Source organism: Periplaneta americana, chromosome 1, assembly GCF_040183065.1.
Source record: "Periplaneta americana isolate PAMFEO1 chromosome 1, P.americana_PAMFEO1_priV1, whole genome shotgun sequence".
Classification (NCBI taxonomy): domain Eukaryota; kingdom Metazoa; phylum Arthropoda; class Insecta; order Blattodea; family Blattidae; genus Periplaneta; species Periplaneta americana.
Genome location: NC_091117.1, coordinates 92,530,904 through 92,596,193, shown reverse-complemented (window position 1 = coordinate 92,596,193; position 65,290 = coordinate 92,530,904). Strand labels below are relative to the sequence as shown.

General features: G+C 34.9%; 2 protein-coding genes across 3 annotated transcripts; both read left to right on the top strand.

The window, feature by feature from the left end:
• Positions 1–4,733: 4,733 nt before the first annotated feature.
• On the top strand, positions 4,734–37,103 carry LOC138698327 (glucose dehydrogenase [FAD, quinone]-like). 2 transcript variants are annotated; one of them, XM_069824170.1, is made up of 4 exons: positions 4,734–4,818; positions 24,806–24,991; positions 30,977–31,236; positions 34,958–37,103. In XM_069824170.1, exons 2-4 carry the CDS (start codon positions 24,807–24,809, stop codon positions 36,280–36,282), a joined length of 1,770 nt encoding a protein of 589 aa, XP_069680271.1. In that variant the 5' UTR covers positions 4,734–4,818; position 24,806; the 3' UTR covers positions 36,283–37,103. The 2 variants fall into 2 exon arrangements, with proteins under 2 accessions (XP_069680271.1, XP_069680281.1); XM_069824180.1 differs by lacking the exon at positions 4,734–4,818 and adding an exon at positions 18,033–18,240.
• Positions 37,104–41,304: 4,201 nt separating this feature from the next.
• LOC138698338 (glucose dehydrogenase [FAD, quinone]-like) lies at positions 41,305–63,949 on the top strand. Its single transcript, XM_069824192.1, has 3 exons — positions 41,305–42,761; positions 50,848–51,110; positions 56,745–63,949. The coding sequence occupies exons 1-3, from the start codon at positions 42,661–42,663 to the stop codon at positions 58,070–58,072; spliced, it is 1,692 nt and encodes a 563-aa protein (XP_069680293.1). The 5' UTR covers positions 41,305–42,660; the 3' UTR covers positions 58,073–63,949.
• The last annotated feature ends 1,341 nt before the right edge of the window (positions 63,950–65,290 follow it).

Genomic DNA, 65,290 nt, shown 5'->3' with positions numbered 1-65,290 from the left:
CCTATCAAGTTAATTAAAAAACTGTTATCATTATTAATGACATCATGAAAATTGTCACAATATTTAAACGCCGCCTTAACTGGCTCCATTCACTCAGAACAGAGTTCCTAAAAATAAGTTTGTTGTCAGTAAGTACACTTGCATTAGGCATTATTCCACCGTTGACATGAACCTCAGTAGTAAGATCCTTATTTATTCTAATACTACAACAAACCTTAGGAATAGTTGTAAAATCTAATTTATATCAGATATAAATACTGACAGTTGTATGTACACGCCAGTCTTGCGGATAAGACAGAACCTTCGAACGCATATTTAATAAAAAGTTTTCATAGGAAGTAACTTTATTTTCCTCTTCAATTCATCTTTTCTCGTCTTCTTCTGCAGTCTTCAGTCGCTTCTCCACTTCCTTTTTTTCTTTCCTCCGGAGATTTTCTTTTCACACTCTCGTTAATGCTGAGGTAAGAAGGCAAGCCAGGGAACAGTTTTGGAACTGCACTTTTACTTAAAATACGAGTTCCAAGTACACGTTCACATTGTTTTCCATCCTTATCTACATATCTTTCAACTGTAATTAAGTCGGAATCACGAAAATGTTTTATGCACACAATGGATCTGTCATTTGGTTTCCAATTGTCACGTGGAATAGCACGAATTCATTCTTGTCTAAGTGTAATTTGTTTAGGGAATTTAAATGATCGAACATAGCCCTCCGTTTTAATTGACGAGGCATAATTGCTTTTATACCCGAGTACCACACAGGAACTAGGCATTTTCACATACGACACAAATATAATCTCCTACTTAGAACCGCTAATTTAACATTCTAATGACAAGCATCACAGATAACTTCCTTGCAATAAATAGCGCGAGTGACCGACTGTAGCACGTCGCTCCGACGTTGCCAATTTTCGCACGCCGCAGCCTTTACTAGAGATAGCCTTGCTTAAACTGTTTCTGCAGGGGCATCCAAGTGTATCAAGAAGGAAGACATAACATTTGAACCCAGCAAGGCATATAAGCCTAACGAATTTATTTCAAATGATCAAGGACGAATCAAGCCAATGAAGAAAATTCATTCTCAAACCCAGATTTCTCTGTATATGATTCATCGTCTATTGAAACGCATTTTGTAAATGAGTTTGGAGCAGAACTTTGTCAGACTTTACCAACAATATCCGAAATGTTAAGCACATCAAAGTCAAAACAGAATATCTTCAAAGGCAAAGAACGACGAAAACCTAACAATTACAGAGTCCAAAAGTTCTGACCAGCCTCTTTGAAAATGATAAGATTGAGAATATCAACAGAGAAGAACGTAAAAAAAAAAAAAAAAAAAAAAAAAATTTAAAACATCTAACAAGCCTCAGGAAAAAGATGTAAACAAAACCCAATACCATGAGGCAAACAGCAGTATGACTGTCGGAAAGGAAAAGAAGGTGTCTAAGAAGCAAAAAGTATTGAAAACATCGCAAACGAGACATGATGAAGATACAAAACAAACCCCAAGTACAAGTGGATGTCAAAAAAAAAAAAACATCTTGGTACTGTCCCATCTGCAGAATCGATCGTGTGGCAGACATGAGACTGCATGTTATATGTATAGATATATTGACAAAGAATGTGAAGGTATGACACGTCATAACAAAATAAATGTTGTGTGCTATGTATGTCGAGAGTTGGAGTGATTACAGAATTCATGTTTCAATTGAATAATAACTTAAAATATGTTTAACACGTTGAGTGCTAATTTTATTCGTTATTTAATTGAACACAAAACTGCTTTGCTTTTTGTTCACTCTTGAGTGTTCTGATGCTATGTTTTCTCCTATCAGAGTCTAAAAAAATATATGGGCCACCTTTGCGTAAGTGTGTTCCTAAGGTGCCCATGCACAAGGTTTTCTTAATTTGTAATAGTACCGTAATGTTTGCTTTGTGGTATTAATGCTTTGGTTCTTTTTTGTTTCAAATAACCTAAGGAATATTTATGCCCAATGTCATGTATTTATCTCTTACTACAAAAATATTAAAATATTAATGCTCAGCTATGGCCATCTTTGGATCACTTACCTTAGTATAAATTCTGACATATACTCCAATAACAAAATCTAAAGAAAATATATGATCATTAATGAGGTGAGTTCGTATAAGGAGAATGCATTGCCTTGCTGCAAAATATGAATTCTGGAATTTTCACTGAATAAAGTTTTCGGACTCCTTGATGCCAGGAATTCGTTCTATTCTGTGAAAGATTTTGGAAGACAACTACTGTAACATGCATTTTAATTGATCACCCCTCTTTTACAATGCTTATTCATCAGGGTACCAAACTCGCATGTTAATTTATGTACCTTGTAGAGACCAAAACAGAGGTTTTAGGCAAAGAAAGTAATCTCTAGCGCCGGAGTATTCAATAGTTCTCCCCAAAGTTTTTCTTGTCTGGCGATGGGCCGAGGGATAAAGATCGAACATACAGTATTATTCTTTAAGAAGATAAATTTTCTTTTCTTGGTGTGTAGGGGGAAACCCGGGCAAAGCGGATAAGCTAAGAACAGACAATGCCACAGGCTATATTTTGGTGCTCCCGAAATAAAATCTTCATGACATTGGTTGTGACACATGTTGTCCACATATATAAAAAACAGCAATTCGTTTCTCGTACCTACGGACAGTGATATGATTTGAGAAAGAAAATATAGTTAATTATTCGCTTTGCCCGGGTACACGGGCAAAGCGAATAATTAATCCGGGCAAAGTGAATATCCCTGTAACATTTCCACATTTCTATTTAATTTTTATTCACTGATAATAAAATTAAATCAACACATAAACACTATGTTAATGAGTTATAGTGGACGATAGGATATGTTATTTACAGTCCATTACAGCACGTTAGATTAGTACAAAATACGAATTTGAATAAGTCGATGTTTCACTAGCACTGAAGACTTGGATTTCTTCTGCTTTTGCTTCTGTCCATAAGTTACTTCTCTTTCAACGTTTTTAATAGGTATAGATATAAGAACTTCAGAGCGCTGACATTTTCTCCATTGAACTCGAATTTTCCGAGCATCCACTTGTGGTACTGGTCTAAATTAAAAGAACTGACTTGAATTCTCTTGCTGACGATGTTGAGGGTTTCGGTGTAACGGGAACTGAAATACTTTCGAACAATAGACATAGCATCTTGGTATAACTGCTGCATGTAGAACCTGAAATGTAGAGGGTAAAATCATTTTATCCTGCTAAGAAATCTTGCTGAAATGATCGGGAGACTACAACATTTTTAGGCCTCTTATTTTATCAGTAAATAATACATTTTGGTCTTTCCTTAGGAACTGTAATTTTGGCGCTCTCTCGAGCCAAAACTGAAGAGAATGACGCATATAAATATCTACACCACACCTCCATTAAGTATATGAAAAAGACCAAAGCCACTTGATTTGTAAGTTAACTATAAGAATATTTGATTTTTAATAACAATATTATTATCTTACGTAGGTTTTGTAGTTTTATACACTATATAGCCGCCACAAAGTAAATTATAGAAATGAAAATCTAAATTAAGATATTCTCTACATCTACTTACATAACCCCACTTTCATATCATGAACATATATATATATATATATATATATATATATATATATATATATAATGAAAAATGGTATTAACTATAATAATATTTCATTTCTAATGGTAATAATGTCATCAAACCACCTCAAATTTTGTACGTTTTAATATTGAATACACAGCTGTACTCAGAAAATTACACACCGCAGAATCAGACCTGTAAATTGTTTTTAGTAAGAGTTGAAATTTTTAATAACCAATTGAATTTGAGCTCTAAATATGCCAGCAATCCTGCAGGTCATGGCCTTCGTGTAATAGCCTATTGTTTATTGTAGTGTGTGTTTTTTTTTTATTCTGTAATGCAATTAGTTCTCAAAACTGACGAAAGATGGATTTTGGAAAATAGGAAAATTATGTAGCAAAACTAACGCTTCACTGAAAACTACTATTTTTCTGAAAAACTTTGGGTTTCAGGCTTCAAAATGACGGGTCATTTATTAAAATCCGTTCAGCCGTTTTCCTGTAATTTCCATTACCAGTTCAAATTATATATATATATATATATATATATATATATATATATATATATATATATATATATAGATTCCTACACGTGCCAAATTATAATAATTAGTTCTCGGATTTTTAGGCTCGAATAGAATAGGTTGCAACAACTTTATGTAAAACTCTCTAAATGTATGAAACACAAGAAACTGCCGAAGGATGATATTGCTTAGAACTAGCTGTATTAAAGGACGTATATTTCAATCTACGCTAAACGAGTCTAAAGATCTGTATATTTATAATTATAATATCCATTGATCGTGTTACTTCAATAATCCCCTTTTTAATCGGTAAGATAAAAGCTCGAAACTGACACTAATTTACCACTATTCTTTTACAACGATTCAGAATGGAAATTCAACAAGACTAAAGCAATATATTATCACTTTTACTTATCTATATTCCTTGCTCAGAAGTTCTGTAAGACAAAGCACTGTCTGCATACATCATAAAATGAGGGTAAGTAATAATATGTTATTTTATCAATAATATATAGGCCTATATCTTGAATGCGCACGTCACTAGAAGTCATTAATTTAGTTACAAGAATAGTCATCATGCAATTTTACCAGAAGGTCATATATAAGAAGTTACGCAAAACAGATAACATTATCTTAACGTACAAAAAAGCGTCTAGGAATAATAGTAGAGTAGTAGTTCCTGCGCCGAAACCTACAGAAGGTAACGTAGTGTTTCATATTCTAATAAGAAATCTAGCACATTTTGAAGTCTACTGTACCACTGAATTCTAAACTGCGAATTAGGTATTATACTAACTTGAGAAATGAGCAAAATTAAGTAATAGAATGTGGGCTTTAGATGGAAAGGACTTATATATTTCAAGACAGATACCGTCACATGGGGCAACTTTGGCCCTTCCTGTATAACTTTGACCCAAAGAAAATATACGATTTTAATTTTTATATCTGGCACCGTACTTCAGATAGCCAAATATTTGTTTAATTGCACTGTAGATGGTAATATTATGCACATATTCAATGTATGTAGTGTATCAGATTTACCGCAATAGCGCAGCACACTGATTAGTATATCAACTGTTAGAACATATCAATTTACTCTCTGCAAACTTCTGTGTCCAGACCAGAAATTAAGTGATAAAAATCAGGTAAGTGTCAACTTATATATAAATATGTGCAGAATAGGTAGAAAACTATGTTTGGCTCTTATGTTTTCCCGGGCAGGGCACGGTTGCGCCCCACGATCAGGTAAGATGCAGCAGACAAAAAGGGTCCCTGTTTTGTGGGCATAATTGCGCCCCGTTCCCATCAGGCAGAGAAAAGGGGCATGGTATAGTTGCGCCCCAATGAAATAATAAAACATACCGTGAAAGACTTCGTTTTTTAAACCACGTGATCGAGGAATTCAGAAGCGGTAAAATAGAGACAAATACATGTTCTTTAAAATAAAAGCAGCTACCACTATAATATTTTTTAGTAATTTATTTACTTTATGACTATCACTTCTGTGTGTACTATGCCCTCTCCATTATGGTACCTGATTTCAACGCAACTACCGCTATAATATTTTTAAGTAATTTATTTATTTCATGACAATCACTTCCGTGTGTACCATGCCCTCTCTATTATGCTACCTGATTTCAATACAGCTACCGCGATAATATTTTTAAGTAATTTATTTATTTTATGACAATCACTTTCGTGTGTACTATGCCCTCTCCATTATGGTACCTGATATCAATGCAGCTACCACTATAATATTTTTAAGTAATTTACTTATTTTATGACAATCACTTTCATGTGTACTATGCCGTCTCCATTATGGTACCTGATTTCAACGCAACTACCGCTATAATATTTTTAAGTAATTTATTTATTTCATGACAATCACTTCCGTGTGTACTATGCCCTCTCCATTATGATACCTGATTTCAGTGCAGCTACCACTATAATATTTTAAGTAATTTATTTATTTTATGACAATCACTTTCGTGTGTACTATGTCCTCTCCATTATGGTACCTGATTTCAATACAGCTACCACGATAATATTTTTAAGTAATTTATTTATTTTATGACAATCACTTTCGTGTGTACTATGCCGTCTCCATTATGGTACCTGATTTCAGTGCAGCTACCACTATAATATTTTAAGTAATTTATTTATTTTATGACAATCACTTTCGTGTGTACTATGTCCTCTCCATTATGGTACCTGATTTCAATACAGCTACCACGATAATATTTTTAAGTAATTTACTTATTTTATGACAATCACTTTCATGTGTACTATGCCGTCTCCATTATGGTACCTGATTTCAACGCAACTACCACTATAATATTTTTAAGTAATTTATTTATTTCATGACAATCACTTCCGTGTGTACTATGCCCTCTCCATTATGATACCTGATTTCAGTGCAGCTACCACTATAATATTTTAAGTAATTTATTTATTTTATGACAATCACTTTCGTGTGTACTATGTCCTCTCCATTATGGTACCTGATTTCAATACAGCTACCACGATAATATTTTTAAGTAATTTACTTATTTTATGACAATCACTTTCATGTGTACTATGCCGTCTCCATTATGGTACCTGATTTCAACGCAACTACCACTATAATATTTTTAAGTAATTTATTTATTTCATGACAATCACTTCCGTGTGTAGTATGCCCTCTCCATTATGATACCTGATTTCAATGCAGCTACCACTATAATATTTTTAAGTATTTATTTATTTTATGACAATCACTTTCGTGTGTACTATGTCCTTCTCCATTATGGTACCTGATTTCAATACAGCTACCACGATAATATTTTAAAGTAATTTATTTATTTTATGACAATCACTTTCGTGTGTACTATGCCCTCTCCATTATGGTACCTGATATCAATGCAGCTACCACTATAATATTTTTAAGTAATTTACTTATTTTATGACAATCACTTTCGTGTGTACTATGCCGTCTCCATTATGGTACCTGATTTCAACGCAACTACCGCTATAATATTTTTAAGTAATTTATTTATTTCATGACAATCACTTCCGTGTGTACTATGCCCTCTCCATTATGATACCTGATTTCAATGCAGCTACCACTATAATATTTTTAAGTATTTATTTATTTTATGACAATCACTTTCGTGTGTACTATGCCCTCTCCATTATGGTACCTGATTTCAATACAGCTACCACGATAATATTTTTAAGTAATTTATTTATTTTATGACAATCACTTTCGTGTGTACTATGCCCTCTCCATTATGGTACCTGATATCAATGCAGCTACCACTATAATATTTTTAAGTAATTTACTTATTTTATGACAATCACTTTCGTGTGTACTATGCCGTCTCCATTATGGTACCTGATTTCAACGCAACTACCGCTATAATATTTTTAAGTAATTTATTTATTTCATGACAATCACTTCCGTGTGTACTATGTCCTCTCCATTATGATACATGATTTCAATGCAGCTACCACTATAATATTTTTAAGTAATTTATTTATTTCATGACAATCACTTCCGTGTGTACTACCACGATAATATTTTTAAGTAATTTATTTATTTTATGACAATCACTTTCGTGTGTACTATGTCCTCTCCATTATGGTACCTGATTTCAATGCAGCTACCACTATAATATTTTTAAGTAATTTATTTATTTTATGACAATCACTTTCGTGTGTACTATGTCCTCTCCATTATGGTACCTCATTTCAATGCAGCTACCACTATAATATTTTTAAGTAATTTATTTATTTTATGACAATCACTTTCGTGTGTACTATGTCCTCTCCATTATGGTACCTGATTTCAATACAGCTACCACGATAATATTTTAAAGTAATTTATTTATTTTATGACAATCATTTTCGTGTGTACTATGCCGTCTCCATTATGGTACCTGATTTCAATGCAACTACCGCTATAATATTTTTAAGTAATTTATTTCATGACAATCACTTTCGTGCGTACTAATGCCCTCTCCATTATGCTACCTCATTTCAATGCAGCTACCACTATAATATTTTTAAGTAATTTAATTATTTTATGGCAATCACTTTCGTGTGTACTATATCCTCTCCATTATGGTACCTGATTTTAATGCAGCTACCACTATAATATTTTTAAGTAATTTATTTATTTTATGACAATCATTTTCGTGTGTATTTGCCCATCGGGGCGCAATTATGCTACAGCGGTGGATTTTCAGGGAAGGCAAGGGACGCCATGCCTCCCCTAATATTTTACCAGAACACAATATAGTAGTAATAATTTCAGCTGAATTAAGATCACGGACAAGTTAGAGCAAATGACGAACATTTTTCCTTTTATATTAATTTTACTATTCACTACGACTAAGATGTACTGTAAGTTACGTAAAGTCGACCACATTCAGTTGGGTGATGCCCGCTCGCTTTACTGTAGAAAGTACAAATAATTCGTACCGAAATATAATAGATAGCGCTATAACCTGTATAGTCGACATCTAGCAGCCTGCAATGTCTATGCGAGAGCGGGTGAGAGGAGTCGGCTACATGACGCTACTTCCCGGTAACCATGACAACAGCAGTTCAACCAATGAGATAGCTGGTTAGAAGAGTGTTTAAACTTGACTAGAATGCGCGAGGGGAGCCGATTTGGAGACGTCTTACCCACCGCTGACAACTGTACTGCTTATAATCACGGCTGGTTTCGGCTGTATTGGGAAGCTCTCTCCTGCGTAAAAGTTTTCATTTATGTTGTTACATATTCTCTGTTTGCGGGTGTTCTTGTTATTTTATTCTTTTGTGTTACGAGATGTATTTACTTGTACAGTATTTTAAATATATCGAGAGTTTAGAAACAAATGTAGATTTGTTTCTAGCTTCTTCTAGTAGCAGTTATTCAGTATGTTGTGACCTATTTGATCGATTTGCGAAGAAAGAGGAACGTCGACTTAATTTGCTGTAAAATTAGACTATGTAATAGTAATGAGCAAGCCCCGGATTCTTAGGTTCGAATCAATTTTGTTGGTATCTCCTTACTCTCGAAATATTGCTTTTCTTATTCGTTTTATGTAACAAAGAGTAACATTCTTAAATTCAATATGACCTCAAAAGACTTAATTCGTAGGTTAGGACTTAGAGTGTCCTAAAGAGAGGCAATCGTTACCAAGCTGTTGTAATATATTAACAGTATGTTGTTTTTTTTTCTCCTTAAAATCATATAAATTGCTAAACATAAGATTTAAAATCCTAAAACATAAATTGGAAAACCTAATTTTAATTTCTTAGGGCCGTATTCACAGACATTCTTAGCGCGGGCTTTCGGTGGATGATCAGCGAACTAACGTTTTTCGTATTCATAAACCAGTGTCAGCGATATGATATATGAATCCTGTTTAGCACGCTCGTAGCGCGGGCTAGCGAAATGTCTATGAATAGCACCCTTAAAATCTATAAATTCCGCTCTTGATAATGAGGTACGTCACAGGCCTTATATTTTTATATTCTCATCATTCACGTCTTGGCCTCCCCAACTTTCAAACCCACCGTCCGCTACTGCTATGCTATGTCCATTCTGCTACCTGATTTCTTCGGGGCGCAACTATGCCATGTCCATTCTGCTACCTGATTTATTCTGTGCGCAATTATGCTATGTCTAGGCCTCCCAATTGACTGCGGTGCGCAACTATGCCATACCGGTTTTCCCTTGTTGGCATAATTTCATCCAAATAAAATGTTGTCTTTTCAGTTGATTTCTGGGATATCTTTAGCCCTAGGTTAAAGTTCTCTCATCAATTTATATCAGTTAAAATATTAATCCTCAACGTAATTTATTCCTTATTTCGATCTTTTTACGCGACTTTTAAGAAGAATGCCAAGAACACATATTAAGGCATTAGGTGCCCGTACATACGCAAATTATACAAAGAAGCATCTTGAACAATGCCTACAGGACAGGACCTGAACACATAGGGCTGCTTCACAACATTACGGAATTCCCCGAAGTACAATAATTAATCTAAAATTGAAAGGTAAACATCAAAAGAATTCTGGATGTTCAACAATATTCACCTCGGAAGAATAAAAGGTGATTGCTGCATATTTGCTGAAAATGACAGATCAATATACACGTAGTCAAGATTAAAGAATTTCAATTTGACATCAGTTGAGAGGAATCTACAGGAACCGATGTAAGAGATCAATAGGCCTATTTGTCTCACAATCTGAAAGAGTCACTGCAAGAAAGGTATTTTGTCATCATACAATATCAGATGGAATAATTGTATCCTGAATGTGTGGTAAAATTCCCGTCAAATGAAGAATCAGACGTAACTGTAGACTACATGCTGAAGACGAAGAAATTGTGGAAGTGGCCAGACGAGAAGGACATTTTAACTTGAAATTGGTGTGATATAAAACAAAAAATTGAACCACCAAAAATGATTGGAAAAAGGGACTTCATTTTTTGTCCCTCAGTTGATACTGTAATCTGTTTCTTTCTTAAATGGGTATGCCAGCTAGATAACACATAAATCTCATATTTTTTTCATGATATTATTCTCAATTTCTGTAATATAATAACTTATTTTAATTACATAAATAGGTAGCTGTAATATTTTTGCCTTTTATGTAGTCTCACTGTGACATATAGGTACCCAAAATTGGGGTTACTATGTCTCAAGAGCGTTAAAGTCTTGATTACTATTATACACAGTGGGCCAAAGAAAACGGCATAAAATTTAAATGGTTATATTCCAGTAGCTAATGATTTCACTTGAAAGTTTATTTCACAGGCAAATTTCACAGTCCTTGTAGACAAGGAAAGTACTGTAATATTTAATTTTGTTACCATTTATTAAACATTATTTTTTTATTTTTTGTAAGGCAGTGCAAAATCGATCGTGTATGGCCAACTAAGCATTATGGTCTTACGAGTTCAAATGGCCAAGCCGTTTGTTTTGCTATCATTTGTTTTCTTTCGTATTGAACTCTCATTTTGTGAATAATGAGTCGCTTAACGAACGAGGACAAGATTTTCATTAAACATTTAAACCAATATGAATTTATCTGTCCGTCAAATTATAAGAAATTACGCTCAGCGAGAATGGTCTGTTTCAAGTGTACAACGGTTGATTAGCAAAATACGGACAAGACATCCCTCTTGAGAGATTATTGCGTGAAAGATCGTATTTCTCAGATTCTCTTATGGTTTCAGCTGGAGTTTCTTAATCCTATGGACTATTTTGTATGGAGTCAACTACAAAAAGCAGTTTAAAACTAGAATTCGTAATTGAACATTTCAGATTACGCCTTCTTGAATGTTGCGACCGGCTTCATCAAAGACAGATATCCAATGCTATTGGACAAATGGTTGTGCGGGCAAATGGCGGTCACATAGAGCATCATTTTTAATTTTTATTATTTGAAAGATCATTAATTATTATTAATTTTACCAACATTCAGTTTCTGCATTTTGAAGTAATAAATTGTCTTCAAAAACTATATTTTTCGCATCATTGTGTATTCACCTCCATAAGATTTTAATTAAGCCTCAAAAAACATAATAAAAAGTCCTGCTCATCTTTAAAGTCTACTCTTTCCAACAGTGAATTCATTATAACTTAATGTTATGTATTTCCGAAAATAGGGTATTTCTAATTATGTGCTTTTTTTTGGCCTACTCTGTATATGTTGACTGGGTTAAAGTTGCCCCATTTCAGGGCAACTTCTTCTTCTTCTTCTACATCAAAGTTTAGGCCTTCCATTAGCCTGTTCCAGCTCCAAATTGTTGCTGCCTCCATCTTTTCTTAGGTCTTCCTAAGTTTCTTTTTCCTCGTGGTGAGTAATTGTATGCTGCTTTTGGTATTCTATTGTCCGTCATCCTTGTTAAGTGCTTTTCCCAACTTGTTCTATATTTCACTATTGTTGTATTTAGTTCCTCTACGTTTAGTTGTTGTCTTATTTCTGTATTGTGTTTTTGTCTGTCCTTTGATATCCTGCTATTGGCCTGAGGAATTTCATTTCAGCAGCATGTATTCTAGCTATATGTTGTGCCGTCATTGTCCATGTTTCGGATCCATAAGTAATTGTAGGAACTGCCATCGTCTTATATAATTTTATTAAGAAGTCTTTTCTGGCTTTATTTTTCAAGGTTCTTTTTAGTGTTCCTGTTATATAATTAAACTTGTTTATCTTATTATTTATATCTGTTTCTGTTGTGAATGTTATTTCGCAACCTAGGAAATTGAATTTTAAAACTTGTTCTATTGCTTTATTTTCTAAAATTATCTTTGACCGAACTGGATAAGAGCCCTTGAAAGCCATTGCCTTTGTTTTTTCTGGTGATATTTCCATGTTGTATTTTTTTATATTTCGTTTAATTTGTATAGCATTCTCTGCATTTCGTCCTTTGTTTTTGCAATTAAAATCTGATCATCTGCAAAGGCTAACGTTTTTATTACCATATTTCCTAAATTAATTCCTCCTGTTGTTATTTGTTTCCATGATCTTATCATGTCGTCTAGATATATATTAAAAAGAGTGGTTGATAATGGACAACCTTGTCTAACTCCTCCTGTTATTCCTATGGGTTCTCTTTGATTTATTTTTATTTTTGTTTTTCCATACATATCTTTAATTACTTCTATCAAATGCAGTGGGATTCCCTTTTCATTTAACATATTCCACAATTTTGGTCTAGACACTTTGTCAAAAGCCTTCTTATAATCTATGAAAAGGATATGAGTTTCTAAGTTTAATTCCCTTCTTTTCTCAATTATTTGCTTTAAAGTAAAAACGTTATCTGTGCAGCTTCTCCCTTTCCTAAAACCTGTCTGCTCTTCTGATATTATTATGTCGACTATATTTGATAGTCTTTGGCTTATCATTTTCGCATATACTTTATATGTTGTACATAGTAAGCTTATTCCCCTATAATTTTCTGGGTTTGTTTTATCTCCTTTTTTTAAATATTGATATTATCTTCCCTATTTTCCATTCTTCTGGCGTAGTCTTTTGTTTCCAACATTTTTTATAAAAATTTAATAGCCTTTCTTGAAAATTTCTCGGGGCATTTTTTAATAATTCTATATTTATGTTGTCTATTCCACATGCTTTATTATTCCTACTTTTCTTTATTGTTTTTAACATTTCTTGCATTTCTAGTTCATCTACTTCTGTTAATTGTTTATTTTTTTCTATAGTTTCTTCTTCATTTTCTTTATCAGTCCACAATTTCTTATAATAATTTTCTAATTCTATGTCTTGTATAATTGTCAGATTTGTTTGATCTTTTTCTTGGGAATTAAGGTTTCTTATAAATTCACATACTTTGTCTTGTCTTCCATGTAAATTGTGTTCAATTTCTGCTATGTAACTTTCCCAATGTTCTCTATTTAGTTTCCTAGTATAACTTTTTAATAATGCTCTTGTTCTATTATATTCTATTTTATTCTGATCATTCTTATTATTAAGATATTTCAGATAAGCCTCTTTTTTCACTCACTAATTTCTGAATTTCGGGATCCCATTTTTTTAAGCCTTTATTCCTTCCTCCTATTTTCTTTGTCCCTAAAACTTCTTTTGCTGTTTTATGTAAGAGTCCTCTAATACATTACCATTCTTCTTCAATTTCCTCTTTTGGCTCTTCTGCGTTTGTATAATCTCTTAACCTTCTTTTATATAGGTCTTGTATCGATTCTTCTTCTAGTAACTTTATTTTATAGATTTCTTGTTTGTTCTCTTCTTTCTTTTTTGTTTCTTTTTTCCAGTTTCTACAACATTTCTTTTGTATATTTATTTTGCTAATCAGTAGAAAATGATCGCTGTGAATGTCACTTCCTCTAAAGACTCTTGTGTCCCTGACCAGATTTTTCATTTTTTGGTTAACCATAATGTAATCTATTATTGAGCATGAACCTCTCTCACTTCTCGTATATTTGTGAACTTCTTTGTGTTTGAAGTAGTTATTAGTTATTCTCAATTGATTAAAGCATGCGAAATTTAGTAGCGTTTTCCCATTAAAATTTAACGTTTCTTCTCCATTATTTTCCGTTACATTTGTAATTGGTGTTTTCCCAATACGAGCATTTACATCATCTGCTATGATTAGATAATCGTTTTTATTTGTTTGATCTATTACTTTTTGTAATTGCTGGTAGAATTCTATTGTGTCTTGTTTTCTGCCCTCTTTTGGTGCATAAATTCCTATTATTGTAAGATTTCCTTTTGGTATTTTACATCTTATTTTCATTATTCTTTGATTTACCCATTCATATGTTGTTATTGTGTTTCTTAATTTTGTGCTTACTAATATTGCTATTCCTGCTTGAGCTCTTTCAGTTATTTCAACCCCACTATAAAGCATTGTATAGTTGTTAAGGTCTTGGCTTCCTTTTTGTTTCTTTTTCGTTTCTGTTATCACTGCTATGTCTATTTCTCTTTCTTATAGTTCTCTTTCCAGTTCGGTTTCTTTGTGGTGTATTCCTCTGACGTTCCAGGTTGCTACTTTAATTAGATCTTGAATTCCAAAACGTTTGTCCTTATGTTTTGCTTTTGTCGTCATCCGTAGGTCAGTCCGGCTATCTCTTTGGAGCTTGTAAGTATTTTTAGATGTCCCCTGAGTACGGTACTAACGTTCTGCAGGGTTAGTCCTTGGGAGGGGCTGCCTCCTCAAAGCCTATGGACCTGCTTCCTTGTGTATTAACCCCACAGGGAGGGTTGCCTCTTGCACCTTTGGCGTTGAGGTCTTCACTCTTGTTTCAGGGCAACATTAGCCCAAATATTAAAAAAACCAATAGCAACATTTAAAACCTAGTAACATGTCTGTGATTGCAGTATAATACTGATTGACATCTTAGTAACCCCAGGTGTAAAAATGAACAATTTCAAATTAACTTCATAAAAAATACAGCACTTTAAACTACACTTCACGGTAAAGGTGGGCTAATGTTGCCTCACTTGGCGGTAATTAAGTTTAATTATTGAAATGTAATACAGAACATGGATATCAGCTTTTTGTTCCATGTTTTTAAAAGTCGAAGCAGCAGAATTTACAATAAAAAGTAATAGGTTCCCATTTAACTTTATTACTCCTTAAAAATTAACACAGCGTGGTTCATTGTACTGTATGTTCAGATAAAACGTTTAAACGTGACGTTTCTAGTGATATAAGTAACGGATCTACGATAATGAGATCAAGGAAGACAAATCTACTAAAACAAAGTTTTCTGATGATATCTATATGAGTTAAATATTGCGTAAAAATTTAGAAGACAATAAAAGGCAAGAGAAGAAAAGAGAAACAGAAGTATAGAAAGAGCGGAAAACAAACATAAATGACAAAAAAAAATAGAAAATAGGTATCAAGATAGAAGAAGATAAAGTGATAAGAAAAAATTCATATCTCTGTACTACATGCATAGGAAGAAAATCAGAAGACGACAGAACAAAACATAGTATATAGAGAAAAATTTAATGGACTATAAAATTAAGTTATCGAAAGAATGATGAAGGAAAGAGAAATGACGGACAAAGAAACCAGAAAATACGTAAGAAAAGAAAGGATTATCACAAATAAAACAAACGAGGGGAATTAGCAGTGAGTTTGGAAAATGTAGGGCCTATATATCGACTAACAAGCGAACCGTCCCAGGTCGTGTGGTTTTAATTTAATAAAAATGTATATTTAAGCTAATTTTCGTTCGTTAAGAAGCGTGGTGATAGTCGATCGTTTCGCTTTTCCCTCGTTTACGAAATACAATGACTTGAAAATCGGTGCTACTTATGCCACTTCTTGCGTGCACTCGGATCCTCATAGTACGCGACACCGCATCACAGCTCTCGAATTAATGCATTAATCTATTGTTTTCTCTTAACTCACATTAATAGAGTACTCTTGCTGAAATTCATATTTTTAATTCAAACTGAATTTGTATTAACTTTGTGACAAATCTTAAATATAATAGCATAATTCAAAATGAAGTGGTCGGAACAAAGAGCCAGTGAACAGTACAAACATTTTATATACGCTGGTTTTTCACACTCTTCTGTAACATACACACAACAACGCAACATTGCTGCAAGAACGTTATCAAACTTTCTCACACGTTTCTTTGTCTTATATCTACACCTCTGCCACGCATGTTCTTGAGGACAGGTGAATTTTTTTTTATTACAAATTAAATGTTTTAAGTGTCAAACAAAATAAGATTATATAACTCTAGATAATTTTTATGTCACATTACTATTAAATGAGGTTTGATAAAAAAAATAAAAGAGGAAAATAATACACATAATGACTTAACACAGCAATACCATGAATCAACTTTTATCTGAAAGCGAAAAAAACGCCTCCATAATTTGCTAATGAAAAACAGTTATATTATAGCTTCACATTAACATGTCATAAGTTTCTTCACAGAGATTGTCACATTCCGTACTGTCATAAATTGAAACCCTTGCACCATTGACAGATATTCCAGCAATAAATACTGTAAAACACAGAAACACAGAGCATGATAACATAAAAAGCATACGAACAGGTTACTTAACGTCTTTACAGATCTAATAACATTAACTGTCTTTGTCTTTGTGTACTTTTTTGTCGAATTTGTTGACATAAGATCTTCTATTCTGACTAAAAATGTTTTTAAGTCTGCCAGGTAGTGCTGTTCCTTTTTAAGTATACAGTAGTTTACACACATTGCTAGCCAGAGTTGAACATATCGATTAGATTTATTTTCGATGTCAAAAAAGTCTTATTAATTTTAGATGATCATTTGGATTTGTGCGAGAATCTATTTTATTAAGTTGTTGTTTAGTTCACTTCCACACAGGTGTTGTGTTCATACAGTTTGTGAGAAGATGTTGTAGCGTTCCAACGTGTCCACGTTTCTTACAGGCCTGTGAATCTGTTAAGTTGTGACTATACTTTTTTCTTCAGTGAGAACAATGTTATTCATACACAATATGCATTTTCTTTCCAGTCAAGCGATATGTAGAGGGCATTGACTTTTCACCATATATTCAACCATTGTAAATTGGGATATTTTTTCATTATACAGAGTGAGTCAGGAGGAAATGTACATGGGTTGGGGGGTGGTAATATTGGTGATTCTGAACAAAAAAGTTTCTATGAACATATGCCCTGTTCTTAACAGAATCCGACATACAGCTGTTTGAAAATCACAGGCGTCAGTCTCATGTTCATCAGCTCTCATATGCGGACACAACCAAAACGACATTATTTTGTAGTAGGATCAATGACACGTATCCTGGGCGTTGGATCGGTCGCGATGGAGCCATTTCTTGGCCACAGAGGTCATCCGACATTACTACATTGGATTATTGTGCGTGGAGTTGGCATAAGAGCGAAGTCTACAAGCACAAAGTGGAAACTTCTCGCTCTCATTTTACATGCTTTTGCTCAAGTAAAGGAATGTCCGAATCAGCTCAGATAAACAACACAGCAGCTGTCTATAAGAGCTGCAAATTGCATTGAAGTTGACGGTGGACTTTTAAACATGTTCTGTAAAAAAAAAAAAGTACACACTTAAACAGATAATAAGGTAACAATGTTCTAATTTACTATCAACTGCACTTTTCATGTTCCTCATTGTTTCCATTGGTTTTCTCCGAAACCGTTAAGAACAGGACATATGTTCATACAGCTTTTTTGTTCAGAATCACCAATATTATCACCCCTCAAACCATGTACTGTACCTTTCCTCCTGACTGACTCTGTATATATAAGTGTGTATTGGGTCCTTTATAGGTAAGTATATATCCTTAACTGTGATGTTAATATTATTCAGATGTGTTAAACCTAGATCTGTCATTCGTGTGAATATTCTGGAGAAACTATTCGGAACTTTGGTTATGGTAATGTGGTTGTTGTTGCTGTAATGGTTCCAGAAGGCTACATCCTGTTGACCACCTTGTCCGTGCTGTGTTTTTGTGAAGTGTCGCATCATTATCGCTTCTGCTTTATTACTGACCGCAGCGAGGCGAAGACCTCCTTGTTTGTAGTCGTTCCTTATCTACAATCTATTCACCTTATACAGATGGTCTTTCCATAAACACACACCAACAGCTCATTTAATCCGCTGGGCAATTTTTTCAGGTAATGGTAGTATTCTAGCTGTGTACCGGATTTTTGCAAGGGCTATGGCATATATATATGCCAAATTCTTTGTATTATATTTAAATTTCTACTTAATTGTTGCAACAATCTTAGACTAATTAATTTCTATTGTTTCCTCATGCATGTGAAAACAATACCTAAACTTTTAATTTGTTTCTTGTTATGTATATTTACGAGTGATGCTTCCACAGACCATTTACCAAGAGGGAGTAAGGATGATTTTAAATAATTTAACTTTACTCCTGAAGCTTCCATATGGTAAGATATCATTTGTTTTAATTGGGCGTATGTGTTTCGGATCTTGTATGTGAGAAAAGAGATGTCATCAGCATAAGCTCTTACGGTGTGTATTCTAGCTGTGTACTTGTTGATGCTAATGCTTGAAACATATTCATGTATTAATCTAATATGGGGTTCAATAGTGATAGCAAAAAGAATGGTGGATAAGGGGCATCCTTGTCGAATACCTTTCTCTATTTTCACTGGGGTCGTAAGATATCCATTAACAGATATTTTTATTGCGCTGTTCCATACAAAGCCCAGATTGCGTTTAACATTACTACGATCCACACCTGTGGAATAACAGCGCGTCTGGCCGCGAAACCAGGTGGCCCAGAAGTATCATGGATCGTTCTTAGATAATAGTAGTAACTTGACTTCAAACTACAGTAGAGCCAAAATGTGAATAAACTAGGTATGTTACAGAGTGCAAAATTTGAATGTCGTGGACCAAAGTTGTGTTCCAGGACCATAGTTGTGGGAAATTACGGTAGCATTTTATTGTGGTTTTCAACCTCTATGAAGCAGCAGTGCTACTACCAGCCACTAGTTGTCTTTAACTTCCATTCGAACTGCTTTTATTCCGTTATTAACTGGTAATAAATAATGTGTACTCCATCTTTCATTTTTTATATCTAATACTTTTCCATATTTACTAAGTACTCCTGTATTACTCTACCGAGGCGAGTGGAGCCGCGGGCGTAATGTGAACTATCGCGTTGACACTCTACGAACGCAGGAGCAGTAGGCCTACAAGAAGCACTCCAAGCTACAGGACTCCACTGGCCTCGTTCGAGTAATACAGAGTTAGATACTTCTGGTGGGAGATTAAAACATCGTACTGTTATCGAATATGCGTCTGCAGTCGATATTGTAACTTCCATACCTAAAGTCTGAGGTTGTTCAAATTTAGGTAACAAGTTTTCTTATATAACAGACACATTACCTTGACATCAATTGTTCGTTCTCTGCTGTTAAGTTGTACAGTGTCTATTTGATCGATGTTAAAACCAATACAATTTACAAACCACTGCGCAGTGGTGAATTTCTAATGCTGCGAGTCTTGTAGCTGCAGGCTCAAAGTTGAGTTTCATTGTGTTGACACGTTTATACGTTGACATGTTTACAGTATAACACTCTGTTCTCGTTAACGGTTATTATTAATGTTAATAATTTATAATAATACACTGAAGTAGAAAACAAAACCAAAGTTAATGTCACGTCGTGATGTAAACAGAAGTTAAACTGAGGCGGAAGAGAGTTCCACTATAACAACACTGGTTAGATGCTTGTCTACTGCGCACACAACCTTCACTCACCGTGTCTCTTACAAGGGAAGGGTTTCGGCTCGAACAGGAATTTCGTATCCAAAATTTGTATACAGGCCCAACCTTAGATCTCTGTAAAGCTCCCAAAAGTTTTCGTTTGTGTAATGTGTGGTTTGTCTGTTAGAGCACTGTACAAGTTGAGGGGTGGGGAGAGCACTGCACAAGTTAAAGGGTGGGACATCTTACCCATAAGCCTAGCCTAGCCTAGAAACTAGTGCGAGTGGTAAAATGTCTAAAGCCCATTTAAGAATATTTTTCTCCAACGTTCTGTCTGAAAATATTGCACCTAATCAAAAGTGTACACTGTTTTGTGATTCATTGAATGCGCACAAGGACACAACCTTAATAAATGAATCATTCCAAGGCTAGGACATTGAATGTATGATCATTCAACCTGAAAAAAAAACTAAATATATCCAAACTCTGAATATCTATTTCCTTAGACAATACAAAGTATATGCTCGGAGGATAACAGATTACATAATTACTCTTGCTGGGAATCCAGAACTTAAATTGGTAAATCGAGTGTTTATAATGAAAATGCACTCTGTTATGCATAACCAGTTGTCTGCTCCAGTATTCCGCCCTGTGCTTCAGTATTCCTGGCAGTCAGCTGGCTACGTGAATCCTAAACAAGTCTCGGACTTCAAAAATGTAATTCAAGTGGCATTTGATTTTTCAGCAATGGAGTGTGATTCAGAAGATTGTTCAGGTGTTGCTTTTGCGTGTTGTGCTTATTGCTCTGCTCCATGCTGTTTTATGCATTTTATAGAAAATCCTCATGTAGGCCTACATTTTTAAAGAAGTGTATTGACCAATACCAACCAAACAGAGACTTATACAAATGAATGCTTTTACGGTCTTCATATCATTGTAACGCAAGCCTCTGTACAAATTTTTAATCAAAAATTCCTGTTCGAGCCGAAACATTTCCCTTGTTAGTAGACTGATGAATGAAACTGTTGATATACAACAGAATGCAATGTCAATTGTCATTAGCCTGCAATGTGTCTGGAATGTTTTCACAGATAATTTTATGTATAAAATACTCTTCTAGCCTTCGAATTACTGTTTTATATTGCCTAAAAAAATACACATCCAAGGGTTGCAAAAATCTTGTAGCTTTTAGAGAGATAATTTATGTTTTAATTTTATTACCCCGTAAAGTATTGTTTACTCCTTCAAAAGTAAATACAGTGTCATCTAACTGACCACTCAAAGAAACCAGAAGTAATAGTGTGGCTTTCTTTACATCCGGGAGAAAACAACTCTTACCCATCTTCTCACGTCATTTTTTTTGTCAGTTTACCGCGACTACTTGATCGACCACGGCATAAAATAGCTTATCATTGTCTACACGTTGTTTTACTTCTTCTTCTTCTTCACTTCAAGGATTAGGTTCATGTTGAACGTTGTTTTACTTTACATCCAAATTCACCTTTCGGTTCTTGAATGTACGTATATTGTGTACAGTCGTGTTCCTAGACTTCCAGCTGCATACCTATGGATTTGGACGGTGTACGAATGAGTGAAAGATGTCATGGATTGTACTATACTGCATTAATGTGAATCAAGAGAAAAAAATTGACTAGACTAGAGCATTAATGCGAGAGCTGTGGTACGGTATCGCGAACTATAAGAATCCGAGTGCGCGCCAAAAGCGATAGAAGTAGCAACGATTTTCAAGTCAGTATATTTCATAAAATAGGAAAAAGCGAAACGAACGACTATCACTACGTTTAATAGGAAAAAGCGAAACGAACGACTATTACCATGTTTATTAACGAACGAAAATTAGTTTAAATGTGTATTTTCATTAAATTCAAGCAACAATACCTGGGACGGTATTGTATATCAGACTTTAGTGTATATGTCGTGTAGGTTGTAGCTGTCAAATTAAGGCTGGTTCACAATAAACCGGGAATGGAAACGGCAACGAGAACTAGAACGGAAATGTTGTTAAAATAAATGTATTTAAATATGAGCATTCACAATTAACTATTGTGAACGCTCACATTTAAATACACGTATTTTAACATTATTTCCGTTCTCGTTCTCGTTGTCGTTTCAGTTCCCGGCTTATTGTGAACCGGCCTTTACTCTTCAAAAACAATTACTCACAAAAACTGAGGGAAATAAAATATAAGACTAACATTGGAAAATTTTCTTTTCTCAACCTTACTCTCAGTGACTGGAATTCTTTACCTACAGACTTACTGAAGGACTTACACAAATAAAACAGGGACATCATTTTATTTTTACTATCATTTTTAATATTAACCTGGCTATACCTTTAATGAAATGGAAACACAGTTTGCTACCCCCTTCCACGACTGTAGTTCGATGATACTATGATACTGGCGTAAAACACAAACAAATCACTCTACTAGGTATAGGAGGAAAGAAAAGTAGTTCATCCATTTACGTAAACTAGGAAATAGGCGATTTTGAGTTCGATAATTTTCATTAGGTTTTTGTTTAATCAAAATACAGTACTGTATTAACAATAAGTGCTTTTACTCACGAACTGAGTTATCCATGCGAACGTATTCATTATGCAGTATATTATATTATACTGTCTACAGCACATTGGCGTACAATATAGAGAAAGAAGTTAAATTGAAAAATAATCATAATATGAATATTTAAACACATTTTTGAAAATGGTGGCCGTTCATTTCGATAAGGCTTCAGTTCTAATGTGCATATTATAGCACTGTAGACTATTGTACCTAATCCCAATTACCAGTTCCGCCCTTCGTACTAGTAACTCATGTTGAAATAATTCTGTACCTACTCTATAACAGAGTACCTTACGTACTGTAAGTTCAATCTTCACTTCTGCCCGATCCGAAAAGATAAAATTACTCAGACATACTTTCTACTGTCCGTTCAAGTGGTTATGCCATAGGATTGTAGAAAGGGAGGAAATCACGTGACAGTTAATTACTTAACGAGTCCCTTTTATTTAAATTATTTTAAACAGTTATATAATATTACGTAGACGTCCAATTCCTAACAGAAATTAATGCTTTCAGAAAAGAGCTAAGACAGCCCAGCCACTAGCTGGCGAATAAAATCTGGTGGGGGAAACCGGGATACGACGTAGGCAAATGGACGACAGTACCTGTGCGAAAATGATTCAACATTGAAAGCTCTTTCGTCACTGGAAAACGCGAACATATTTTTGGAACGTATTGTTTACTATGACCGTAAGGCTACTATGACTGTACATGCGGTCTTGGATCTGTGTGGAGGACGGTTGAACTTCATTAGTAGAAGGGGTGGGAGTGAAGTACATTCAAAAACTCAGGTACAATAAAAATTGAAGTAAAAATAAAATAATGTCCCTGTATTTTAAAAGGTAGGTTTAAGGGCATCACTAATAGGCGGTAATATAAAATACTCGCAATTTGTTAGATTGAAAGTGAAAGTGAGTGAGTTATAGTGAGTGCGTTGAGCATAATAGTAAAAATGCAGTGAGTTATTGTGTCCGAGTAATGGGTTAGATTTACAGTGAAATCGAGCTTTAGAGAGTGCACAGTATGTAGTAGTGTAAGTGCGGTGAAGTATAGTGTGTACAGTGTTTTTGTAGTGAAAGTACAGTGAACTACAGAGCCAGTTTACTAAGTTTTAGGGACCGAGTAATGAGTGTGGTTAATGTGGAGTGGTTACTGGATGTACAGTGGATGTTGAAAATGTTTGTATAGGGTTCCCAAACAAATTGAAAAAAAAAATACGGGACACTTATCAGTTATTCTTTATGTAAGTTGCCTTGAAATTGTTTATACTAATGTATTATAGAAATAACTACAAAATACACTACTCACGTGACAATATTCTTATAAATCAATCCGCCTTGGCCTTTCAATATTTCTCTGAAGAATTAATTTCCTTAACAATTGTTTAATTTGAAGAATCATGTCATCAACAACCACACAATCCTGACTGAAGAATGATTTTATAACAAGCATTGATTTTATTGTTTTTATTTTTCTCATCCTTTCATAGAGCGTTCATGTGAGAAAATAATCTTTCGACACACGCATTTGTTCCAGGGTTACACATAATGAACTCCACTACCCCTCTTCAAATTTGAGAGTTCTCATTCAGTACTTTTAAAACGATCCACCGAGACTTCATTTAATCGTTTGGTGTTGTCATCACTCGCCTTGAGAAATTAATAACTCAAAATAATTGTTTCATAATAGCCCACATACAGACACCTGCAATGATGAAGTGCGGTGTTTGTAATTTGTAATATAGAATAGACATTGCAACTTTTTCATTTTTTCTCAATTTAGAACTCTAAAATACGGGACGGAAAGCTGTCCCGAAGACTTTTTTCGGGACAACGGGACGCATTAGCGAAAAACGGGACGATCCCGTATTTTACGGGACGTCTGAGAACCCTATGTTTGTTCGTAGTGAAGGATGTAGGGTAAAGTTGCCTAATTCCGTGATATATCTAATCCCGTGACACGTTTCTTAAATTGAATGTCAGTCAAAATTTTACCGTTCGACCTTAAAGATAGACATATTTCTCGAAACAGTGCATCTTTCGCCTACTTTTGAGACATCGGTGAACTTCCTAGCAAGGTATCCAATCCCGTAACATTCAGTTAAAAAGTGTATCACGGAATTAGGAGTATCACGAAATTACGCAGCTTTATCCTATATAGTAACATAACATATCTTTTTATAGACTTTTGATTGTACTCTTGTTCTTTCCCTTATTTGCTGCCTTCGACTCGCTTTGTTTAAATCTATACTTTGTGCTTCTTCAGATTTTCTGCCTTGTCTTTACTGTATATATCATTTTTCCTGTAATTACAGTTGGATAAAAATCAATTGCATTTCATAAATATTAATTCCTTTATTTTTATAAGTTCAGGAAAATACTGTATTTATCGCACTATCTCATATTTCCTATGCAGAATGACAGACATTGAGGACAGCTGTCCTGCCGCCAACTCGCTGCAGACACTGTTAAGTTTAGTGACTGCAATTATCAACGCGAAAGTTGATGTAGATGTGTCCCAGACCCAAAGACTCATTAATAAACAACACTTCGACTTCATCGTTGTTGGTGCTGGTGCATCGGGATCCGTTATAGCTAACAGGTAAGCAAGATACGAGTTTGACTGTAGAATTGAAAGCATGTTACTTACATTGACTTCAAGTGAAGTATTCAATCAGAGCGGATTTCTGTGCACCAGAATCTATTATTGTTCTGTATACATAATCACGTAGCCTTAATGAAACCACGCCTCATCAGAGAAATGATTAAATGTGGATTAACAATACTCTCAACAATGTTTTGTAAAACACAATTGCAGAAATTAACTCGACTTCCGTTGTCATGCGGCCCTAATTCTTGGACTGCAATACCGGGCAGAACTCTAAGCACAACCCGCTGCCGTCATCCAGACTGTAGCGAGCTTGAAACACTTGGACACGTGCTTGGACAATGCCCCAAAGGCGAGCTGCTGATCAATGCTAGACATCATCGTGTACGACATGCTTTGGCGATATCGTTAAAAACTTTAAATTGGGAGATTCATGAGGAAGTACATTGTGTATCATCAGATGGTTCTTTTAGACGGGCAAACATTATTGCTATCAACGGACGCTTGAAACGGGCTCTTGTTCTTGACCCTACTGTCCGTTTCGAAAGAAACCTAAATCAGGCCACCGAAGTTGATATTGAGAAGAAGTCCATATATGAACCTTGTCTGCCGTATCTTTCTCAAAAGTACAACGTCCCTCTTAAACAATGGTCCGTCATTGGTTTGCTGTTTGGCAGTAGAGGTTCAATCACAAAATTCACGTGGAATTATCTTAAGGAACTTCACATTCCTTTTGATTATGTAATGTCTATTCTTATAAATATTATCAAGGATTCTCTTCAAATATTACATCATCATCTCTATTTCAATTAATCAACTTATATTTGCCTTCAACAATTAACTTTCTTTTTTCTTTAATGTATCACATCACATTATTATACATGTTTATTGTATTCAGGACCCTTGTGGTCACTCAAAATTCTTTGAGCTGATGTCTATAATTTATAAATTTATTTTTATAGCCGTATGAGTTGAAGTTTTTGATACGCCTACTCTTGTGCAACATGACATAAAGATTTATCAGTAGAACGTTCAAGTGATTCAGAAATATCATCAAGTTTTGCTTCTGTTAGAACCCTTCGTTTTGGCCTACGAATTTTAGAGTTCAGCCTTCCAGTTTCTCTTAATCTAATGACAAGATTTCGAACTGTATCTCTATTTAGAGGTCAAATATCGGCGAATCTCTCTACAAATTGCCGACACACTTGTCGGCATGAATCTGTTTTGATGTAAGTTTCGTACACAAATATTCGTTGTTGTACAGTCAACTTTTCAGCAGGCATTTCAATTACCTAAACAACTAATTTAATGCGCTGCACACACATTTAAAACGTATTTAAACGAAGTACACAAGCACACAAGTCTTCCATCACAGGTTAGTGAAATAAAATGGTGATTGTGCGCATGCCATTAATAAAATTAATGAAAGTTATATGAGTGCAATACACCAGAGATTACGGATCTAAAATGCCACGTATTACCTGGCGCTCTACAGGCTTGCTCTCGCCCGCGTTCTTCGGATCAAGCGTGACGCGACCGCACTGTATATAGAGGTTTTTCACTAACCCACGAGGCATTCTTCTCCCATCTTGCGGACAAGAATGCTGTGGTTCCCGCCATTCTGAACCCGCAATAGGCGGACTAGTAGGCGGGCGACGTTGGCCTACAACTGTTTTGCATGTGTTATTCGTAGCCTAATTATCACCAATTGGAAACAATATGAGGCAGTCTGGTGGGCAAACAGCTGCTTTGTAAGTGTTATTTGTATTGGTAAGAATACTCTGCAACACCCATTTACAGAATTTCACTCTTCTATCAGAATTACCCGATTTCAATTCATACACTTGGGCAAGTTTGTTGTGACTCTTGTTGATGATTTAGATAAACCAACGTTTTACGCTAAATGTTTGAGAGATTTTCGCGGCAAATTTTCGAGAGTGTCACTGATGTTGCCTAAATTTCATCAGTCAGAATTCTATGGCGCGTCTGAGGTTTGTTATCAAATAAAAATCCTAACTCTGCTAATTTCCTGATTATGTCCCGCAAACTCCATGGTTTAGAAAGACGCAGATTCTGGGAATGCTTCTTACTGTTACTACAGACACTTTTAATATAATTCTCATATATAAAGACTCCCTATTTTAATGTGTATCTGTTACGATCCATCTGAACCCAATTCAATTGACTGCACTCTTCAACTGACTGGACTGTACCTAGCCAAGTTGTGGAGTCAAGAACGAAATATGTATTATATTCAAATAATAAGTGTAAAATATCTGCCTCATATTGCTTCAATGTTGTGAAAATTAGTCTATGAATAACACGTGCTGTTCTACCATCCGCCCACCTTCCCGCATATTACCGCTTTCGTGTGGCAGGAATCACAGGGTTCTCGTCCACTAGACGGGAAAGATATTTTTCCACGGGTAAGGACAACCCTCTCTGTAGTAGCTACAGTACGATTATTTAGTCCTGACAGTCGCCGCCGATGTACGCCTGGGTCAGGCGAGTCCATTAAGGGAAGTTCAGGTTAGTCTATTGCCTGCAGTCAGAGCGATTGGATGTCACGCATGCGGTATTAGCGCTATGTTTCCAGTAGAGTTAAGATGTAATGCATTCCTTTACCGACCGCTCGTCCTTATCTCTACTCCAGAACTCTCCCCACTACTCCTATTACTTCCCCTCTTTCGCGTCGCTGAGCTGTCAGGACTAAATAATCTCTCTGTACTTGATCAGTTTAATCAATTGAATAATATTATTACTGTATTGTCAAATATTTTAATTGGTTTATTTTACGACGTTATCTAGCGTCTGCATGAAATTAAGATGATAATGTCAGCGAAATGAATCCACAGTCCAACGCCCAAATTTACCCAGCATTTGTTCTTAATGGACTAAGGAAAAACCCCATAAAAGCTTCAACCAGGTAACTTGTCCTAACCAGGACTTCAAACCAGAACCGCTCGTTACACGGTCAGACATGCTACTACACATCGATGAACTAACATGCAATAGTTATTTACGGTACAAGAACGATATGTAGAACTTAACATGCGAGCATTTTGAGTTCCTTTAACGGTCGTGTATTGTACAACGTTTTATGATATTTTTAATCGTAGGCTATATCTTAAGAGAAAATAAATTAATACTTATATTTTGCATGTTGCTGGAACAGAAATTATTAAGAATTTGTAGATATAATAACAATTGAAAAACGTCTTAATCAGTTACTAATTCAGGAAAAACGTCGTAATCGGTTACCATGATAGGAAAATAAAACAAAAGTGTTCACTACAAATGGTTTTGTCTGAGATTAATTTGTAGGAATGGATTGCATTGAAATTTCTAACGAATATTGATACAAGCAGAACAAGCAAGCCAAAGAGCTATACCAGGAAAATCGCGAGATCGATATTATAAGGAGCTGTAACTATTTAATGAATGGCGAAAAAAGAAGGGGGTGAGAGAGATGTTAAATGAAACGTTTGTAGCCCGTTAAATATAATCTTTATTTATTTTTTTTTAAGTCCAATTTTTGTTTTGCGGTTTGCTTAATGAGTTTTATTCATGTTTATTTGTTTGCTTTTAAATTATTTTATATGTAAGTTTTTGTGTGGATTAGTTATTTTTCTTAATGATTATTTAATTTATTAATTATTCGCAGTGTAAAATAAAAGGTGCTAACCCGTTAAGTCGTATTTTGCTTACAAAGATGCACCTCTATTAAACAGTCTTTACGATTCAAAATACCATAAATATGTTTATGCTCGACCATGCCGAACTGTAGTAATTATACACCTGGTAGCAGCCCTTTAATGGACCTCATTAAATTACACCTTTCATTAAAGTTCAGGTGTTCCACCAATCAGAAAATACCATTGTAGCAATATGAAAGCGCAAGTATCGATTATTCTCGGATATGCAACTGAAAGACAACTAGCACCAATTGCACAATAAATCACCTATATTTGAAATAAAGTCAGTTCTGTTACTATAATAATTAGCGTTAATTGTAAATAATATTCAAATAAATTCAATTTGTCATCTCGTTTTTCAATGTCTAATTCAATTTCAAGGTTATATCAAGATTAATGTTTATTTTACTGTCTAGATTATATCAAGGTCAATGTCGACATTTGTTTCTCGGAAAAAATCAATACTTTCGCGTCTGCGCACATCTCACAATTTACGAGGTATTGCACAAGGTCAGTTCCGCCCCTCAGTCAGATAAGAATAGCATGAATACTTATGAATAATTTCAAGTTAGAAATATGGTCGAGCATAAAAAGTCGTATGAAACTTGATTATAATGGTAATTAAGACGCTCGTATGAAAATTATGAAACTCGTTTGCGCTCGTTTCATAAACATACTCGCGTCTTAATTACTACCATTATAGGCTCGTTGCATAATGTACTATTTCCCACTCCTACTCTAGTAAGTATATTGTTATTACATTGATTCTAAGGAAGAAAATCTATTTTACCGTCATTTCTTTGATTTCTATACGCAACGAGAGGTAAGCAATTTACTCATCTCCCTAGGGAGGTAAGTAAAAACAATTGCCAAGATACATTCATTCATTCTTTCTTCTGCCGACAATTGAAATTTATAGAAACAAATTGCAATTATTATATGTATTAATATTGGTTACAACATTTACATGATTATTATTATATGGTATGTCAATATCTTCAATAAAAAGAGTTACCCGGATAGCGCCTCTGACCGTGAAACCAGGTGGTCCGGGTTCGAATCCCGGTTAGGGAAAAAACCAGGTTAATTTCTTTTCCGGGGTTTTCCCTCAACCCAATATAAGCAAATGCTGGGTAACTATCGGTGCTGGACCCCGCACTCATTTCACTGGCATTATCACCTTCATTTCATTCAGACGCTAAATAACCAGAGAAGTTGATGCAGCGTCGTAAAATAATCCACTAAAAAAAAAAAGAAAAGAGTTACATTTAACATAGAATATTCACACCACAAACTAGGCGGTGTGTTTACTATTTCCGACTTTTCAAAGAAATATGCTAATAAAGAGGTTCACAAATAAATAATCGGTTCTTTAACACCACGCCATTCCTTAAAAATCTTGTTAGAATAGTCATATCTTTTTTTTTTTAATTTCTGTGGCTGTAAAAACTCACAAGCAGCTCTTGGTGCTTCTTGAATACCAAATGAAATCATTTTTAATAAATACAATACAATTTTCAAAATTCCTGCCACACTTCTCTATGTGTAAACAGTTTTACAACTTCTATAGCAAGAAACAATGTAATAAAACAAAAAATACTGAAACGCGTTCACTAATATTAACAGATGTAAAGTCAAACCATTTTTAATAAAACAAAAGAATACTCAAATGCATTCACTGATATTTACAGATGCAAATCCAAGGTAATGTTTGAAAATATAATAGATTTACGTAGAAGTTGGACAAAATATTATAAGCAATTCGGAATGTAAGTGTTGTTGTTGTTGTTCTTGTTGTTGTTTTCTAATGCCAGGCGTTTGACAATAAAGTCATTTGACCTCTTGGACTTCAATATATTTCAAAGATATTGTCATGGTCAGCCACTGAAGCACAGATTTTGAGGTGTTCTGAATCCATTTCTTGATGTGAGTTGCACAATGAGCAGTTAGGGGACTGAGATATTCCAATTCTAGATTTGACCATTCTCGGACTTAATTACTCGTCCTCGACTGGTAGCTACTACTTCCTTGTTGATAAATAACTATTTGTTAGTAATTACGATATGTATTTTCAAACATTTACTGCAAGATAAGAATCTAATCTGAGAAAGTGAGACTGGTTTGTATGACGACATTCTTTAAGGTACCGAATGTCCGAAACATGTCCACACGCATAAACGAACTCAAGGAAGGAATTTAAGAGAAAATTTGTCTCAGGATGTCACGGATTTGCTGTACTGTATATTCTTTTTCATATTCGTAACTTTAAAATTTCACACTTCAGATTGTCAGAAATACCGGAGTGGTCTGTATTGCTACTGGAAGCTGGAGGCGAAGAACCAAAGCCCACCACAATACCAGCATTCTATTGGTATTCTTTAGGCACAAACATTGACTGGAACTTCAAGGGTGCAACTCAGAACTCTTGTGGAGATAAACAGTGTACCTTCTCAAGAGGAAAAGTGCTGGGAGGCACAACGACGATAAATGGAATGATATACAACAGGGGCAACCGGCGAGACTATGATCACTGGGCCGAGTTAGGTGAGCATCTTTGTATAATCATACCTCAAAATAAAAAGCATTAAGTAAATTATTCAACCATAATTTCATCTCTCATTATAATTCATTCACTACAGATATACACAGAATAATTTCGAATTTGCCCAATTCTCTCCTAAATACATAGTTCCATTCCATCCCATCTAAAATCAAATTCACGGATGTCATGCACTAGTTCCCTCAGGATTTAAATTGTAAACACTGATTATTGGTAGTCCTGTTCCCTCCATGAAATGGAAAAACAACTTTCCTTCCTACTTGCAGAATGCGAACTGCCGTTACATATTTTTCTGATACATGTTCATCTTCCATGTATTGTGGGTACCTATGACCACGGCATGGTGCGTCCTCAGGTTGCGGATAGAGGAGACGGCCTCCAGATATGGAGGGTAGCTGCGAATATATTAAATAAGCAGTCGTGGACAGCCGATAAGGGGTGGTCCTTTAGCTTGGGGGATGGGCGAAGGGCTAACAACCCATCACCGTAAAGACAGCTTGTTACGAAACCATACAATAAGAGTTCAGGATAACTGATAGGGTTTGGAATTGAACGGGTTACATCAGCTTCTTGTCTATGCGGATGACGTAAATATGTTAGGAGAAAATTCACAAACGATTAGTGAAAACACGGGAATTTTACTTGAAGCTAGTAAAGAGATAGGTTTGGAAGTAAATCCCGAAAAGACAAAGTATATGATTATGTCTGGTGACCAGAATTTTGTACGAAATGGAAACATAAAAATTGGAGATTTATCCTTCAAAGAGGTGGAAAAATTCAAATATCTTGGAGTAACAGTAACAAATATAAATGACACTCGGAAGGAAATTAAACGCAGAATAAATATGGGAAATACCTGTTATTATTCAGTTGAGAAGCTTTTGTCATCTAGTCTGTTGTCAAAAAATCTGAAAGTTAGAATTTCTAAAACAGTTATATTACCGGTTGTTCTGTGTGGTTGTGAAACTTGGACTCTCACTTTGAGAGAGGAACAGAGATTAAGAGTGTTTGAGAATAAGGTTCTTAGGAAAATGTTTGGGGCTAAGAGGGATGAAGTTACAGGAGAATGGAGAAAGTTACACAACGCAGAACTGCACGCATTGTTTTCTTCGCCTGGCATAATTAGGAACATTAAATCCAGACGTTTGAGATGGGCAGGGCATGTTGCACGTACAGGCGAATTCAGAAATGCATATAGAGTGTTAATTGGGAGACCAGAGGGAAAAAGACCTTTGTGGAGGCCGAGACGTAGATGGAAGGATAATATTAGAATGGATTTGAGGGAGGTGGGATATGATGGTAGAGACTGGATTAATCTTGCTCAAGATAGGGACTGATGGCGGACTTATGTGAGGCCGCAATGAACCTGCGGGTTCCTTAAAAGCCATTTGTAAGTAAGTACATGTTCATCTTTGTATACCAACCTTCATTGTCCATATTAAATCACCATTACTTTTCTGACTTAAACTTTCATTAGTTAAATCGTGGTCGAAACTGCTCCAATGCAATGAATGATGTGTTGCCCAATTTCGACTTCAAGCTGTAGGTTACGCGAGATCGAAGATACTGCAATCGTTCTTGTGGCAGTGAGATGGTTAAGCTTACAGATAACTCAAGCTAGGAACACAGTCTACTATATACAGTCACGAAGCTTGAGTTTTGAAGGTGCTAGGAACAATAGTCTGTGACGGTTCTATTTTGCATTGCCTGTAATGAGGCGATATTAGCGATCCTAGTGGTGAGCAACTATGTAATGTTTGCATATTAACTACGTATTGAGCTTCGCGACTGTATATACTAGACTGTGCTAGGAAGCTACCGGGAGAGGGAAGGTAGTACAGCTAACGAAGGGGCCTCACCAACGCTCCGATACCCATGTATAGTCACATTATCTGAAAAGTTGACCTCTTGACAATGTATTTAAGATGCATCCTCCATATAATATATTGAGCAGTATTTTAATACATAATAACTCGTTTAATAATATTGGTGTTGATGATTTATTTTCTAATTGCAAAGGTATAGGCCTATTCATATATGATTGACCAATGTTCCATCATTCTTCTAGTTATGTGTGTCCAAATTTAGATTATAGTGTTGTCATTAAATTTTAATATTTCACTATAAATCGAGAAAAATAGATCACTTATTTATCTACACAATATGAACAAAACAATGAAAGGAAGACACAATTGAGTTTCTATTTAGTCATTGTAAAGAGATCTCCTTTACTCCCGATAAATCTCCATCTGAATCGCTGCTCACTTCTTCTTCTTCTTCTTCTTCTTCGCTACACTCCCCACCTAAATGAATAATGCAACTGTCCACTACTTCTTCTATTAGAGGAATCTGATTCACATACTCCTCTTCATATTTCATGGATTTTTCAACTTCTTCGCACATATCAGCATCAGACACAGATCATAATAAAAAGTGGACTGATAGAAAATCGAATCACTAAACAATTTCAGATGTTCTATGTGTCTTTTACAGTCACAATGTTTTCGTAAATCACGACGTTTATTAATTTTATGTCTAACTTACAAGCTTCACACCATAATAAGCATATGTCCTTGACTAAAAATAGTCAGGCAAAGTAACAAATTTTATTGACGGAATTTTAATACACCTTCATAGTACATTCACTAGATCACAACTGAACTCTTTACCAAAGGTTTATTTTTTAAACAGAAAGTAGCGTATTAGAAAGCAATAAACAATACAAAACCCGCACCCATTAAACTTCGAATGAAGAGAGCTTCCTTCAAGTGACGTCTTTCATTTTGCATACGAAACTGAAGGTAGATAAGTATAGTAAACAACTAACGACATCCTATAGTCCAGGGCTGGGCAGCAAGAGCGGATTCTACTTTCTCACGGGGAGCCATATGATTTCTCTTAATCCCCTTTCTTCCCCGCCGAAAACCGCGCAGCGTTGATTCAGTGACGGATGAATATTAAGCGTCCCCGTTCAGAGTCTGGATCCGATCCCGATGCCCAGCCCTGCTACAGTCAGTGTTCCTTAAAATATAACCGCCTCTAGACAAAGTTTTGGTGTCCAAACTTTGTTCCTTAATGATTACATTCCATGTAACAATTCAGAATCCTTTTAAAATAAAAAAAGATGGCATTTAGATTTAAAATTAAGTAGTGCTCGGAATGTGAATCACCATACTGATAGAACACAATGTGGGCAAAATATTACGACATTAATAGTGGAATAAAATTAATATCACGTGAAACAAAGCAGAAAATTATAATAAAAAAATCAATCAATCAATCATGGATATTCTAACACGGTAATTTCTGTCTCGTAGTCTAAAGTTATACCATTACGCTACTACACACTTCGGTTAGAAGCCTTTCACAATGTCCTTTCTGTATGTATGATCAGTAAACATCGACGGTATCTGGAAAACTATTGGTAGATAAATTCATGTATGTGGAATATTCGTGGCTTATAAATTAGAAACAGATAACACAACCAGATGGAAGTAGACCTATAAAGAGAGTGTGATGTAAAATTTCGGTAGATCTTCAACGCTTGGACGCCATTGAGAAGGCAATTAAATCGGTCATAATCTTTGTCCACGAGTAATTATAATTAATTTAATGCTAGCCTAGTATATTATATTTTGCTTTCAAATCTGTGTATCTGACATAAATCTTACTAACAATTTGTATTGATAAATATATTTCAAACAGGTAACACGGGTTGGGGCTATGAAGATGTGCTCCCATACTTCAAGAAATCTGAAAACAACAGAGATCCAGACATCTACAAGGACACCAGGCATCATAGTAGAGGAGGATACCTTGACGTTGAACGATTTCCCTATCTAGATAAAAACATCCCAGTAATGTTAGACGCATTTCAAGAACTTGGATATCCTATAGTGGATATAAACTCAGAAAATGTGACAGGGGTGATGCATTTACAATCCATGCAGTCAGACGGTACGCGCCAAAGCACAAACATGGCTTTCATCCAACCTATAAAACACAGAAAAAACCTTAAAGTTGTCACAAATGTAAGGGTTACCAGAGTCCTTATTCACCCGGATACTAAACTAGCATACGGAGTTGCATACGCTATAGAGAACAATAGAACGATCACGGGAGAGGTTTTCGCCAAAAAGGAAGTCATCCTCAGTGCAGGAGTTTTTAATTCACCACATCTTCTTTTACTGTCTGGCGTAGGCCCGAAGGAAACTCTGGAAGCCTTGAAAATTAAACTCATTAAGAATCTGAAGGTCGGTTATAATCTTCAAGACCATATATTGTTTCCAGGAATATATTTTAGCCTTAAAAAAGAATCTCAAATTCTTCCTAGTGATTTGAAAATATTAGAAGATGAATTTTTATATTTCCAGAATACAAGTAACAGTCCCTGGTCTGCATTCGGAGTAGATAATATTTATGCGAATGTAAAGTCAAAGTACGCAAACAAAAATACTGATTATCCGGATTTGTCAATTGCATTTCTTACATTTCTAAGTTGTACTCACATATCATATCCTGTGTGTTATTACGATTCGATTAGAATGGATTCACTACTTCTGCGACCGAAATTCAACAACTACTTGACCATAAATACCACCGATCCCTTTGCTTCTCCCCTTATTTATACCAACTATCTTTCAAACAAAGACGATATTGATATCCTAATCGACAGTTATAACGTTGGAATAGCTCTTGCGCAAACAGCAGCATTTCGCAAAGCGGGTTTTATGATAAACACCACCTTTATTATTACAAAGGAAGATATAGAAAATGGTACATTTACTCCACAAAGAATTTCCGATCAAGAGTTTCTCTTCGCTTGTGATCATCACGTAGGCACTAATAAAATGGGTCCTGAAACAGATCCCTCTGCCGTTGTGAGTCCCGAACTGAAAGTACATGGGGTGAGAGGTCTGAGGGTCGCCGACGCTTCAATTATGCCCAAAATAATTAGCGGCAATCCAGCAGCTACTTGTATAATGATTGGGGAGAAAGCTTCGGATCTTATTAAAGAAACATACAAATAATAAAATAGGCCTGATCTCCAATGAAATAGTAAATAAATTGTCTAGGTAGTTATTATTAGTGTGCATTACATTTGCATTAGTATCTTTATTTTTATTATTGTGCATATTTATAATCTTGCTGAATCCCAATACGTGATCAATAGTTTCTATCTCGTTGCAGCCAGTATGCCTACAACGAGTTTTCATTGCAGGAGTTTTAAGACACCTGGTTGGGAGGTTCATAAAGAGGTTCATTGCATTTCAGCCGCGGATTCCAACAGGCGCGCGGACAATATAGCCATCGACAGGGTTAAGGATGAGGCCATGGTATTGGATTCAACCACCCGCTTTGAGAGAAATCACTCACAAGCAGGCGAGGTCAACAAAGAATATATGAACCACGCTTACCTTTTCATTCTTCTAAATATGACATTCCTACTAATCAGTGGGCCGTCAAAAATATGCTATTTGGAGCGAGAGGTTCCACCAACCAGCTATTAATGAAATTAAAATCAAAACTTTTCAAAAACATAAAATCCTATTACAAATTCTTAGGGACTCTTTACATATCATCCAATGTCATTTATATTTTCAGGAAAGATATTTTTCAATATGACATTTTGAAAACAAGCGAATCTCAAATTCAAGAGTTATTTATTTTTTTTAACTCACGACTTAAAAAACATAACTGTACTGTATTCACGATCTTTGTGGTGACCCTCACTGGAAAAGTTATTATTATGTGGAAATTACTGTGAGGAGCATGTTTATCTTTGACATTTCTTTCTGTTTTATTTGTACATGTTCGAAAAATATATATTTATTTAAATGTGTTATTTCAATCTACTGTTTTATTGTGACTGTCTTAATCACGTAAGGTTCGAAATAGACCTACAGATGGTGATGAAAATTTTAATGAAAAATGTTCCCTTATTAAGGATTTCGTTTAGTTTATTGATTTTGCTTGCTTTTTTTTTACTATTACAGTGCTACAATTATAAATTTTCATCGAAATTTTTTCCTTTTGAAGCAACTTTTTAGCTTATTGATTTTGGGAAATTACATGATTGTGTTGGTATCATTACAAATTTAAATTTTCACTTCATTATGCAATTTATTTCGCATATTGATCGTGCAAAGTTCTACTCGTACATTAATAAATAATGTTGTAAAAATAACCAAGATTTTTTTCAGTAAAATAATAAAAAAGATATATTCGTCAGCGCTTCATATTAATCTTATTAACATTATGAAAAAGTAAAAGTGGCAGTGGTGTTGTTTTGCAATCAGTGTTAACAAAGGCATTAAAGGTTAGACGACTTCCGTTTTATAAGTCGATGGCTAATGAGAATGGATGAATCAATATGGATTTATGCCAAAGAGATCATCTGTTACCAATCTTCGTAATTTTACACATTATGTACTTTCCAATCTGGATAAAAGAACACAGGTTGACGTGACATATACTGGTTTTCAGAAAACTTCGGATAAAATAGTTCATGACATATTAATGAAAAAAATATGTTACTATAATTTTACTGCACTCTTGTTAAAATTAGTCATTTCATGTTTAAGTAAGAGAACACAGGTTGTTTTTTTCATAAATTTGAATATTCAAAAGGAATAAGAGCAAGTGTTCCTCAAGGTTCTAGCCTAGTGTCTTAACTTGTTTTTATTCATCAATGATATTGTTGATAAAATTTATTCTTCAAATCTTCTTTTATTTACAGATCACTTAAAATATTTAAAGCAATTCATGGAACGAATTTAATAAATTGCCATTTAATATAACTAAATGTAATGCAATTACATTCCCCAGAAGTTCAAAAGATTTTCGTATCACTATTGTATCAAGGGTATTAAGCTAAATTATATTTCAGAAATTAAAGACTTGGATGTGTTATTGACCAAAGACATGAACTTCTCCAAGCATATTACTAGACTAGTATTGTTTGTAATGCATATAAAATGCTAGGTTTTATCTCTCCTAACTCTAAATATTTTTATATTCCACTATTACAGAAACTTTTTTATGCATTAGTTCGGTCAACATTAGAATACTGTTCCATAATTTGGACGATAATTAAACATATAAATTTGCTTGAACCAGTTCAAAATAAATTTCTAAAATACCTGTATTTTAGAAAGTTTTAATTATTCACAATATGAAACATACAATTTAACGATTCAAGTTTTTAACATTTCAACCTTATCACATAGAAGAGATTGCAATGCTTTACTATTTTTATATAAATTAATAAATAATAAAATAGAAGATATTAATATACATGATAATATTTATCATTATGTTCCATACACTGCTTCTTACAAACACCATAATATATTTTATCCCAAAAGTAAATACAAATTCATACTATTATTGTCCTACTTATAGAGTTCTACGCACTTATAATAGGTTGCATAGCTTAGGAGAAATAGATATATTTTATATGAGTCTTAAACAATTCAAATACACTTGTAATAAATTTCTGAAAATGATATAGCTTATATTACATTCTGTTGTTTTGTATTAAGATTATTATTTCATTCGTATTAACTTTGTTTTAAGATTTATATTTACTTTATTTTGACTTTCTTGTTCCTATATATCTTCATATTATTTTATGTTTCTTGTATTTATATCATTATATTATCTTTGTCATCTTAACTTTGCGTATATATGTAATTTTTGTATTTAATAATTAATATCTTAGTTATAAGTGAACATTGTAATTGGTAGGCCTGTTATGTACACATCTTAAAATAAAATAAAATAAAATAAAATACAACACTGTGTAAGCAATACGTGTGTACTTTTGCGGCTGTAAGCAAGGGAGCAAAGAGAGCAACACTTCGGTCATTCTGGAAACTTTCCGGGAAATTATATACTGTAGAACTTTCATCAATGGTATTCCAGTATATTTACCCAACAAAACAGAAGTTATAGGGCAGACTCGGCTAATTTCGTAGTAAAAATTTTAGTACAAAAGTAAGGTTAAAATAAAAGATGAGTGTTTTTAATGTACGTGCATTATTAGGTTTCAGGAAATTACATATCATTTTTACCTCAAATCAATTTATACACAAATTACAAACAAGCAATAGAAATAAACAAAGAAAATTAGGAATCAAAAGACTGGTACAATTTTGTAATAGTACAAGGGTATTTTCGTGATAATCCTTATATTCAAAATATTTAGGAATATTCAGTGAAATGTCAACTCAGTCAAATTCGTACTTACAACTCAAACAATTAAAATTCTTTCTATATTTTGAAAGGTATTGATATGTATCATGAAACCATTATCACAATTGACACACTGAATCCATCTTTCACCATGATTGCCATCCTCGAAATTTTCTGAGCAAGATCCGCACAAAAATCATTAGGGTTATCATTCGGATTTTCTTCAAGTACAGATCTTCTTTGTTCGGCTCCTGAAGATGATGCTGTTTCGTTATCTACTTCTTTTAACTCACTTTTGGTCCCTTCCTGGTTCTCGTAGAACTTGTCAAGAGAAAGACGAGGTTCCACTGCGGCAGTTTTCCTTTTTTTTAGGCACAATCAATTACCTCCTTCATATTATTTATATTATATTATATCATACACATCATGTATATATGTCTTTCAAAATATTGTTTTATATTGTATGCACTCACTATATAGTGTATCTTAAAAATTGAGATCTTGTACTTTATATTGTATTTATTTCCACATTTAACCCTGCGATTATCTGCTATCTGCAGCAAGCACGACTTGTACAATATATCAGAGATGCTATGAATACACACACAAATATTTTACGTTTCATGCATTTGATATTTCTTCCAACTGCTGGAAGATTAGAGTAGGGTTATTTTATACACATTTATTCAATCTTTCCTACAGTGTTGCCTTTAGATTGCTATTTTTGAAAATGTCAAACCGGTCCAGCAAAATTGGGTTCTATGGTTTTGGCTGTAATAATAGATATTGTAATACAGAGCAAAATGTGAAGTTTTGTAGTTTTCCATCACGACCCCATGAAATGGATTTGAAAAGACGGTGGATAATAGCAGTAAATCGGAAAGAGTAAGTATAAATTAAGTATTTGGGATTTAAGTATATTAATTAATACCTAATTAAGTTTTTACACAACTTATCTTAATCGAGAATTTTACAAATAGACCAACAATAACTATTACATACAAATAATTATGTTAATGTTATACTTGAAAAATAAGCAGCTGTAAGCCATATTTCTTTAAACACACATGATAATAGTAGGGCGCATTATATTCAGTAATTATAGCAAAGTCTTTATGGTAGTCTACAATTATAATTACAGAAATAGGCCTGTATGACAAATACGGAAACAGTGCCATTACATACATTTTTTACAAATATAGAATCATGTTATGAATATAGAATAAATTACAAATGCAGAAAAATAATATAAATAAAAGTGCATTACACTATTGTAATAATCCTACAGATATAACATTATGAAAACAGATAATAAAATAATTTATACTGATTACAACAGTAATTACAGAACATTTAATAGAAAGCAAAACTACATTTTATGAAATTATTTGAAGTGATTTTCTAAATATCAACTGCTTTTATAGTTTTGCCAAACATTAAAAAATATGTTTACATTAATATGTCACATTTACAAGAATTATTTTTGTACGGCAGACGGCACTTTATGGATACCTTCCAAATCATCTGGAATCTGTAATGAGCATTTCATAGGAGGGAGTAAATCTCAAAATCTTGCTAGTTCAGCATAATATGTTCCAAGCATCTTTCCTGAATGTTACAAGAGAAAGTTAACAGGAACAGACTCTCTCAACGAGGAAACTTTCGAAAATTTCACACAAGTAGTCTGTGGTGAGTATTATTATTATTATTATTATTATTATTATTATTATTATTATTATTTTTTTTTTATGGAAATATTTTTTCCATTTTCACATTGTTGGCAAATAGCTAAAACTTACAATAATAGCGCACAGCAAGAATGTCAATCGGTGTTTCAACAGCCCGAAAGTACGCAAGCGGCGATCCCGTGCATTAACAGTGAGTCAGGACACTATTCACTTCTATTCGTTCTGTTATTTTACCGTAACGTTTAATATTACAACGGTTAGTGCGTCTGGCAGCGAAACAAGGTGACCCGGGTTCGAATCCCGGTCAGGACAAGTTACCAGGTTGAGGTTTTTTCAGGGTTTTCCCCTCAATCCAATATGAGCAAATGCTGGGTAATTATCGGTGCTGAACCCCGGACTCATTTCACCGGCATTATCTCCATCTCATTCAGACGCTAAATAACCTGAAATGTTGATACGGCGTCGTAAAATAACATACTTAAAAATGTATATATTACAACACGAGATTGGAAAGAATGATGCTGAAACTGATCAGGAAGAGAGAAAGAAATTGGTTAGGTCACTGGCTGAGAAGAAACTGCCTACTGAAGAATGCACTGGAAGGAATGGTGAACGGGAGAAGAGTTCGGGGCAGAAGATATCAGATGATAGACGACATTAAGATACATGGATCATATGCGGAGACTAAGAGGAAGGCAGAAAATAGGAAAGATTGGAGAATGCTGAGTTTGCAGTGAAGGACCTGCCCTTGAATAGAAATGAATGAATGAATGAATGAATGAATGAATGAATGAATGAATGAATGAATGAATGAATGGAGCTTAACCCTTGGAACGTCTGTAACTCAGGAACGATCGACAATAAGACATATTTTCATATGGACGTTTTGTGTTGTTTTCAGGTTCACTATGAATTGCAGTGAAGCCGTAAAAGGCCGTCTGGCCTAATGCCTGGAAGACAGATTGATGATATCTGTTATCTATATCCCAGTTACGTCTCACATAAATGAAAATACCCTATTTTTACGTAGAGAAATAAACCTATTTTCTGGTGTTGGAAAGTTCTTTCAACTTTAACATTAACTATTGTGTTGTAAAACATTATCTTAAAAGAAAAGGTGATACAATACAAAATATTTATCATAACTTACGTAAGTCAGTAGCCTTGTTGTGAAATAAACCTGTCCCAGATAACAAGAAACTTTCTACATATTCTTGCGATAATATGCACGTCGATGCAGATTAGACGAATATAACAGGAAATGGTAGCTTCATTACTTTGCGCTCATTAGATTTAGAAAGGATGCAGTACTTTTAATTTGTTTCAAAATGTTACATTTATATTCCTCCTAGTGTACTGTATGAGTAACGCGAACAAACACTAAAGTGAACGGATCCTAAATATCTGAGAAAGAAAATAATTCAAGAATTAATACGAGCCTCCAAACTGGAGATATAATGGATACTTGTCCGCATTACAGTTCCTTACGTGCATTCTTCCTGCTGGTAACGTCACTCATTAACCATGAGACTCACGTTCAACAAGGATTCTCCAATTCTAAACGGAACGTACTATGACTACATCATTGTTGGTGCGGGATCCGCTGGCTGCGTTTTGGCTAACAGGTTGGTAACATATTGCAACTATACCTTGACCAAAACTACTTCCGACTTGACAGTTTACAGAGAAGGGGGGAGCAGTGTTGTCATGTTGCCCATCTTTCGTGTAAGCGAGCGCGCTGCCGATAGAATGCAGTAATGAACGCTGACATGAACACATACATTTCTAATCAATTTTTGAACACTAGGCATTATAATTTGTGTACATCATTATTTTATTAGTCTATTATTATAATTATTATTATAATTAGTATTCTTCAATGTAATACCGTTATAAAAAGTGTCTAAAAGATTGTAAACGGTAAAAACAGGTTCAAATTTAATACGAAGCCTCTACTTTTATGAGTGTCGGTATTCTTCAATGTAATATTGTTAGAAAGGCGTTGAAAAAAATGGTAAACTGTAAAAATATTTATGATTAAAATTCTGCACGGCCTTTTTCTTTTCCAATATCGATAACAGTGCTCTTATTAATTTTAACACAAGCAGCAGTTCTCATTACAACTTGCACCAAAGGTAAAAGATGCCCACCATTATCTTTTTCCCTCTCAAAATACTCACATAACACACCATCTCTCGCGCTTGACTCTTTAACGGGGTACCTTGTACAATATTCTTTGTTCTCCGCCTGCCTTTACTTCCTTCCGACATTGCACAAGTCACCTGTTTAGAAACTCTCGCAGAAACTAGAAAACGCACACTAGCTACACACTCCACCAATGACAACGAAGATAATACGTGTAATATAATTTAAACACAACAATTATCGATACAATAAAACAACTAAATAATATTTTTAATTCACACAAAGCACGCGCTAAAGGCTGGTTCACAATAAACCGGGAATGAAAACGACAACGAGAACGGGAACGGAAATATTGTTAAAATAAATGTATTTAAATGTGAACATTCACAATTAACTATTGTGAACGCTCACATTTAAATACATTTATTTTAACAATATTTCCGTTCCCGTTCTCGTTGTCGTTTTCATTTTCGGTTTATTGTGAACCAGCCTTAACCAGCCAACTCAAAGTCATTCCGGGCACTGTATTCACCACTAGGCCGTGGTATTCACGTGCAAGTTGTAAACATAGACACGACAACACCGTCCCGTTACCATGGTTTCGCGTCTCTCGTGATTGGTTGATATGAATGGTTGCCATGATAACATGCTAAAGGTGCCATTTGTCAGGTCGGAAGTTGTTTTGGACACACCACAGAGCTAGAATGATCATAATTGAAATGTTGTTTCATATAAACAGTGTATTTAATTAAAGCTAACTTCTGACATTGTCAACAGTCATCTTAAAATTATCCTAGTCTGTAGAACCTAGAAACACATCAGTTTTAGAGCACACTAATCAAAATACTTGTATGTAAACAGTAAAATGTCCGTTGTTTCTAAAAAATTATGAATATTTTTGTGCCACGCATGTGTGGTGTTTAGTACAAAATAAAATCTAACATATCCATTATTTACCTAGTACAAGCAGCAGCACTTCTGAAAGTGACCTCGTCTGCAAGGGCCCTAAATATGACTCTCAAATCTATTTAAGTGTCTGCTATGTGACAAGTGCCTAAAATTTCATACTCACGGAGCTAAGATATGGCAATAATTGGAGCAACATAATGTGAGGAATTCTTTTCTCGTATAACATCACAAAATATTCTTAGTGGATATATTTATTACTCATAAATCAACATTGTTTTTCTTTGAAACATTAACATGTATATCATGTTAAAATACAACAGTATTAAGAACATTTAACAAAGAATTGAGGCAATGACATTCAAAACAACACAAAAACATGATTTTCAGTTGAGTAAAAATATGGGAAATCTGGCTTTATCTAACTTGATGACACAGTTTCTGGCTTAAAATATTCCTAATATACAGTTATGTGAAAAAAAATTGTTTGGTAGCTTTAGTAAATTCAGAGATAAACAACAAAAAAAACTGAATATCTCGAAATTTTAGTCAGTGGATTTGTGATGTTCTGCACATCATGGCTTCAATTAAAATTCATTTAGCTAGACATGTTTCAGTACTTACTGTCCTCTCTTCTGTAGCTTTTGGGCCAGATCAGCTGTTGTTCATGCTGGCATGTCGTGCTGGCTGAATCAGTCCGCGATATACACCAGCACGACACGCCACCATGAACAACAGCTGATCCGGTCCAAAAGCTACTGAAGATAGGACAGAAAGTCCTGAAACATGTGTAGCTAAGTGAATTTTAACCCTTTGTTAAGTGTTTTTAATACTGTTGTATTTTAACGTGATGTACATTTTAATGATTTTAACAAAATATTCTGTCCTGTCGAAAATAATTGACAGTGATTTGAACTCATAATATACTTAATTCCAAGTGCTAGTGAATATACAGGGAATAAGGGGTATTTGTGCCATTATTTTAACTGATAATTATTCATGTCATAAGAAAGAAAAAATATCCTCACAATTTTTTTCTAATTTAAATAATTAACTAATTATTAAGTTTTACAATATTAGACGTTTGGCAACGTTGCTGGATGTGGAGGAGGAGGTTTACAAGTGCACAGTACAGTTCAAGCAGATACAGAGTTATACCCGTACAAAATAGATGTTCTGTTCTAATCTGGGGCGGATCAGGACAATACTGTTGTTTACATAAAAGGAGCAGCAAATAGATCTACAAATTTTCAATCTCATTAATAGAACATTAAGGTAAATTTCCATTTTATTCAACAATATTGCTCCATTTTTGTTGTAAGTCTAAAAAATAAATAATTATAGTTTACTGCACAAAATCACACGAACTTTTTTCTAAAGCAAAATTTTAAAATCTCCCGCTTCCGTAAAGATGTATCATTTTTAAACAAATTTCTGGTTGTGTTATTTTCGCAACAGGGTAAGAGACTGCCAGTTTCTAACAATCGTTGAGAAACTGCTGAGATACGCTTGCAGCACGATATTGCACTTGCCATAGCATTATCTGGAATAGCATCCATTCTAATGGAAGGAGGAAGAACGGCTCACTCAGCACTTAAATTGCCCCTTAATATAGCAACAACTGAAAAACCCAGTCTGTAATGTTAGCAAGGATTCTGGTCAAGCCCAATTGTTAAAGCAGTGTAAAATAATTGTGTGAAACGAGTGCACAATGGCACACAAGAACCACTGGAAGCGCTTGACCGCACTTTGCAAGACTTGAGAGGAAATAAGGAACTAATGGGAGGAGCATTAGTGGTCCTGGCTGGTGACTTTCGTCAAACGTTGCCAGTGATTCCACGACCCACACCTGCTGACGAGCTAAACGCCTGCTTACAGGCGTCTGTTCTGTGGAGTAAAGTAAAAAAAAATTGCATTATCAACAAATATGCGAGCGCATATTCAGGGAGATAGAAACGCACAGCACTTCGCACACAAACTATTGCAGATTGGGAAGGTACTTTTCCCAGTGATCCACAGTCGTGTGAAATCAGTTTGCCTCAGGATTTCTGTCAGTAACGTCCATTATTGAACTCATTCATAAAATTTACCCAAACATTGTCGTAAATTTAAAAAACCATGCGTGGTTATGTGAACGTGCCATTCTGGCTCCGAAGAATGAAAGTGTCAATGAAATAAACGAATATATACAGGACCAACTTCCTAGCTTCGCCACTACGTACAAGTCAGTAGATTCCGTTGTGGACGCTGATGATGCCGTCAACTATCCTATGGAATTTCTCAACTCTCTGGAACCACCTGGAATGCCTCCCCACTGCCTGTTGTTAAAAACAGGATCACCACTAATGTTATTGCGAAACCTGGACCCACCACAACTGTGCAATGGAACATGGCTTTGTGTTAAGAAACTCATGCCGAATGTGATTGAAGCCACAGTATTAACTGGTAAGGCTAAAGGAAAAGACGTGTTCATCCCTCGCATTCCGCTTATACCAACAGATTTGCCATTCACATTCAAGCGTCTCCAGTTTCCAGTCAGACTAGCATTTGCAATGACAATTAACAAGGCCCAAGGACAGTCCCTCAAGTTTGCTGGCATCAATTTAGAAAATTCATGCTTCTCTCATGGTGAGCTGTATGTAGCATGCTCCAGAGTGGGTACTCCTAAAAATTTGTAGCCTATATTTTCTCTCACGGTGGTAAAACAAAAAATGTTGTTTACACGCATGCATTGAGATAAAATGGTCTATCTGGCTCCTCAATATTCGTCATGCTCAGAATATAGGAAGTAAAGGGAGAAAGTAGTGAATCTGTGATATGTATGTTTTATATCCAGATTGAAGTGCTAATTACTTTTCTTATGCGAAAAAGTTTATATTCTCTGCTTAGTCTTCAATTCATTTTTCGATCCAGATTGTAAAAGATAATGAATTGCATGTACGGAAAATGTTTTTTGTTTGACTTACTGTATTACCTTTGTAACGGCTGACATTATGAAACATACTAAACTTAAAAATGTAGCTGTGAAAAAGCATATTATACCAAAATGTTACACTGTTTGTAGTGTTTTTCTATATTAGTTAATTTTGTACACTTGAGTGTTCTCATCCTTTTAACAAATGTAAATATGTAATAGTCCCTTAATTCTTTTTATTATCTTTGTTCAAATTGAAATAATCTGAATTTTAGTACTTCCGAATTTTCATTTTTATCTTAACTTTTAGCAGTTTTAACCGATTTGGGCTAGCAGTTTTAACCGATTTGGGCTTACCTTGAAGCCAAAGATAATTCAAACAAAGACAGTTGGACGTAAGGCGCATTATGAAATGTCTTCTTCTCAGTGCCTTATCTTCAACTACTTTTAATATGAATAATCCCTGGCAAGCATTTTCTAACAAACAGTTTATTTATAAATAGAAGCAAAATTGAAAACACGGGCAACGCCGGGTAATTTAAGCTAGTTGTTTATAAAACCTATGCATTATAAGTTAAGAATATAAGTTATTGTTGATATTTATTTACAAGCATATAAAGACTTCATTCGATTATTTACTACTTTAAACCATTCACTAACTGCGTCCTCTACCTATAGAGGAAAGCAACTTCAATTTTTAGTTGGTTATTTAACGACGCTGTATCAACTACTAGGTTATTTAGCGTCGATGAGTTTGGTGATAGCGAGATGATATTTGGCGAGATGAGGCCGAGTATTCACCATAGATTATCTTGCATTCACATTACGGTTTGGGAAAACCTCGGAGAAAACCAACAAGGTAATCAGCCCGAACGCAACTTCAGACCGGTAAGCAAGCGCCTTAACTGAGCCACGCCGGTGACCGAGCAACTTCAATCCTGCTTCATGGATAATGAGTTGTTGAGAGCGAATCCTCTCAAATGGACAATTCATATCTGGTAATCCAGGCATCGTGCTGTAAAAATGAGACTGTGGGCAATTCACAAAAACTTAAAAGGAGTCAAGAACAAACAATCAGACTTTTCCAAACAAAAACAAAATTCGTGACTGAAAGGGTTAATACTTGTTTAATTTAACAAATGCCTAATTTGCTTCTTAATTCAGCAATATAACATAGGCAAGTTATTTCTTTTTTTTTTTTTTATTTAATAGGAATGTTAAATTCCATGATCGAGTATACGAGTTTCTATCTGACGTACTAAATATTGATGCTCTGAATGAAGTCAAACTCTTGACTATTACGTAAATTTAGACTGTAAACTAACTTAGGCCTCTCATATCGATGTCATTTGTACTAGGCTGTCTAGAGCAGTGGTTCCGAAACTGGGGGTCGTGTAAAGAGCTACGGAGGTCGCGAGATGATTTACAAAATAAAAAAAAACGCTTTATTAACATACACTTATTGTGTGTTCAGAAACACCCCATCGACTTTTTAATATAAAAATATAAAAATCAGTACCTAGTTATACATTAAAGTAAACAAATAATTATACTGATACGACAAATGTACCTGCTCTTTACAAAGTAGTACAAACACAGTGATATCACTTTCAAGTTCAGTGAGATATCTCATCCTTGTTAGATGGCAATCATAGACGAGAAACTTATTTTGCATAAATATGAAGTTATAAAAATTTAAGAGCTCGAGATATTTATGCATTCTTTTGATCTACAACTGGTCTACACTCTTCGGATAAGCCTAGTTTCAACATTGCATCAGTAGATATCTATATACTTAACCATAGGATTCATAACGGGGGTCCTCGGGACAATTAATACTCTTCAAACAATTTAAATTACTTGTTAAATGATATCAATTTCTTTGCAATTTTTAGTATGCCCTCAGAAGTCTTTCGGGCTTGCATCAACGGCACTCAAATACGTTTTCTAAAAAAACTTAAATTAATGTAGTGACAAGGCATTTTTATCATATAATATTAATTTATTAATACATTTATCGTTTCATTTTGAGCTAGACATTGTTATTTAATAAATGTGTTGACTATTTTAAGTTTTTCATAGTCCAAGAGAAGAAAATTCATATATACTCCATTAGTTACCCAAGGAGTGTTAGGGACCTCCGTTATGCATTATTGCAGCGCTCGCTGAAATGTGCAAAGGGTAAGCGGAGCCGTCCCGTGTGCCCCATCGTGCAGCTGGAAGAGGTAGAGAGCATACCCGCTAGCAGGTACGAGTGCACCAGGGTGCTCTGTGCTGACGACCACTGTATTATTGTATATTCCAACTGTCGTGCATTCTAGGATTAAATCCATTTTTTTTCGGCCAGATGAACGCAACTGCATAAAATGGATTTAGTGTCCATCGGTGAATATAATATTGTTTTGTTTATCTTTCGGAAAACTAAAAAAGTTATTGTTTTGTGTAATATTCTTATTGAATTTGGTATTTCCAAGAAACTAGTTCGATTAATTAAAATGTGTCTCAGTTATCTGATGTATCACCCCACGTCATAATTAGTTCATTCACATTACTGTTAAAGCTTCGCTTTGTAATAGCGAATGAGAGTGTATGAGTTGTCCTTCTCTCTCTCTCCGGGCCATGTACTGTTTGTTACATCAATGCTAGCTACTTTTCTCACATAGGCCTATATTACATTTTGTTCTAGGAGCTTCACTCCTACTGTAATTGTTTATCTAATCAAATGGCTGTGATATCTCAATTCATAGCCTACATGTTTATGAACGAAATTTAATGTTATTATTTTTAATTTATTTATTGTTGTTATCTTAGCTTATAGTAATAAAGTGTTGTTAAGATAAGTGTTTAATTTTCTTTTGGTATTGTTAACTCACTCCTTCCCAACGAGGTTATCATCGTTACTCAAGGGTTTACGGCCGAATACTGAAATAAGGGATCCAGTTACGTTACAACTTTTATTAGTAAAACTCTAAAAGTTTAAAATATAAACGATACTTAAAAAGTTACAGCAAGTTCAGAATAAAAAAGAAAATATATGATGAGTGATAGTGTCTAATTAACTTTAGGATTACTTGCAAACACTTCTTTTTTTTTAAATAATTGTTTCTCTGGTTGTGTATTCGAAAAAAGTCAGTTTCATGTAGGATTAAGTGCGCCTGGTATTCTGACTAGCCTGCAATACATAAGGCGTAATCGCCCGACAATCAAATATTCGGACGGACGTTCAACCTAACCGGTTGTAGCTCCAACCGGTCGAATCTAAACCGGTTGTAAACGCTATTTTGCAACTCTCTGGGTCACAGCTGTCATTTAGCTTCAGTAGCATATACTTTAGTATCATCCCCTTTACTGCTAACAATTCCATATCATCAGCAAATCTTATGCACTTTACTCTTCTTTCTCCTACTTTCACATAACATTTAATATTTTTCTTGTTACTATTAACCATCCATCCTGGAAAGGGACCCGATTCTATCAGTACTGAAGCAGGATGGCCAGCGTGTCAGCATCGGGTTCATAAATGCCACCCGGCTCACCTGTCGGACTGGAACAATCATCGTATGTAGGGTGTAAAATGGACCCATGTCAGTCAAAGTATGTAGTGCATTCCGGATCCGGCCTTAGAAAAGCTAGCCAGCGACGCCATTTTTCGGATCAAACTTAATGGAGTACTCATGCTAAGAGAAACGTAAAAATGCAAAGTCCTTGTATCATTTTTTAAATTGTTAACTGTTATTTTGTTTCAGGATGTCTGAGATAGCGAATCAGTCCGTTCTTCTTCTGGAAGCAGGAGGTGAGGAGCCTTCCTTGGCAGACGTACCTGCTTTCATAATTAATACATTTGGAAGCAAAATTGACTGGAAATACACAGCGGAGCCACAGCAGAGATCTTGTGGGGGCCAGAGATGTACATTTGCGAGGGGCAAGGTTCTTGGAGGGTCAAGCAGCCTTAATGCCATGATGTACAACCGAGGAAGTCCTCTAGATTATGACCACTGGGCAGAAGAAGGTGAGAATTATTTGATGTGAATGACAAATGCGATAATAAAATATTAATATATTATATAGTCCACTGCTGTGGAGTAACGGTTAGAAGGTCTGACAATGAAACAAGTGGGCCCAGGTTCTAATCCTGGTTGGGTTTATTTCCGAGGTTTTTCCTCAACCACTCTAAGCAGAATTGCTAGGTAACTTTCGGCGTTGGATCTCGAACTCATTTCGCCTTCATCAGTATAATTTCCTCAATCATCTTTTAATAGTTACAGTTTGACCAGGAAGACATGGCGGATGTGGTTCCTGCACATATCCGGAGAAACCGCAGGGGCTTTAATAAGCGGACTGTGGTTAGATCGGGGGAGTGTAGCTCCCTCGAATAGATGGCGCCTTAGTGAGTCGTGAAATCGACGGCGGCATGTCCTTCTGGTTGAGGATGCAGCAGATTCAGGCACACGAATTGCGAACATATGTCATCGATCTGAGGAGGCTGCGGAATAACATCACAGGCAGGTCTCCAATCAGAACTGGATGCTGTGGCTGAATCGATACGCTGGTATCATTCAGTTAATCATGTGCTTGAAGAGCGATCCTAAATGGGCTTCAACAACAATCATTTCAGCATAAGGAGGTTGCACAATAAGCCTAAGGCTGCGGGCCTTGCCTGCGGGCCTTCCTCTGGAGAAAATAAAAATATATTCCTGACTGACCAACTGACTGAATTACAATTGGGATGTAGAAAGAAAATCTGTGGCGTATAAGCCTAAAATATATTCTTGATATGGATGGACAATCAAGAACCGAGACAATGGTTCTGGTGCGATTTTGAAAGTATCATCAACAATGTTAGTTTTACTTGTGTTATCGTAATCATTCACTAATAAGTATTTTTTTTTACTTTAAATATTCACATTATTCAGAATTTGAGTTTCTTTCTATGATTGTGGTGTACGAGTAGATTAGGCCCTACTAATGCACGAAAACGTCTGGCCGCGCAAGCGTATTTTCACCCAACCCCAACTCTTGTAGCAATCTTACCCAAAGTACATACCAATGCAGATTTAATTAGTTGTCTATTACTGAGGTACCGTGTGACACAAAAGTCACTTGCGAAATTGGGAAAACAGCATTATCTTGAAATGACAACTGACCATGACACAGAGAATAAGGAACAAGACAAAAACAAGAACTACGACAAGGATTACGACAAGAATCACGATAAGGATCACAAGGACTATGATCACGATTAGCAACATGACAAAGAAAACAAGGATCACAACATGAACCACGACAAACACCATAGTTCTTGTTCTGATCCTTGTCGCGATCACTGTCTTAGTGTTTGTTGTGGTCTTTGTTGTGATCCTTATTATGGTTATTGTTGTTTTTATAATAGTCCTTATTGTTCAGACGAGATGGTTTAGGTTTATTTTCTTATCGTTTAGTAATTTATTATCAGAATATTAAATCTTGGTGCAGTTCATGATTTGGTGGAGATGGATTACATTTATAGTTAGGTATTATCGGATTAATAGTTGACATTTTAATATGAAATTAGATTTAATTCTAATACTTTTAAGTTTCTCACGGTCCTATACTTGGCATTCAAAATAATACTGTTTTCCCCATTCGGCAAGTGACTTTTGTGTCATACGGTAGTAAATCTAGTCTTCATAGCAAGGGTTTAAAAAGCAGTATGGCAGTCTGACTTATAACAGTGCATGCATCGAGAGCCATGAAATATTTGAGGTGACCTATATTTCTTTCAAAGTCTCCCAGAGGAGAAGTCAGCGCTCTCAGTCCTACATCTCAGCGATCTCACTCGTATGTTTCCTCTCTTGGAACGTTTTCCTAAATGGCCCTGACCATAATTTCGGCATAAACCTGATCCGCACTATCCCTACTTCAGTATTTCTCATCAGGACTACACTACACAACGTTAATGTTGACATCATCTACAAGCTTCTAAAGAACAAATTTTTCGTGGTCTCTGGTACAACATTTTCATAGCTTTCCCTTTTAGCTTATTGATTATTTTTGTTCAGCTGGTCTGACTCAGTAGCCTCAAGGTTACGATGTAATGCAGGCACCACTAATTCGTTGTCCCCATCCCCAGCTTATATATATTTTCCATTCATGTAACACCATCTTTGAATATTATTTGCTAATATTCTTTTGGAAACATCTCCATTTATTCAACATAACACTTCCAATTCATTCAATAAGTTATCCACTCTCTCATTCAATACAACAGCTCCCATTCATTAAAAAATTATTCAATCACGTTCAATACACCACATATCATTAATTCAATAAGTTAATCACTCTCCCATTCAATACACACTTCCCATTCATTCAAAAAATTATTCATTCATCCATTCAATACACCACATACCATTCATTCAATAAGTTATTCACTCTCCCATTCAATACACACTTCCCATTCATTCAAAAAATTATTCACTCATCCATTCAATACACCACATACCATTCATTCTTAAAGTTATTTATTCTCTCATTCAATATACCACTTCCCATTCATTCAATAAGTTATTCACTCCCCCATTCAATATACCACTTCTACTCATTCAATAAGTTATTCACTCCCCCATTCAATACACCACTCCCCATTCATTCAATAAGTTATTCACTCTCCCATTCAATATACCACTTACTATTCATTAAATAAGTTATTCACTGCCCCATTCAATACACCACTCCCCATTCATTCAATAAGTTATTCACTCCCCCATTCAATACACCACTTCCCATTCATTCAATAAGTTATTCACTCTCCCATTCAATATACCACTTCCCATTCATTAAATAAGTTATTCACTCCCCCTTTCAATACACCACTCCCCATTCATTCAGTAAGTTACTCTCCCATTCAATACATCACTTCCCATTCGTTCAATAAGTTATTCACTCCCCCATTCAATACACCACTTCCCATTCATTCAATAAGTTATTTACTTTCCCATTAAATACACCACTCCCCATTCATTCAATAAGTGGTTCACTCTCCCATTCAACATACCACTTACCACTCATTCAATAAGTTGTTCACTCTCCCATTCAATATACCACTTACCATTCATTCAATAAGTTGTTCACTCTCCCATTCAATATACCACTTACCATTCATTCAATAAGTTATTTACTCCCCCATTCAATACACCACTCCGCATTCATTCAATAAGTTATTCACTCCCCCATTCAATACACACTTCCCATTCATTCAATAATTTATTAACTCTCCCATTCAATACACCACTTCCCATTCATTCAATAAGTTATTCACTCTCCATTCAATATACCACTTACTATTCATTCAATAAGTTATTCACTCTTCCATTCAATACACCACTTCCCATTCATTCAATAAGTTATTCACTCTCCATTCAATATACCACTTACTATTCATTCAATAAGTTATTCACTCTCCCATTCAATACACCACTTCCCATTCATTCAATAAGTTATTCACTCTCCATTCAATATACCACTTACTATTCATTCAATAAGTTATTCACTCTTCCATTCAATACACCACTCTCCATTCATTCAATAAGTTATTCACTCCCCTATTCAATACACCACTCCCCATTCATTCAATAAGTTATTCACTCTCCCATTCAATATACCACTTACCATTCATTCAATAAGTTATTCACTCTCCCATTCAATATACCACTTACCATTCATTCAATAAGTTATTCACTGTTCCATTCAATATACCACTTACCATTCATTCAATAAGTTATTCACTCTCCAATTCAATATACCACTTACCATTCATTCAATAAGTTATTCACTCTCCCATTCAATACACCACTCTCCATTCATTCAATAAGTGATTCATTCTCCTATTCAATATACCACTTACCATTAATTGAATAAGTTATTCACTCCCCCATTCAATACACCACTTCCCATTCATTCAATAAGTTATTTACTTTCCCATTCAATATAGCACTTCCCGTTCATTCAATAAGTTATTCACTCTCCCATTCAATACACCACTCCTCATTCACTGAATACATTTTCACTGATCCGATCAGTACACCACTGTGCATTCGTTAAAAAAATCATTGACCTATCCTTTGATTTTACCATTTCTCATTCGTTCAATGAATTATCCACTTATCCATTCCATACACTTCTACCCATTCATGCAATATATTTTTTTACTCAGCCATTCAATACAATTCCTCTTTCAAACAATAAATCAATATTACATTCTCTCATTTATTCAATTTGTAATTCACTCTTATTGAATAAATCAATGACTCATTCACTTAGTAAATTATTTACCATTCACTCATTCATTCAATAGATCATGTATCCATTCATTCATTCATTCATTCATTGAGTGTATTACTCACTCGTCCAATCAATACATCAATAATTCCTTAATTTGATAAATAATTTACTCCTTCATAGTTACACTAAATAGTTTTTCACTCATTCATTAAATAAATCATTCATGAGTTATTTCATTCATTCAATATAACTTCATTCATTCAGTCTACAGTTCCTATTTTGTTCAATAAATCAATTAATTATTCATTTAAGAAATTAATTACTAATTCACTCTTTCATTAAATACTAAGGAGGATCGGAAAGTAATACACAATTATTTCTTTACGGTATACTATTTTGGTTAGTACGTTCAAAGTTGACAGATAGTTAGTTTGAATCTTGCGGTACAGACAACAATAGCTCTATTAGGTGTCACCCTGGCGGAACGAGCGGTAATAACCGAGTAAAGATGGAACGTGTGCTAGCATCGTCTACTTGTGAAGAGCAGAGAGGTGTAGTCTGTTTTTCTAAGCACAACAAAAACGTCAGAGTGAAATCCACAGGGAAATGTCGGTGGTGTATGTTGCTGATTGTCTGGACCGTAGGAACATCTTCAGGAGGTGCAGGTTCTTCGAAGACCAACGAGTAAATCTTACCGACAAAGCACGTTCCGGCCGACCAGTGATCGCTGCAACTCCACCCAATGTCAGAGGCATTGAGGCGGCAGTCACCCACCCTACAGCAAAGACCTCGTCTGAATTTCAACTGTTCGGACCAATGAAAAAATTTCTAGGAGACCAACGCTTTGGTTCGGATGAAGAAGTGAAATCAGTCCTGAGCAGGTGGTTATACGCCCAGAAAACCGAGTTTTATGAAGGAGGTGTACTCAATTTGGTGTCACGATGGGGGAAATGTGTCGAGAGACTTGGTTCCTGTGTTAAAAAACAGGTAAAACCTCTAGGTTTTTTTCTGCATTTTAGGTTTTGCTCACCTATTAAATACGTTGCCACAAAAAGTTGTTATGTATTACTTTTCGACCCTCCCTCGTAACTTTTTCACTCATTCACTGAATAAGTAATTAATAAGTAATTAATAAGTAATTTACTTATTCACTCATTCATTCTTTAAAGAATTTATTAATTCATTCATTCATTAAGTCTACAATTTCATTTCGTTCAATACATCATTCACTCGTTCATTCTAAACTGACTCACTTATCTATTCAATAAATCAATAATTCATTTGATCACTTGTTTGTCAATTCATTCCTTCACTTCTTCAATAGTTAAACCTTTTGTTTAACTACGTTGTGTTTGAACTTTTTAAATTTTTCTTATGTTATTAGGAAACTATGGATGGGCCTACGAAGACGTACTCCCATATTTCAGACTGTCCGAAGACAACTTGGATGCTGATATCGCTAACGACACTATACACCATGGAAGAGGAGGTTATCTCAGTGTAAGTAGATTTCCTTATGTGGAAGACACTACAAAAGCTATTTATGAAGGCCTTCAAGAGATAGGATTCAAGACAGTAGATTTTGGAAGTGAACGTGTGTTGGGTGTTACGTACATACAAGCAACGCAAGAAAACGGAGAACGCATGAGCACCAACAGAGCTTTCCTCAAGCCCATCCGCAACACAAGGAAAAACCTCAACATAGCTACCAGCATCAGAGTTCTGAAAGTCCTCATCCATTCTCACAACAAGACGGTTTACGGTGTGGAATATGCCTTAGAGAACGAAAGGCATATTACCGGCATAGTTTATGCCAGAAAAGAAGTTATTCTAAGCGCAGGTGCTTTCAATTCTCCTCAGTTACTCATGCTGTCTGGGGTGGGTCCGAATGAAACTCTTCAGAGGCTAGGAATCCCTGTTATTCAAGATTTAAAAGTGGGATACAATCTTCAAGATCACTATTCACTTCCAGGTGTTCTCTTTCATATTAACAGTACTCAAAATATAAGCGATTATAACCAAAAATTAATGTCGGACGCACATGAATATATGCAGCATCCGAAGATGGGTTTGTGGACTGGTATTTCAACAGCGCAGGTAACAGCTAATTATCAATCAAAACTCGTAGACAAATCAATTGAATTTCCTGATTTGCAATTTTATTTTTTACCAGCATCAACATGTGGAGCAGGAATAAACTCTATAATTTATCATAGCATGATCAGCTTTTTACCCTTGATCCTCAGGCCTAAAAGCCGCGGGTTCGTATCTATCAACTCCACGGATCCATTTTCTGAGCCTTTAATCTATACAAATTATTTCAACGCTTCTGAAGATATTGATACATTTCTCGAGAGCTATAATGTGGTCACACAAATCGCCAACACTAAATCATTCAAGGAAGCAGGTATTACTCTTGATGCAACATTTCAGCCAACAAGGGAGCAGATCGAAACTGGAAGTAATCCTTTTTGGAAGCAGCCTCCGAGAGAATTTATGTATTCAATGTGTCACCCAGCAGGAACATGTAAAATGGGACCACACACTGATCCCAACGCGGTGGTGGACCCTGAACTAAAAGTCCATGGTGTTAAGAATCTCAGAGTTGTGGATGCTTCAATAATGCCGACTATAATTAGTGGAAATTTGAATGCTGCTGTTATAATGATAGCAGAGAAAGCAGCAGATTTAATAAAGAAATCATGCGACTAGACCAGCATCGATAATGATTTTGTATGCAATTTTTAAGTTAATAGAAAAGCAATGTCAAATGTACTGATCCTGTTCCAATAAGTTACAGATAACGCGTACCTCACTTTCTCAGCAGAAATAATGTGATTCGTTTTCGGAAAGATTCTAAGAATTTTGGTGGAACATTTTGCAGATATTTATTATAAAAAATTGCTTAATGAGTAAAAAATATCATTCACAGATTATTAATACATGTAACAAGAGAGTTTTATCACAATATGTATTAGAGACGATTAAGGAAGAATGGTAAATATTTTAGGGGAGGGAAGAATGGATGTATAGACAATTTCTCCTGAATTACACTGCATAGCTATGTATACTGGCATTTTCTTAGGTATTAAAAATAAATGTTTTTTTTTTTACTTGTCTAATAGCCTACTGTTTGAAGCCAATATATTCCTCCCATAAACTACTTACACAGCATCCACATTGAAACACATCTAATCAGAAAAAGCTAAAGTAATTAGCTGTAGACGGGTTACTTATCGTGACCACAATAAATATGCAAGAGAAAAAAGGCGACATTAGGAGTTAATTTAACTGCATGGGTCTTGAAGTAAACAATATGATCACTTTATGAACACTTCTAATGAACTATTAAAATCAATGAATAAACTTAAAGAAGCAATTAAAACTAGTGTAACAGAATTTAGTACATATAATAGGCCTCAGTTTCCCTGCGATATTACATTACAAATGTGAAGTAATTCATTTTTAACAGACAGAGTTCAGTTTCTGAATAATATAGTATTCTATGTGCGTTTTCCACGTCAAGTCACTATCCAATTCAACACCAAGAAACTCTATACTTACAGATTCTTTAGATCGATTCCATTTCATTTATTATTGTAGAAAAATTGAGAACTATTACGTGTAGTAAATTTGATTATCTTTTTTACTATTGCTTTACTATGTTAAAGTACAAAATGTATTTACATTCTTGGGTTCTAGTAAAGTCATACGTATCGTATACGAAAAAAAAAATAGTCCCGATGCCAATTTCCAATCAGTGTCAGACTATGTGAGGTTAGTTTAGGCATTTGATATGCCTTGGAAGAAAGGTACACAGTGTCAATGGCGAAGCTAAGGTGTAAATACTGGGTAGAATGAAAAAATCTGCTTACCTTATAGCATTTCTTTAGACAGCAGATGTTTCTCGGATTTTCTATAATTGTTTTATGACATAGACCCCACAAGAAGATGATTACCACTCATGTTCACCCCAAACAGAATACAGATATAACAACATAACTTGGATCAGAGCACCCTGTTAGCCAAGGATATTTCTTATACCATGAAAATTCAAATTTTATTTTTTGTCTGTTTCCATCCACTATTCTACCCATAATATGTAAAAATGTAGTGTCGATTTCCTATTTCTGTAAGAACATTTTGTTTCATACAGTACGTCCAACTTGAAAACGGTTTCTCTTTAAATTCTACAAATAATGACCTCAATGTTCTTTCAGTATAAGACATTTCACACAAAATTTATATGTAACACATACACACATATGGTGTTTTGATTAAACTAATACTCAACAACGCAGCGCAGTCACAGAACACCAATACAACGCAACGTAATATTTTGAAGGTGGGGCTAGCTGCGATTCGCACCGAGATGTAACGAATCGATATTCGCTCCCCGGTTCCCTCTCAAGGTTGCGAGTCAAGGTCGTAGACGTGCGTTTAGACGCTTCTGCCACAAGTCTCGCACCGAACTCTCCATCCTGGAATGACTGTCAACAGTGAACTTAATATATGGAAGGATCGATATATCGATATGTCGTTATTACGAACTCTTACCACATATTACACAATTTTATTTTTGGTAGGATAAGCATACCAAAAATCTATGTGATCATTAAGGAAATGCGCAGAAATGAAATATGCTGCCTCCCCCCGCCCCAGGCCAATTGTTATCGGCCTCAAATTTTCTTCTGTTTATGGTACATACGACTCGATTAAAAGCCAAAATCATAAATACAGTCATTTGTACCTTAACATGGTAACGCTATTGTAAAGAAATTCTTGAAGTACGTAAATACAGCCCACACCTGTGGAGTAACGGTTAGCACGTCTAGCCGCGAAACCAGGTGGCCGGGATTCGATTCCCGGTCGGGGAAAGTTACCTGGTTGAGGTTTTTATTCAACAAAAAAATGAGCAAATGCTGAGTAACTTTAGATGCTGGACCCCAGACTCATTTCACCGACATTATCACCTCCATCTCATTCAGACATTAAATAACCTAAGATGTTGATAAAGCGTCGTAAAATAACCTACTAAAATAAAAAATAAAAACTTAAATACATTTGTACCTTAACGTGGTAACGCAATTGTAAAGAAATTAGTGAAGTTGATTATACTGGTTTTATTAACATTAAGTGCTAGTTTATTTGCACTGAATTATTCAATCATTAGATCTGGCATTCTATTAGAAGTGTTTATGTAGTGATCATATTCTTTACTCGAGATAATTACACTTATATAATCTGTAAATAAGGTTATATGTTAGCCTATATTTTCCCAATTAACATTAAAGCCTAATGAAATTAAAGTGCCTCACTTTCTTTGTCGCTGTATATAACGAAAATAAAGTTAGGTCTGTACTTTTAATTAATTACAGTAAATCTGCGCTAATTTGAATTTAACTAATTCCGAATTCGCGATAATTCAGACAGCTCTTTTATTTTTACAGAATACTATTAGAGATTAATATTCCACACATTGAAGGTAGAAATGAATACAAAGAGTGAAAAATGTGTTAATAAATTCAAACCATTCGACATAAGATTCATTTAGATACATTGAATTTGTGGACAGTACAGTAGTCATAACTATTAGAAATTTCATCTCGCCATAAAAGAAATGCGTCGTCATGTATCGACATAAACAACAGAATCGGAAAGAGACGCAGACACTCTTATGTTTACTCATGCGATGTATGTAATTCACATTATTATTCTCTTGATGATCAAAGAGAATAGCTTTTTAGCATCAAATTCTGTATAAGCTAACTTAAAAATTTGATACGTGCAACATGGTCCAGAACTTTTTGGCCTTTATACCGTGTCATAAATGCTGAAAGATCCGAAGTTCAGGAGAAAAAACATAACCTCCTTCGACAGCTAAAGTAAGAAAATGAGAAGAATTTACAAGCAGAATCCGTTTCCGAAAGATGCTCACCCGGACTGGACACCGAATAAATGGTGTAGGTGTAGTGGGTGCATATAATAATTATATAAACACAGGTACACTTAGGAAAGTTAAATACAATTTTGCCCGTTTTTGCTTTCTTTCCGAGATAAAAATTGTTTTATACGAAACATTTCATAGCGTGTTTTGGGAGAGCCATTAATTTAATTCCCAGTATACTCTGTCAATTTAAGAGAGCATTGCATTATGATAATAGTCTAAATGATTGAAATAATTTTAGTTCTGTCCTTTAAATGTGCAGAAATTTGATCCGAACTAATGTGCAGAATTTGATATGCAAACGAATTTTACAATGTTACATTTGTTCGGATCAAATTTCTGCACATTTAAAGGACAAAACTAAAATTCTTTCAATCATTTATTACTATAATACACTACTCCCTTAAATTGACTGAACATATTGGGAATTACATCAACAGCTTTCTCTAAACACGCTATGATGTTTCATATAAAGCAATTTTTATCTCAAAAGGAAGCAAAAACGACCAAAATATTGTATTATAACTTTTCCGTTTGAAATATCTCTAAGAATAACCCCCTGAAATTAATGACATTACTTACGGTTCATTCTGTACACAACGTGTAAGGAGACGATCTACAGCAGGCATGTCAAAACCCTGCACATTGTGCAGTCGCGCACATTGTGCACTTGTCTCCGTGCGATGTGCAGTTCCTATTCCCCTACCTGGAGGGAGCGAATCGGCTTGGAGGGGAACGCGACAGGGCTCCACAGTACCTGTAGTAGCAGATCAGCTTTGGTTTCAGTAACACAGATTAGTATGGGTGCTCATTGAGCTGTATTGTGAATGTGTTATGAAAAGTAAAATGAGGAGTCCACAGATATAACGAAGAAGAGAAATCACGAATCATATAACATAACTGTTATGATGTTTTCCAATGTTTTAAAATAAAAGGCTTTCATTATCTCATGCGGACCTAATAGTGATGTGAGAATTTAAATCAAATTAGTAAAGTTCTCAAAATATGATATTCGCCAGCTCTTATTTCTTAATCAGTACTCTCACGGCAAAACAAACGTTACACTAGAGTTGGTTTTGGAGTCTGTACTAACACAGCCATCAAAGGTTAGACGACTTACAACTTTTATTTGATACGCTGATAAGTGATGAGAATATTGAGTGAGGAATACTTGTGAAGCTAGTGAGTTTGTAAGGGAACGAAGAAAGAAACTAACTGTAAGGCTGAAAATTTTTCTGAAAAAATATATAATGGCGAATTTTCCATCTCACGTTACTGTATTATGTTAACATACTTACGTTAATAAATCTTGAAATTTGACATAGAGAAAATGTCCTCGCTTCACAGTTTGTGAACTACTCGTTTAACTCATTTCAGTAACGCTCCCAACTTGCTGTTATTGCTCTCAACGTTCTCCAAATAAACTATGTATAAATTTAAATTCAAGCTTAATTTATCCAATTTATTAATAATAATGTGAATTTATATTATTGTACAGCAAGGAAATGATTCCAGTGTAAAAGCCTCACAATGTCCTATTTTCATTTAATTGTGAGTAAAATATTTTCTTTAACATTTGTGCACCAATGGTCCCAATAATGCTTGACGAACAATGAAAGAGTATTACTTTGAAATAATCAGTACCTACTACGTAAAATGAAATACTGTGTTCCTTTCGTGTTGTTTCGAAATTACTGCAATATTTATATTTTCTTCAAATACTCTATACAAATCATGTAAATAAATGATTTTTCACAAACTACTGCCTTGTATCTGATTTCTGACTCAGTAAGTCTATTGTTTCTTGTGTTACAATTGTCAAATATAGACACTGACAATAATTGTGTTTTTGTCCTTCTGCTAAGTGTGTTTATAATGTCCAAATGTCAATTTAATTGTAGAAGCGCAGAATAGCTTCTTGTACATCCCTTCGGCTAAGAACTGGTAAGAGCAACACGTGAATGATGCAATATGCACAGACCGGCGTTCCGCGCACATATACTGCACATTCAGTATCTGATTTCTGACATGCCTGGTCTACAGGATCATAAAATGTCCATACAACATAGGATCAAAACTTGATAGTTTTCCCAGAAAAAAAAAATATTTATTTTGTTATTTTATTTGCGTTATACTACTTATATCATTAGTAAAATAATTCAAGTGAGGCAAGAAGGATGTACCGTCAACATTTTCCTCAAAGAATGTTATCTAATCGGCGAACTTTTGTAGCAGCTTCTCAACGATTATTAGAAACTAGGAGTCTCTTAAACCGTTTCGAAAATCACAAACCAGAAATTTGTTTAAACATGATATTGGTTTACGGAAACGGGAGAGATTAAAATGTTGCATTAGAAAAAAGTTCGTGTGATTTTGTGCAGAAAACCATTATTGTTCATTTTTAGACGTACAATAAATAATTGAGCAATACTGTTGCATAAAATGTAAATTTACTTTAATGTTCTATTACTGAGATTTAAAGTTCATATTTGCTGCTCGTTTTATGTAAAAAACAGTATTGTCATGGTCGCTCCTGCATTAGAACAGAGCATCTGTTTTGTACCGGTATGTCTGCACCCGCTTGAGCTGTACTGTGTAGTTCTAAACCCCTTCCTCCTCGCTTGAGTTATACTGTGCACTTCTAAACCTCCTCCTCCCTATCCAACAACGTTGCAAAACGCATAATATTGTAAACTTTAATAATTAGTTAAATATTGCAATTAGAAAAAAGAATTGTAAGGACATTTATTCTTCCTTATGACATGCATAATAATCTGTTAAAATAATGGCACTTATACGCCTTCCACTCTGTATAATTACAATTCTGAGTTGAGCGGGACATTCGGAGAGGTCTTAGAATAAATCACGGAAGTCCTTTTAAGGGCTACGAAATTATTTATAATGTAACAAATTAAAAACTGCTATGATTTCCGGCTATCTAATTATTGGTTACAATCGTAAGTTTTCCTAGCCCTGAATGAATTAACGATATTCAAATTATTCTCGTCATTATTTCTTCTTTCTATATTATATCGTGACCAACACAAGAGCACTCAATGATTCTGAGGAGTGACAATGTCGACTCTTATTTCGATAGCTTCACCACCTCTTCACAGGGCTATAAATATGCATACAGTAGTATGAGGGGGAACAGTATTACAGTAGTAACAACATGAACTACTCACATAATTCACTTATTTGCTAATCTTCATCTGCGGTGACGGTTGAATAATAATTTTCTTCTGAACGCACCTGTTATACAACTAACATTAAATCACTGTCATCAGTCATCACTCAACACTACTATCCTCGCCGCATAGGAGCTTGTGTGACCCTCAGTGCGCAGTAACAACGAAGAAGACACGTGCTTTATGATAACTAATCAGATTCAGCCAATTTCTCCTTTACTGAAAATTTTACTCAGGCGGCACTTAACTTTGACTGATTTTCTATTGTATTATAGTTTGTTTAGTGATAAGTTACTACCGTAGTATTATTGTCACACAATTTTAGTGATGGCTGAGAGAAACTTCAAGAGAGAAGTAATGAAACACAAGTATAGAGTAAGTAGGCTATAGATAGAGCGGGCTTGGTCTACTACGCAGGGTATCAGCATAGGAAACGTAAGTCACGTGACTGCTATGCTACAGACGATTCTACAGTGTTTTTATAGATGGAATCTTGCTTATAATTCACTAGTGAAATGTATTCAAAGTAAGATAATAAGTTGCTATGTACTAATTATAACCACAGTAATGGTTAACTACTTGTATACCTGAAAGAAGGAAACATAGCGTTTCATTCATAAGTATCGCACACACGTAAACTCAACTTGTAAATTTCATATTGAAGACCTAGGGTGCTATTCATAGACATTTCGCAGCACGCGCTCCGAGAGTACTAAGCTAGCTCCGGCTATCCACTGGTTACTAGTACAGAATTGAAATTATATCCTATCGCTAACACTGGTTTATGAATACGAA

Coding starts and splice junctions, on each gene's coding strand:
- LOC138698327 (XM_069824170.1), top strand. CDS start 24,807: ATGACAGACATTGAGGACAGCTGTCCTGCCGCCAACTCGCTGCAGACA. Junction 24,992..30,976: donor GGATCCGTTATAGCTAACAG/GTAAGCAAGATA, acceptor TTCACACTTCAG/ATTGTCAGAAATACCGGAGT. Junction 31,237..34,957: donor TGATCACTGGGCCGAGTTAG/GTGAGCATCTTT, acceptor TATTTCAAACAG/GTAACACGGGTTGGGGCTAT.
- LOC138698338 (XM_069824192.1), top strand. CDS start 42,661: ATGAGACTCACGTTCAACAAGGATTCTCCAATTCTAAACGGAACGTAC. Junction 42,762..50,847: donor GGCTGCGTTTTGGCTAACAG/GTTGGTAACATA, acceptor ATTTTGTTTCAG/GATGTCTGAGATAGCGAATC. Junction 51,111..56,744: donor TGACCACTGGGCAGAAGAAG/GTGAGAATTATT, acceptor TTATGTTATTAG/GAAACTATGGATGGGCCTAC.